The sequence below is a fragment of the Chiloscyllium plagiosum genome, unplaced genomic scaffold (genome assembly GCF_037043375.1).
Source record: "Chiloscyllium plagiosum isolate Xiang-an unplaced genomic scaffold, Cpla_swu_hap1 HiC_scaffold_26, whole genome shotgun sequence".
NCBI lineage: Eukaryota > Metazoa > Chordata > Chondrichthyes > Orectolobiformes > Hemiscylliidae > Chiloscyllium > Chiloscyllium plagiosum.
Window position 1 is genome coordinate 55808269 of NW_028270164.1, and position 72089 is coordinate 55880357.

At 42.0% G+C, this 72089-nt stretch overlaps 1 protein-coding gene across 2 annotated transcripts; it reads right to left on the bottom strand.

The window, feature by feature from the left end:
- Positions 1 to 833: 833 nt before the first annotated feature.
- On the bottom strand, positions 834 to 45251 carry LOC122563329 (ankyrin repeat- and BTB/POZ domain-containing protein 3-A-like). Of its 2 annotated transcripts, none has more exons than XM_043717066.2 (17): positions 44262 to 45250; positions 27443 to 27592; positions 22744 to 22948; positions 21454 to 21606; positions 20136 to 20301; positions 17902 to 17991; positions 17176 to 17277; positions 15515 to 15602; positions 12400 to 12535; positions 11735 to 11955; positions 11216 to 11391; positions 10154 to 10259; positions 8949 to 9051; positions 4207 to 4297; positions 3809 to 3877; positions 3169 to 3282; positions 834 to 2346 (listed from the first exon to the last, which is right to left on the bottom strand). In XM_043717066.2, exons 1-17 carry the CDS (start codon positions 45100 to 45102, stop codon positions 2143 to 2145), a joined length of 3015 nt encoding a protein of 1004 aa, XP_043573001.2. In that variant the 5' UTR covers positions 45103 to 45250; the 3' UTR covers positions 834 to 2142. The 2 variants fall into 2 exon arrangements, with proteins under 2 accessions (XP_043573001.2, XP_043573002.2); XM_043717067.2 differs by having other exon boundaries at positions 2212 to 2346; positions 3159 to 3282; positions 44262 to 45251.
- Between the last annotated feature and the right edge of the window lie 26838 nt (positions 45252 to 72089).

The window sequence follows — 72089 nt, forward strand, 5'->3', positions numbered from 1 at the left end:
CCGTGTGGAGTTTGCGTATTCTCCCAGTATCTGCATGGATTTCCTCCCACAGTCCAAAGATGTGCAGACTAGATGGATTAGCCATAGGAAATGCAGGGTTACAGGGATAGGACAGGGGGGAGGGTCTGGGAGGATTCTCATCAGAGGATTGGTATGGACCAAATAGCCTGCTTCCATTCTGTAGGGATTCTATGAATTCAGCTAGCAGCCTCACCCAGTCACTATATCTTCAGGTTGAGTCACTTTACACAATGGCATCCAAACCCATTGTATTGTTGAAGATAATTGAGGGACAGTTAGCATCAAGCCATGCATAGCGGTTGTCAATGGCTTTGTTTTGAAACCAACCTGGCTATGGAGAACATTGGCTGGGGTTCTTCTGAATTGTCCTGACTGGAATGTTGATACAAATAGGTGTGATATCTCAGAGATGATAATGCAGCTTTTCTTCTGGTAACTACTGGAAATTACAGAAACAGCCAACTTGCCCATTATGTGTTCAGTCGCCATTCAAAATCCAGAAAGAGTTCATATAAAAGGAGCAATTTAAATAAGACAACATAGTATTTAAAAAAAGTCTTTCTTTACACCATCTAGATATGACACTGTCATCCAGGAACAAGGATCTCAGAAGAATAATAGAAACAGAAATTACTGGAAAAAGCTCAGCACAACTGACAGCATCTGTGGAGAGAAATCAGAGTTGACATTTCGGATCCAGTGACCTCTTCTCAGAAGAATAATTCTCTTGTCACTTGTGAATTAAGCTATAAAGAAATCAGACATTCCCTCCCAAGCCCATTGAAAATACAAAATCATACAACAAAATAGGATAGAATCAAGCTGTGTTTAATTATAAAAGGCACACAGTGTGAAAAGATGTCAATGCATTCAGCATTGTAAATACATTCACAGTTTTTGAATCCTTCATTCAATCTTCATTCCTATTAAAAATATATATTTCTACCATTCTTGATAACTTAACAATCTTTTCCAGGTTAACACAGTCAGTCATTTTTACAAAATTGAAAATCCACCAAATATTAAATTAAGCAAAAAGAAACATTTGAATACAATAATTTACACTCAGTATTGCACATAAATAATAAATAGGCATTTTGCTTCCTCTTCCTTTAGTAATTAGCCAAGCGAGTCAAAGGTGCTTTATAAACCAAGTCTTTAGTTAATTGTTGTAAGCAAGTGGGGAGTTCCAATACCACAGAAACCTTTGCTGAGTGATATATTCAGTGTCCAAATAACTTTACTGAGGCCATGAGATATTTTGAACCAGCCTCTAACATCAGTTCGTTGTATGCAAGTTCAATTTTAAAATGTTGCTAAATTATTGGTGCTAAATTTAAAACGTAGACCATTTCAAGCAAGTGTTTTTTATTATTCTGCTGCCCAAAGTACTTGAATTTCTGATGTCATCGGCTGAAGGTGTTTGTCATGGAACATGATTGGTGGAGATACCTCGTTTCATGAGAGGGACAATTCTCAGAAGGTGTTCTACAATCTGAAGCCTCACTCACCAGCTACCCACAGACCATGGGCATACTGACTTATGAAGACAGCTCTCTGTAGATGACATGTAGCTGGAGAATTGGCCTTGATGTAGACATAAATCATCCTGAAAACAAGACCAAATGAGAGATGGTAGGGAAGTGGGAACCATGGGAGTGGGTCTTGCAAAAGAGGTAAATGAATGAATCTTTATTGTCTATTAATGACATGATGAATCTCAAAGATGAGATAGGAAAACTAGAGCTCATGATAGGTAGTATGATGGGCTCTGAACTCCTTTAGTCTGCATATGGGCTGGGTACTTGTTAAGTGTTGACAAATTATCTCCTGATCTGATGTATGAAGAGGAGTGTTGATAGAGTATAATTTAGACAAATATGGATATAGAGAGAGATTTTGTTTTTGAGGAAGCACTCACAGGTTCTCTTATTTCAGTAACAAGCCACTAGCTTATTAAAATATGTGGGACACTCACTCTGATTCAACTTCTCAAACACACCATAATCTCTTTCACAGCACTCTGAATTCAAGAGAATATAAGCTACTTGAGGTCTCCATTAATTTAGAAAAAAAGTGCAATGTCTTTAAAGCCTGAGCTCGCAATTTTAAGTTTAAAAATCACACTGTTGTTTCCTTGCCAGCAGGCTGGTACACAGCCTGCATCCTGAATGCCAGTGTTTGCTGTAGGTCTGTGTGAAGACTGTGATTTGTCCCTGCCTGGCTCTGCAACAGTTGCTGAAAGGAGTCCTGTTCCAATAAAGGCAACATGTTCTTAAGGAAGTATCCATTGCAGTAGGCGATCAGCTCATTGGCCTTGAGAACCTGCACAACATAGAATCAAATCTTCAGAAGAAAGAGTCATCGTACAAAATAGGAACAAGCCATGTAGCTCATTATGATTGAGAATGTCCTTTAAGAAAGCAACCCAACTTGCCCCATTATCCTATTTTGGCTTTTCATATACTTGTCAAACCACCCCCCACCTTGAAGTGTACTATTGAGATTGTTTCTCATGGAAAGCATCCCAGATGACAATGCTTTGCTACATGAACACAACTATTCGCACTACTGCCCAGTATGTCCTCCTGCCACTGGGGAGAGTTTCCCCCTATTTAGTTCATCAAATCTCTTCAGCGCAGGAGGTCAGAAAATCCAGAAAAGCATGGAATTCATTTTCAGGAAGTGGGAATAAGGAGGACATGAGCTGGTTAGTTACTTTCAGCTCGGGGTTCAAGTCTGTAAAAAACGGTGGTCACCAATTTAGTGCATTGCAAGATTGTTAACAGCATTTAGTGACGGTTGGTCAAAGGGTAAATATAGATCATGACACCAGTGGCAACTCCCTTTATCTCTTTTTAAAAGAGTCTTTTCCATGAACCATAGAGAGAAGACATGTCCTTTTTATTGCACTAGCTAACACATATCTCGCAGATTCTCTACCACCTTGTCACTGTTTCAAATATTTGATCCATATAGTTAATTATCCACATGTTATAGAACCTGACTGATGTTCACTCATTTAAAATGTATCATGTTCCTATTTGTTTAAGTGAATTTATGCTGTGCTCAGTGTTTATTTAGAACACTGTATCAAATTGCAAGGAATTTGGGAAATATCCAATAGAATAGCTGACCTCATCTTACCTTGGCCTGTTGGTATATATGTGGGCTGTTAGCAAGTGTCAAGTTTCTTGAACAGATGACCTCACAGTGGCGTGCCAGAGGGTTTAGTTTGAAATTGCTGGAGGCTGCAAGAATCTACAAAAGACCAAATCATAAGCACTCAGTCAAACAAGTCAGGCCTGAAAATCAGTCACATCTCTCCATCACATCATCCTGACCATTCCACTCTACCCTATCATAGTCTCTACCTGGTCATTGAATCTTTTCCTAAATTTCATTTATAAATCACCTAACCATTGAATCCCCTTCTACAACCCATACACACTGTATGTTATCATTGATTCTCCCCCATGCATTTAGCGTTTAATGTAACCTACTCCAAATCTTCATCAAGGATTGCCAGAAAATCAGCATTAAATCTACACACACCGTTTAGGCAGAGTCCCCACAACCCATCCACCCACCATGCCAAGTGTTGCAGACTATAATCCTTCGCTGGATTTCCCAGCAGCTGTGAAGTTACTTGTACACATCACCCTGTTAATGTGCCATTAATATCTGATTCACTGGGAAAGGGAATGTATTGCCAGTCTGAGTGCACATCCTTTTGATATAAAGCTGTGGAGTACAGAGAACTATCACACAGAAAAAGATAGCTTACCTCCAGGGCTTGATTTTTACTGATGTTAAGTCTCTCTGTCCCTCCATCATAAATATACTGAACCATGCACTGCCAAGGAAAAAGATACAGAATCAAAATGAGACTATGCACTAAGCTCTACCTTGAAAAAAAATAACAAATAAAAAAAAAAGTGTCTTTCTACAGTTGCTTTCACGCTATCCCAAGTGTTTTATAGTCAATGAAGTGCTTTTGAAATAACCACCATTGTTTGGCAAGCAAATGGCACATTGCAATGTCCCACAAACCAGCAGTACGATGAAGCACCATTTAATTCAGATTGTCTGCTCCTGATTGAGATCTCGCAGGATACCTTAAGTTAGCTACCAACATCACGTTACCTGGTTCGATATAAAGTTTGTTGTTCCATTGATAGTTACCTTGAATGTATTGTACTGGACATCCTTAATCTCAATGGGGTTACAGGTCTTAGCATCAGCAAGAGGGCAGGCTGCAATTAGCTTTTTGAACCTGAAGTGTGAGAAAAAACATCCATGACTGTAGGAAGTATCCTGGGTAGATAATCATTCATTACTGCAATTAAAACATTGGACCAAGTGTGATTCACAGTGACACTCCCCAGGGAAATCCTGTCCAGTGATTCAATGTTACTCAGGAATTATAGGATGATTACAGTGGAGAAGGCCATTCAGCCCCATTGTATCTGTACTAGCTCTTGAAATCAGCATTTCACTCACTGCCATTGTCCTGCACTCTGCCTGTAATCCTGCATATTGCTCCTTTCCAAATAACAGTCTAATTTCCTTTTGAATGTGCAGAGGACAGATTCGTTCAAGACAATCAGGCAGGGCACACGAGACCATAAAAAAACTTTCACAACTTTTTCTCCTCATCTCCTCTGTCCAGCTTTTTCATAATTTGAAAACCTCCATTACATCAGCTCTCATCATCTCTTCTCAAAGAAAAAACAGTTCTAACTTCTCCAATCTATCCTTATTATTCAAGTTCCTCATTCCTGGAAACACTTGTAAATCTCTTCTGCACTCTCTCCAATGCATTTTTTTTTTACAATCCATTCAGGGGATGTGGGTGTCACTAGCTGACCTAGCATTTATTGCCCAGCCCTAACTGCCCTTAAGAAGGTTGTGATGAGTTGCCTCTTGAACTGCTGCAGTCCATTTAGTGTAGGCGCATCCACAGCGCTGCTAAGGAGGGAGCTCCAAATTTCTATCCAGCAACAATGAAGGAACAGCAATGTATTTGCAAGTCAGGATATTGTTTGCTCAGAGGGGAATTTGCAGGTGGAGGTGTTCACATGTCTCAACCCCTCTTGTCCTTCTTGAGAACAATGGTCTTGGGTGTGGAAGGTGCTGCCTCAGCAGCTTTGATGTACAGGGATTCTTCTATAATGCGATAGTTGTGTTCTTGTGCAACCCCACAGTATAGAAAGATTGTGCTTTAGAAACGGCACTTAAAGTGCTGGCAATGTAATCACATGACAGAAAACAGTTTTAGAAAACAGTGTCCCCAATTCGTCAATCACATTACAAAGAACTTGTGTTAACGAAAGCTATTATAGCAGAACGATTTGTAATTCCATGCAGCATCTTGTAGATGGCACATGCTGTGGTAGTGAATGGAGTGAATGCTTGTAGATGTGGTGCCAATCAAGTGGATTACTTTGTTCTAGATGGTGTCAATCTTCTTGAGTGTTATTGGAGCTGCAATCATCCAAGCAATTTGGAAATATTTAATCATACCCCTAGCATGTGCCTTATAGATGATGCTAAGCTTTGGGGAGTCAGGAGGTAAGTTCTTCGCTGCAATACTCATAGCCTTTGACCTTGCCACATAGCCACATTGTTAACATGGCTTGTCTAATTCAATTTCTGGTCAATAGCAATATCTAGGATGTCCATAATTGGGTATGTAAACATCTAAATATATTAACTGAATGTTAATAGTGATGGTTAGATTCTCTCTTGCTGGAGATAGTCATTGTCCAGCATTGGTGTAGCTTGAATGTTACTTGTCACTTATTAGTCCAAACTAAACATTGTCCATGTCTTGTTGTGTTTATCATGGATTACTTCAATATCTAAGGAATCATGAATGATCCTGAATGTTGCAGCATCAGTGAACATTTCCACTTCTGACCTCATGATGGAGAGATTGGTGATTAGTGAAGCAGCTAAGGATTGTTGGGTTAAGAGGACTCTGAGGAAGTCATGTAGTGAGATCCTGGAGCTGAGAGGATTAATCTCCATCAACTACAATAATACTCCTTTCTGCTCAGTATGACCCAGCCAGAGGAGAGTTTCCCCCGATTTTGACTATGTCCAATTTTGCCAGGGATCCTTGATCCCACACCCAATCAGATGATATCTTGATCTCCAAGGCAGTCACCCTCACCTCTGGGCAGCTCTTTTGTTGATGACTGGCCCAGTCAGGAAGTCAGGAGTTGAGGGATCCTGGTGGTATCCAAACTGGGTGTCAATGAGCAGATTATTCCTTCTTCAGAGCATTGTTGATGACCATTGTTCCCTCTAATTATCTTCTCTCCTACATACACCTTTGAAATAGCAGTGGGTTCAAAAATTATAAGTCTAAAACCATACCAGAGAATGGCATCAGTATGCCATCTCATCAGCACAGAATCTTCAAGCGACTGTGTAAACACCCAGCTTAGAGGGAACATTGTTAACAAGTCCTTCCATCACTGCTTATGACTGAGAATAGACTGATAGAGTAGTAAATGGCTAGGTTTGGTTTGTTCTGCTTTGTGTGCACAGGACATGCTTTGACAATTTCCCACATTGTTTGGAAATGCCAGTGTTCAACCAAACTGGAGGAGCTTGGTTAGCGGTACAGCAGGTTCTGAAGCACAGGTATTCAGTACTATAACCAGAATGTTGTCAGGGCCCATAGCCTTTGCAGTATCCAGTATCTCCAGCTGTTTTTTGATATTTCATGGAGTGAATCGAATTGGCTGAAACTGGCATTTTTGTAATGCTGGAGACCAATGGACAAGACCAAGATGGATCATCGATTTGGCACTTCTAGGTGAAGATTATTGCAAGTGCTTCTGCCTTATCTTTTGTACTGATATGTTGGCTCACACAACTTTGAAGATGGGGGTATTTTCCAGGAGAAGGAAAATCTAGAAGCAAAAGGACCATCTCAGCAAACTCTATAGGCAGGGAACACTGAACTGCCTTCCCGGTCTTTCCCTCTGCCCACTAGACCCATATTCATTTTTAGGGATCAGTCTGTATATGTGTAGAGGGGGTGAGTTTATAAAGGGGTTAGAGTTTTAACTGTAGCATTATATGTCAACAGTTTATAATTGTTTATCTGTAGTTAGAATCTATTTATTTGTAATAAATATTCAGTCTTGTTAAGCACAGGAACCTGGTCTGTGCTTTCGGTCAGCCTGAGTGTAATGACAGATAAATTGGGGAATTTTACCTACTTATAAAATGCTTAACTTTTGTAATAACTCTTAGAATAGCAAGGCTTGATTTCCAGTGCATTATCCCAGTGGGTATAATGGGAAGATGGAACCGGAGGTGAAGACCAATATATTTTCCACAAAATCAATCCAGCAGCCATGTTGTTTAGGATGCAAATAAAAACTAAATACAGTAGATGTTAGAAATCTGAAACAAAGAGGGAAACTCAACAGGTTTGGCAGCAAATGTGTCGAGAAAACAAAGTTAATACTTAGTGCCCATTTTACTCTTCTTCAGAACTGAAAATGCTGCCATATCTTCTGTGTTTCTCCAGAATTCTGTGAGTTTGTTCATTAAGACTTGACTATTTCAGCGGTGGTTCAGAGCCCTACTTTCAGTGAAGAATAATGAAACTGCCCACACAGAGTATATTCTGCATCCCTGCATATTCCAAGTGATGTTCCATGTGGATGATTACTTATTCATCAGCTGGGAGGAAGGTGGTCTGTTCATGATAATCCGAAGGGGGCTTCCTTGCCAATGTTTGACTTGGTGCCATGACACTTCATTGAATCTGGATTCGATGTTGATGACTTCCAGGGGAACTCCCTCCTGATTGTATACCACTGCGCCATCACCTTTGCCTGTTCTGCCAGGGGGACAGGATGGAGTGAGGAACATTGTCTGATAGGTAAGAGTAAGTGAGTTTGCTTTGCCAATTTGGCACTAGCCCCTAGTTGATGGGCAGGAGTAGTTGGTGTTTTCTAGGTATCTAAGTTGATGGGCTATTTGCTTTCAATCTTTGAGAGCTTTTAAAAGTTGGACATAATCAAATGGCTTGTTTGACTATCTCAGTTAGTAAGTTAAGTATGTCTGGAATAACATGCAGGACAGACAGCATTTTACAACAATCAAAGGTCATCATTAAACAAATTAATTACAGCTGCCTGAATTCTAATTCTACCATCTGCCATGGTGGAATTTAAACCTAGGACCTTAGAGCATTGCGAAAATCTCTGGATCACTAACCAGTGACAATTCCTCTGCACCATTACCTCACCCCTTCACATCCTTTCTAAAGCATGGTGCTTGCAATTAAACTCAATGTTCCAGCTAAACCTGCACTGTTCCTTACAGATGTTCAACACAACTTCCTGCCTTTTCCAATTTGTCCACACTTAACTTCATCTAACACTTGTCCAGCCATTCAACTAATTTGATGGTCCCCTTTTTGTAGTTATACGTTCACAGTTCACAATGCCTCCAAGTTGTATTTCATTATAAATTTTGAAATTGTGCGGTGTTCGCACAAGTCTAGGTCACTAATATATATGAGGAAGAGCAATGACCCAACAATGAACCTGAGGAAACTAGATTACTGACTACTAGACTTCCTCTGACCTTAAATATGTCCAGTATGAACTAACCTCAGCTTCCTGTCACTCAGCCAATTCCATACTAATGCAGTTACTGCCCCTTTTATTTAGAGGTTATTGATTGTGCCAAGAATATACAGATAGCAGTTTCTGGCACTAACTTATTGGGCAACTTCACCCTGCAGTTGCTGCAAAAACAAAAGAATCTCACATTCTTGGTACTGTGAATCAGTTCATAATGATCATATTTTAGTTTACACAATATGCTTTTCCAACCTCAACACTCTGTACCAAACTGTTTGGTTGAGAATGTGGCAAAGCACAAAGTCTTACCGGGATGAGGCAGCTGCCAGCACTGCCCGATGACCATAGAATGGTTTCCCCTCCACCAGAAATGTGATGTCTGACTGTTCTCGGTGATTCAGTAAAGTGGAATCTGCAAGAAGGAAGCATCAAGGAGTTAAATCTATAACCATCTGACCCTACCGCATCTCAGTAGTGTGTCTCCCCAGAAAACGACATACATTTCTTTAGTGCTTTACACAATCGCCCGACCTTTCAAAGTACTTTACAGTCAGTGAAGTATAATCTCTGCTATAATGAACAAAATGCAATTGCCAATTTATGCACAGCACTGTGCACACTGTAAATAGCAAAGTGATAATGAGCAGACAATCTGTTTAGTGACACTAGTTAAGGGGTAAATATTGGGCAGGAATCCAGTGATTACACCTGGCTAAGAGGCAGATGATGCCTCAATTTAAATATCTCATCTGAAACACAGCACTTCTGGGAGTGTACCACTCCCCCAATACTGCTACAGAATGTCTGCCTGGATTTTTGTGCACAGGTCAGGAGTAGGACTGGAACCCCAAACCAACCGGCAGAGAGGCACAAGTGGAGTTCCAACTGAGCAGTAGCTGCTACAGCCACCCCAGCCTATCCAAGAGGATTGACCCATTCTGTGACAGCGAGGGAAAAAGGTGATCTAATGTAGAAACTTATAACTGAAGTGAGACATCTAGGAGTAGGTCCAGCTCCTGCAAATGTGACAACCTACAACATCTCATGCAACAGCAGCACATTACATACAGCACATTAGCTCAGCAAGCTAACATACATACTTATCAACCACCTGAGCTACAAATCTTCTCAAAAATTCCGAATACAGGTGGTATTATCAGATTAGAATCATTAGAAATAAGGGCCATGCAATTCCCTGGTCAACAGCGCTGGCTTTGGTCCTTTCCTCAGACACAAAACATTGAATCTGGCCATATCTGCATTCTCCACCCAACGTAAAGCACATGCCTCACCCTTGCCCTTTTGCTGCCCGTGTCGGCCCTTGCACTTTCCGGATAGTAGGGAGTATATTTTGTTCAGAAACTCATAGTAAGATAGCAAAGTATCTCCTAATGGAGCTATGAGCTGGCTCCATGCCAAAACATTAGTGGCGCAAGGATTGCAATGTCGATATAACTACTGAAGGTCGGGCTATCATTTTGTTCCACTTGTTGAGTAGACCATACAATACTCACCAGGTGCAGCCTTGATCTTCTCACCACTCTCCTGAATCACGGGGATAGGATAAGGCCCATAGCAATGGCTAAAGATGGCCGCCAGCTGCCGCATAAGAGCATTGTTCTGAAAATGTAACACAAAGACACTGCATCATATTAATCATTTGGTCTGTACCCAGCTCATTCAATACTTGGCAGATATACTCAGCTCTCAACACTCTCAGAATCCTTATGCTCAGTTCAGTCAAACAATTAAAAACTTCACATACTACATTGTAGACCAAGCACTGTCCAAGCTCACTATCACACATTTATGGAGACTGTAATATCCTCAATGAGTTTTGTAATGCTTTTCAGCCATCACAATTGAGCATTTATTTTGAAGCAATATATTAATCCTTTTAATTCTTTTAGTCTCGGCTGTATCATTGAATATATTCAAAGGCTGAGTTTGACACATTTTTTTGATACAAGTGAGTCAAGAATTATGGCAGGAAAGTAAGGCCATAATCAGATCAACTGTGAGCTTACTGAATGTGACAGCAGGTTTAAGGGGCTACTCCTACTCCTGTACCTACTTCTTACAACCTTATGGGTCTGCAGAGGAGTTGGTTACAAGGAGATTTAGAATATCAAAATGTGTTATAACTTTATAAATGAGAGAGTGCAATCTGTACTGTCACACTATGGTAGAGGAGATTAAGAAATTCATATTTTGTTGTCAGAGTCTGCTAAATTAACACCTGTAACAGCCAAAACTGTTAGATTGAGATTTATAATAACAGAGACAGGCAGATAATATTGTTGTCTGCTCCACCCTCCTCTCTGACCTATCACCTTCATCCCCACCCCCATCCACCTATCTTGGCTACCTTCTCCTCAGCTTCACCCCCCTCCCATTTATCTCTCCATTCCTAATGAAGGTTTTTTGCCCGAAATGTCAATTTTCCTGCTCCTCGGATGCTGCCTGACATGCTATGCTTTTCCAGCACCACTCTAATCGAGACTCAGATTTCCAGCATTGCAGTCCTCACTTTTGTCTGGGTAATATTGTTGCGTTGAATGAGGACAAAATTGTACCTTGCTCAGGCGGAATATGTCAAACATGAGGGTGAGTCCTTGGGTGATCATTTCTTGACTGTATACATCCTTCACAGAATCAAAGTCCTTGAGCAAGTTCAGAGTTATGGTCCACTGCCGTTTGATCAGTGAGGTTTCCAGGGACTTCAGCCAGGAATGTAGAGTCCACAGAACACCTTGGGGTGTGAAGAACAAACTCTTAAGAAAAGAGAAGGCTTTCTCTCCACTCTTCATCCCCACCATCTCCACCACCTCCAATGAAAAAGCTACAGATCTTTACCTGAGGCACAAGCATACCTGACATGTACATATTTTACATAACCACAGCACAGGTAATTAGATCAAGTCTGTAATCTATAAAAAGATGAGCGAGGGTTGAGAATTATTCAATTCACTATGGTACCAGACAGGCCAGAGTTTCCAAAGCAGCTAAAGAGAGAGTGCACGATAAGAAGAAATCTGTTGTGAGAGTTTAAAGAGAGGTTACTGTGTTAGCATGTGATGAAGTACTGTACTCACCATGGTTGTGTAACTCTACGGTGATGTCAAGGTAATTATGTTCAGCACTCTGATTCAGGGCATCGCGCAGAGCTTTCCTCTGAGCTTTACTGCTGCGATTTACCCCAGATTTCAGAGCCTGCTGGTTGCTGATCTCTGCCCCTTCAGCAAGGATGTCTTCCAAGGACATAATGTCACTTTTTTGGGTGTCTGGCTGTGACAGAAGCTTCTGTAACACATTCCTGAGCAACAATGTAAAACAGAGTGTGTTAGCAGAAAAATACAAAATATATATTTCCATGTTGTATGATTCTACGATTCTATATAACTAAATACAACACTGCACTTTAATCAGTGAAAGACAATGTATCTTTGACTGGAAATGATCAGCACACAGGGCAAACTACTCACAAGTACTTCCAGTCCCTCATTAAAAGGTTTCCCAGCTATAGCTATATCTCTCTTTATCACACCACACCCTTACTATAAAACTCTCAGTTATGACACTGTCCTTCTCATTCTGATCATAGTATATTGTTCTCAACTGCAACACTCACCCTACCCTGCAGCAATCACAGGCTAAGGAAAATTCTATAAACTACCACACCCCAAATACAGGTTCTCTGATACAACAGCTTCTGTTACTCTCACCTAGTAGAAGTAGTGAGCCTATTCTCATATCTCACCTGCGTCCATGGGCAGCAGCCTGACTGAAGGGGTTAGTAATTCCTTGCAAAGATGCAGTAACTCCATTTTTACCAGTGCATCCAGCCAGGAGATCAGCTCCTTTTGCCAATAGCAAACTGACCAGATCTAGGTGACCTGTAAACAACAGAATGAGAATAAGAAGGGCACAGTAGATAAAGGACTACAGGAGAGGGGGGCATTCCTCAGCAAGGGAGGATATTATCTATAGGTATGGTGAAGAGATAGTTTAGAATCTATGTTTAATAGAGAAAATGACATTTCATAACTTAGTTTATATCAAAATACTCATTCACAGGTCGATGGAATCACTGGCCAGGCCAATATTTATTGCCCACTCCTAACTATCCAGAGGGTAAGAGTCAACAGTATTGCCATGGAGCTGGAGTTACATGTAGGCCAGACCAGGTAAGGATGGCAGTTCCTTTCCCTAAAGGACATTAGTGAGCCAGATTGGTTTTCCCAACAATCAGCAATGGATTTGTGGCCATCAGTCAACTCTTAATTCCAGATTTTGTTTTTTATCATGGTGGAATTTGAGCATGGGTCCCCAGATTATTACCTGGCCTCTGGATTAACAATTCAGTGATAATACTACTAGGCCATTGCCTCTCTCTATTACAGGGAAGGTCATCTTATAATGTGGGATATACAGGGAAGATATCTTGTACAATTTTGTTGGAAATGGCTTCCTATACATAGTATGTAGTATAAGATGAAAAGGCATGTTAAACACTGAGATCTAGACAAGGGCATGTGATGTTTGCTCGTTTTTTAAAAAAAATCATTCATGTGATGAGAGTCATCGATAAGGGTAGAACTTATTGTTCATCCCTAGTTGACCTTGAGAAGGTGGTAATGAGCCCGCTTCTCAAACAGCTGCATTCCATATGATGTAGAAACACCAACAGTATTAGGGAGGAGCACCACTGAAGGAACAGCAATATGGTTCCAAATGTGACTTGGAAGAAATTTGAAGATAATAGTGTTCCCATGCATCTGCTGCCCTTGTCCTTTGAGAGTTTTGGAAAGTATTGTCAAAGGAGCCTCGGTGAGCTGTTGCAGTACATTTTGTAGATGGTACACACTGATGCCACTGTGCATCAGTGGTGGAAATAGGGAATTTGAAGGTGGTGAATGGAGAGCCAATCAAGCGAGGTGCTTTGTCCTAAATTATGTTAAACTCCTTGAGTGTTGTGGGAGCTGCACCCTTCTAGGTAAGTGGAGAATATTCCATCACACTCCTAACTTGTGCCTTTTGGATGGTGGGCAAACTTTGGGAAATCAGACGATGAATTATTCACTGTAGAGTTCCAGCCTATGACCTGCTTTTGTAGCTGCTGTATTTACATTGGTGGCTTCTGACCAATAGTAACCCTTAGAATGTTGATAAGTGTGGATGTCAGTGATGATAATACCATTAATTGTCAGACAGATGGTTAGCTTCTCTCTTGTTGGATATAAACATTGCCTAGCACTCTCGTGATGTTCAGCCTAATGTTGAAGCCTACATGTTGTCTGGGTCTTTCTGCATATGGTCATGAACTGCTTCAATATTTAAGGAACTAGAAAATAATAGTGCAATCAGCAGTAAACACTGCCACTTCTAACCTTATTATTCAGGGAAGATAATTAATAAAGCAGCTGAAGCTGGTTGACCTATGAGATAACCTTGATGAACTACTGCAGAGCTGTCCTGAAGCTGAAACCACCAAATCATCTTACTTTGTGTCAGTTATTACTCCACCAGTGGAGAGCTTTCCTCGATTCCCATTGACTCTAGTTTTTCTGCAGCTTCTTGATACCCAACGTTAACATCAAAGACAATTGCTTTCACTTTGCCTCTGCAAACCTGCTTCATCATTCATGTTTGGACCAAGACAGTATCCCGTGTCTTCTACCATTTCTTGATATCACATGGAGCGAGGTGAATCAACTGAAGACTGACACCAATTTGGGACTTCAAATATGCTGAGTTGGATCAGCTACTCAGCACTTCTGGCTGAAGTTTGTTGCAAATGCTTCACCCAATTCTTTTGCACTGATGTGCTGAACTCTCCCAACATTGAGGTTGGAGATAATGATGTACCTTCTTCTCTGGTTCACTACTATTTATAACTGTTTGTGACTGAACTGGACAGCGTAGAAATAATCTGTTATTTGAGGAATTGCTGTGCTATGTCGATCACGTGTTGCTTCGACTGTATGGCTGCATGTTTGTGTTATCTTGCATTGTAGTTTCACCAGGGATGGACAATAACCTCTCACCCAGCCAGTGTTACCACATTTCATAAAAGAGTAAAATGTTGCCATCTCATTTTTAGGTATAGTGGGTGTATACTCTCCTGCCCTTGACATTGAAATTCCACCAATTGTCCAGCTTGATGGCAGTGGGAGGGTGGGGGAATATGCCAAGTCACATGGTTATAGATTGTTTCAGCTGATTCATGGATGTCCAGTTTTATGTTGTCAGATCTGTCCTAAATCTTTCTTATTTAGCATACTGGTAGCCCTGCACAAAATACAAAACATGCCCTCAGTTTGAAGATGGGAGTTTTGTGTGCACATGGACTGTATGGTGGTCACTTATATCACTGCTGTCGTGGACAGATCTATTTGCAATAGATAGGCTGATGAGGACAAGGTCAAGCAAGTTTCATTCCCTTGTATTGGTCCTCTCACCACTTGCTTCAGATCTAGTCTTGCAGCTACATCCTTCAGGACTCAACCAGCTCAGTCAGTAGAAATCCAAGGAAGGGATTATGTTTAAGAAAGTAATTTAAAAAACAGGATGCAACTTCTTTATGATGCAGCCTTTTTGACAGGACCTGAGATGAGATGTTCAATTCCAATTTACATCAAATGTATTTATAATTTAGTTAAAAATTCAGATAACCTTTTCCACATCACCAAACTGTGATCTATTATTAGGGCATTTGCTTTAATATATACACTGACTACGGCACAAATGTGAAAGGTATAGAGGCAACCGAATGAAAGGCTTCTGTCATCACTGCAACAGATCTTGCTGAAAGGGTCAGATCCACTCTCTCTATTCCCTTCCCAACACTGACCCTTCCCCTAGCTATTGTGTACCTGCTGCGGCTGCCAGCTGTAGAGGTGTTTCAGACCAATTTCCTTCACTAATACAGCCATCGACGTGGGCCCCAGCATCCAATAGCAACTGCACAGGCACACAGAGAGAATGTCACACAGAGGACAACATTGCAAGTGTAGACTTAATCACTTACATAGAATTACACTCAATTACATACAGAGAAATAATATTTACAGGCAAAAACAGACAGGCCATTCCACCCTCTCTGTCTGCCTTTAGCTCACCTGAGAATTCTCCACTTTAATTATTTCTAGTCCCATCAAGTCCCCGTGTCCCTCGGTTCCTCCCTGCATGATGTAAACTCTAGTCCCCTCTGCCCTCTGTATCCCTCCATTCCTACCCTGCCTACGTATCCTTCCAATCACAAATTGTCCCTGTCTCCCTCCATTCACAGCCTGCCCCCTCCATTCTTATCTACTCCATGAGAAACTTCATTCTTCTGCAGTCCTTTTTTAGTTCTATAATATCCCTATCCATCAGATTTCACCCTGTGCCCACCATTTATGTCCTTCTCCATCAAATATGCAGCTTGGTCCAGTTGAGGTATTTTAAAAAAGTAAGGTGATTGATTGGATGGAGACAGCGAAGTGCTTCTCCAGTAAGGGTGTGAGAATGGTTAAGATAACAGGAAGACTAGAGTTGGGCTGTTCAGAAGTGAAATACACAAGTTGTGGAAAACAGAAACTTCCAAATGTTGAGGGTGCTGGTCTTCCAATGGAATTTTCAACAGATCAATTTTGTTCAATCAATCTAGAAATTATGAAGCTAAGGCTGATAAATGGATTTTATAATCTAACTGAATAACAGAACGAGCTCAAAGGGATGAATGGTCCAATTCAACTTATGGTCAATGATAAGTCGCAGAAGGTTTATTGTTATAATGGTGCTGTTGAATGTCATGGGAAGTTGGTTAGATCTCTCTTGCTGGAGCTGGTAATTGCCTGACAATTGTATATTGTGAATTAGCCCACTATGACCCCAAGCCTGAACATAGATCAGGTCTTGTTACATATACATTGACAGACTGCTTCAGTATCTGAGGAGTCATTAATGATGCTGAGCACTGTGAAATTTGTGAACATCCTCACTTCTGACCTTATGAAAGGAGGGAAGGTCTTTGATGGAGCAGTTGAAGAAGATTAGGTCAAAAATAGGCATAGCTTCACTACTCTTTTTCAAAACAGTGCCATGGAATGCTTTGCATTCACCTGAAAGGGCAATCAGAGCCTTGGTTTAAATTCTTACGCAACAGGCATCACTGACAATTATGTGGCACTCCCTCAGTACCGCACAGGAGTGTGAATTTAATTTATGAGATCAAGTATCTAAGATGGGATTTACAGAGACAAACATCAGACTCAGAGAACAGTGTGATTCACTGAGACATGGTTGACAACATGGAGAAATGGAGAGTAGTTATATGATCTGGGGAGATGGGTTAGCCCCAAAGAGAGCAACAAATTTGATGTGCCTAACATCCTTGAACTGCTTCTAAAAACCCTGCCCCTGAGGTAAATCAAAATCTCTCAAACAATGGCACAATCTCCAACATCTGAAATTACCCTTCATTAATCCATGGAAAGTTGGAAGTACTCAATGTTTACTCAACTAAATCTACAAAATTGACACACTCTTGTACCTGTGTGATTGACAGATGACCAAATGCAACTGCAAAAGTGAGAGCAGTCCAGTGTCTAGTCTCTGTATGGACAGATGGGCACTGCTGAGAATAACCTGGCACCTGAAAATCAAGCATGACAGTTTAGGAATTTCTCAAGCTGAGCAAGTCAGTGTAGAAATAATCAATATTTAGTCTGTTTGAACACTGGATCATTGTTTATATAGAGGCATCCAAATTAAAGCTGACACAGTTCATTAAACATCAGGGAGATCAGGTATAAATGGTCAAACATGATTTGCTGTGACACTGTGTCAGGGTCCAGGTTTAACAGGAATATCCCGCATTTGGACTAGGGTTGATTTGTTATACGTTCACCCCATAGGTTACTCTTGTGAAATGCAATGACTTCTTTGGATGCACTTTCATGTGAAGGCAATGTGCCAGTTACCACGATGGCACAGTGGTTAGCACTGCTGCCTCACAGCGCCAGAGATCTGGGTTCAATTCCCGACTCAGGTGACTGATTGTAGAGTTTGCACATTCTCCCCGTGTCTGTGTGGATTTCCTCCGGGTGCTCCGGTTTCCTCCCACAGTCCAAAAATATGTATGTTAGGTGAATTGGCCATGCTAAATTGCCTGTAGTGTTAGGGGAATGGGTCTGGGTGGGTTGCACTTCGGTGGGTCGGTGTGGACTTGTTGGGCTGAAGGGCCTGTTTCCACAATGTAAGTAATCTAATATCTTACCTGAATATCAATGTCTGCTCCAGAGGTTAGCAGAACCTGGACCATGGCCTCATCTCCACTGCTCGCTGCATACATCAGTGGAGTCAATCCCTGAACAGAAGAAACAGCATTTGATCATCCCCAGTAAATAACCAATTCTGAGGTTAAGCTGTCCTCTGAACTCATGGAGCTCATGCTCAAAGGCAAATTTTAGAGATCACTTTCACACAAAGGGAGAAGCAGAGACTAAGTAACACATTACCATACTAAGTTGATTAACTCAATTCTTGCTCCCAAAGAACGTGTGCAATTTATCAAATGCAAGCTTATACTGCACTACAAAACACCCCCAAGGGTTCAGCAACTGTAGCAGAAATGAAGGTGGTTGAAGGAAACATTCATATATTTGAATAATGAGGCAGAAAAGAGAACATTAGACCATGCTGGGTTGAGATGTAAACTAGGAAAATGCAGTGTCAGTTGGATCGATGGCATAGTGAAATATCACACAACAAGAGATACCTCCTGTCTCATCAGATACTCTGGTGAAGTATGAAGTATATCCTGCTTACAGTAAGCATCATGGAAATGTGTGGAATGTTGACTTTGCAAGGAGATGTGGTCATGTCTTGTTCTGGACAGTGATTAATGGAGGTACAGCGACTTGAATGTTGCACTGATGTTCAATCTGACCTCTCCTATTCTCCATGTGTACGAACAAACTCACTGTCCATCTTGCCTGTTGAGTTTATGTAGACTTTTATCAGATTTCTCCATTTTTTAAAAACATTTTATTCAGAAAAATCTGATTAATACTGGCTACTACATTCAGACAATGGCATCGTAGAAAACGACCCCTAATGTACATGATGTTTCATCCTGTTTGAATGCACAACTGAATTATCAATTTGACTTACTATTTTCTTAACTGAAGTGTCTGAAAACTCAGTTGGAGGCAACATTAATAGATGTCAACAAGAGTGCATCAGATTCTAAAACAGGCAATAATTAAACAGTTGCCCGCATACTCATGATTGAAACATTTGGAAGGGATTAGATTAGATTCCCTACAGTGTGGAAATAGGCCCTTCGGCCCAACAAGTCCACACAGACCCTCCGAAGAGTAATCCACCCAGACCCACTTTCCTCTGACTAATGCATCTAACACTATGGGCAATTTAGCATGGCTAATCCACCTGACCTGCACATCTTTGGACTGTGGGAGAAAATCAGAGCAATCCCACACAAGGAGAATGTGCAAACTCCACGCAAACAGTCACCCGAGGCTGGAATTGAACCTGGGACCTTGATGCCGTAAGGCAGCAGTGCTAACCACTGAGCCACCGTGCCGGATTAGCTGCTACTTCCTGTTCTCCGAAATGAGAAATAAAACAAGAGCTTTGTTCCCCATTTTATAGTAATTTCATTACCCATACATAGTTAGTCAGATTTTACAATTCAATTAAGTGATTGAGTTTCTTGCTTTAGGTCTTTATGTTATCAAATAATCATGAAGGCCCCACTCCTAGTAGTATCCTTTTCCAATGTTTTCTCACCAACCTTTGCCTCCTACCTTCACTTTTCCTGAATTACTCAGGAAGGAGTGGCACTGCTGATCAAAGCTAGTATTATATTTGCAGGACCCAGTTTAAACCAATTCAACCTACTAATATGTTTTAACCTTAAATTAACAATAGAATCATATAATCAGAAATTTACAGCACCGTACAAGGCCCTTTTACCCAATGTGTCAGTACTGGTCAAAAGCAACCCCTAACTATTCTAATCCCATTTCCCAGCATTCGGCCCATAGCCTGGTATGCCTTGACATTGCGAGTGCACATTTAAATACTCCTTCACACTGTAGGGAATCTAATCTAATCCCTTCCAAATGTTTCAATCATGAGTATGCGGGCAACTGTTTAATTATTGCCTGTTTTAGAATCTGATGCACTCTTGTTGACATCTATTAATATTGCCTCTAACTGAGTTTTCAGACACTTCAGTTAAGAAAATAGTAAGGCAGTGAGTTTCAGATTCACACCTCTGGGTGAAACCATTTTCCTCACATCTCAAGTAAACCTTCTGCCCCTTACCTTACATCTATGACCCTTGGTCAGTAATCCTTTCATTAAGGGGACAAGTTTCTTCTTGTTTATCGTATCTATACCCCTCATAATTTTACACATGTCAATCATGTTCCCTCTCAATCTCCTCTGCTCTAAGGAATATATTACTGACTGTCCTCTCCCTACCTGCTCACTAAGAGTATTGAGTCCCTCTGGTCCCAGCAATGCAGCAGCTGCTTTCACCAAATCAGTGCGACCGGAGTTCAACATCTGGAAACCCAGGTTCTGTCTCAGTTTCAGTTCTGCCTCCTTGGTGTCCAGTCCACGGGATGGATATAAAATGCTGTTAATCCTGTCAGAATCAAACAAAAATAAGTGAGATTCATTTTGATGTATTAAATTTTAACATAGATTAAATTCTGTTTCCCTTGGCTCTAAGGTCCAAAATCAGGGAACACAGGCCACTTAGGACAGAGATTAGTCAGAACCTCTTCACGTAGAGAGCTGTGAATCTTTGGAATTCTCAACATCAGAGGGCTGTGGAAGTTCAATCATTAAGTTCAAGACAGAGATTGAGATTTCTATTTGCCAAAGACACTAAAGGATAAGGGGATAGCATGGGAATTACGGCACTGAGCTAGATGATTAACTATGATTTAGAATGGCACAGCAGATTTATGGGGCTGAATGGCTTACACCTGCTCCTACAAGAAAAGATTTCTTCTCAACTGCATATATTCCTTTCAGCTCCAATGTTGAACATTAACTGGCTGAATTTCTACAGGATCTGTGTAACATTACTATTCCAATGTCCCATCCGAAATACTTCACAAATCAATTGTGGCTCAGTTGACAAAACACTCAGCGCAGCGGTTCAGAGATCTGAGCACACAATCCAAGCAGACACTCCAATTCCATGCAGACAAAATGCTACACCAACAGAAGCTCCAACTTTCAGAACTGACATTAAATTAAGCCCGTCTTCCTTCTCAGGTGGAAGGCAAGACGCTTTCGAAGAAAGGCAGCAAGTTCTCCCCAGTGGCTGGGCAATATTTATCTTTCATTCATATCATTAAAAGTGGGTCCTGATCATTTATCTCATTGTAGTAATGGGACTTTCTTCTGCACAACATTGGCTTTCACATTTCCAACACTGGCACAATAGAAATATCCCATGGGAAGAATACTTTAACATGTCCATGTCTTTCAGAAATTTAAGATACAATTTAGGTTTTCATGATAATTGGGTAATCATTACACAACATCAAGAGTGTTGTTCCAACTGGTGAGTTGGGAACCAAGGGAATAGGATTATGTTGAATAAAATGCACCTCCATTACATCAAGGATCAGTATCAGTGGGGTTCTCCATTCTCTCTGTGCGCTTAACATATAAACAGCAATGGGTCATTCAACCTCTCAAAACTTTATTCAAGTAGCGATCAGCTTTATCTTTATCTTCACCCATTTATATGCAAAGTTTGAGTTAATGAAGCTTTGCTCACCGGAGTTGTCGGGGTTCAGAGTCTACACCTGGAAGTAGAAGCCTGGCCGCCTGCCGAAGGTCACCAACATCCACTGTGAGACTGCATCTGTGATCCGCCTGAGCAATACATACCCTGATCCACTCGACCACTGGTGGGAGAATCTCATATGGTCTGAAGGGAAAGAAATACACACAAAGACAACACAAGCCATGAGAACATGGATATGCATTTGACCTGGACTCCTCCTCACTTCAGAAGCTATTAAGTGGACATTCAACAAGCACCTTCTAATGGTAGCATGGCAAAGCGGACCTTCAAACATGCATGTTGTGTATGTCTCTCTGCACTGGCTCCAGGTCTGCACAATACATTCAGAGGAAGATCTTAGAAAATAATTCTGCCCAAGTTATTTCAAACTGTGCAAGCCACGAGATGGAGACAGCATGTTCAGCTAACCTCTACCTATATTGATAATGTCCCTTGGTGTAGCACTTCTCAAAACCTTTGGGGCCAATGAAATCAATTGTCAAAATCTGTCTCTTTGGTTTATCACCAAACCCTATTACCACTCTCATAGAAAGAGGGGGGGAATTTCCCATCTCGGTTGGGAAATTTTATAAGCTGACTATACAGTTTGAACATCCGTGATTTAAGCTGCATGAACTAAGATAATGATCGTCACCTCTCTTCACATGCAGGGTCAGTGGTTACCATATCTTGCATCCTACCCAACTTCAAAGATTTTTCACTTCTAGCAGCAATCATCATTCAATAAGAACTCAACAGTTATGTAAATTGTTTATCATATCTCTGAATGGTGTTTTAACTATAAAAGATCGAGTTCAATGATACTGTTTAATCTCAGGAGCATTTGATAAATGTGCAAACCAAACATCATTTCCCTTTCACAGCTTATTGTTTCAAAATAACAATAAAGTAACTTCGAGAAACAGTGAGCTGCTGAAAGTCAATCTTAGTTTATTGGTATCTGTTTCAGTCTTTGAGCTATGAAGGGGGCTAAAGCTGACAGCAGAGATCTGGCTTGAGTCAGACTTAGATTTATATTGTGGTTGAGTTTGCATCTCTGTTTCATGCTTTCAGAACTTTGAGGAGAGGGAGCAGCAGATTTTACAATGCTCTAATTTGTTGGTGTGGTTCAGATTTCCTAAAACATGCAAAACTGGAAATGTTCAAATAACTAAAAGCCCTGTGGAAAATATGGTGTTTTCCCAGAGTGACTCAGCTCAGCAAATTGTAGAATTAATCAGTTTGGGCATTTTTGAGAAGTTCCAATTTTAACTGTCTCACCTCTCACTGCCCAGTTTTATTTGTGGTGGCTCAGTGTTGGGATTCTCCCACTCCAGATGAGGGCAGTGCATATAGTAAAAGAGCCCATGAAGCGCCTCCGGCTCCCAGGAGTACGGTCCCTTTTTGAAATGGAGCTGAAATCCCTTCCCATGGTACTTTGCACCAAATTGATGGAAGTAATACATTGCTTGTGAGACCAGGTCACCTGTGGAATAGAAGCAGAATAGTTAGAGCCAATTCCACATGACATTAGTGCAACAACACTGAGGAGAGGGGTAATGGAATCTTGTCATCAAACAGAAACTATACTGCACCAGCTATATTCTCTCATAGGATATGGCTTTCTATTCTCTCATAGGATATGGGTGTCATCGATTAGGCCACCATTTACCACCCATCCCTAGTTGCCTTTGAGAAGGTAGTGGTGAGCTGCATTTTTGAGTTGTAGTCCATGTGCTGTAGGTACACCCACAATGCTGTTAGAGAGGGAATTGCAGGATTTTGACCCAGCAACACTGCAGAACAGTGATGCAGTTCCAAGTCAGAATGGTGAACAGCTTGCAGGGAACCTGCAGGTGGTGGTGTTCCACATATCTGCTGCCCTTGTCCTTCGAGATGGAAGTGGCTGTGGGTTTGGAAGATACAGTCTAAGGATCTTGCTGCCAATATAGATCGGAGACTGGGTATATTCCAATCATCTCCAAGACACCGTTCAGTAGCATGAAGGATTATATACCATATTCCTGAGATAAGTATAGCTCCAACTCTGAATGAATCCAGGATACAGAAAGACAAAAAAGCTTACATAATTGCGATCTCATCACTACAGGATGTAGATAGTATGACACAATATGTAGACATTACAGTGGCGCTGGAAAACCAGGTCAGGCAGCATCCGAGGAGCAGGAAAATCGACGTTTCGGCAGGAACCCTTCATCAGACTCCTGCCCAAAACTTCGATTTTCCTGCTCCTCGGATGCTACGTGACCTGCTGTACTTTTCCAGTACTACTGTAATCTTGACTCTGATCTCCAACATCTGCAGTCCTCACTTTTGCACAGTATGTAGACAGGCCAACCAGGGGTGAGGCCATATTGGATTTGGTACTAGGCAATGAATCAGGCTAGGTGTTAGATTTGGAGATAGGTGAGCACTTTGGTGATAGTAACCACAACTTGGTTATGTTTATTTCAGTGATGGAAAGGGTTAGGTATATACTTATAGGTATATAGGGCAAGAGTTATAGCTGGGAGAAAAGCAATTATGATGTGATTAGGCAAGATTTAGGACCCATGGATTGGGGAAGGAAACTGCAGGGGATGGGCACAATTGAAACGTGGAGCTTATTCAAGGAACAGCTACTGCGTGTCCTTGATGCGTATGTACCATCAGGCAGGGAGGAAGTGGTCAAGCGAGGGAGCTGTGGTTTACTAAAGAAGTTGAATCTCTTGTCAAGAGGAAGAAGAAGGTTTATGTTAGGATGAGATGTGAAGGCTCAGGGCACTTGAGAGTTATAAGTTAGACAGAATGACCTAAAGAGAGAGCTAAGAAGAGCCAGGAGGGGACATGAGAAGTCGTTGGGGGATAGATCAAGGAAAACCCTAAGGCTTTCTATAGGTATATCAGGAATAAAAGAATGACGAGAGTAAGATTAGGGCCAATCAAGGATAATAGTGGGAAGTTGTGTGTGGAGTCACAGGAGATAGGGGAAGCACTAAATGAATATTTCTCGTCAGTATTCACACAGGAAAAAGACAACATTGTCAAGGAGAATACTGTGATACAGGCTACTAGAGTAGATGGGATTGAGGTTCACAAGGAGGAGGTGTTAGCAATTCTAGAAAGTGTGAAAATGGATAAGTCCCCTGGGCCGGATGGGATTTATCCTAGGATTCTCAGGGAAGCTAAAGAGGAAATTGCAAAGCCTTTGACTTGGATCTTTATGTCATCATTGTCTACAGGAATAGTGCCAGAAGACTGGAGGATAGCAAATATTGTCCCCTTGTTCAAAAAGGGGAGTACAGACAACACTGGTAATTAAAGACCTGTGACTCTTAGTTCTGTTGTGGGTAAAGTGCTGGAAAAGATTATAAGAGATAGGATTTATGATCATCTAGAGAGAAATAAGTTGATGAGGTATAGTCAGCATGGTTTTGTGAAGAGTAGATCATGCCTCACAAACCTTATTGAGTTCGTTAAGAAGGTGACCAAACAGGTAGAGGAGGGTAAAGTGGTTGATGTGGTGTATATGGATTTTAGTAAGGCGTTTGATAATGTTTACCACAGTAGGCTATTGCAGAAAATACGGAGGCATGGGATTGAGGGTAATTTAGCAGTTTGGATCAGAAATTGGTGAGCTGAAAGAAGAAAGAGGGTGGTGATTGATGGGAAATGTTCATCCCGGAGTTTAGTTACCGCAAGGATCTGTTTTCGGGCCACTGTTTGTCATTTTTATAAATGACCTGGATGAGGGTGTAAAAGGATGGATTAGTAAATTTGCAGATGACAATAAGGTCGATAGAGTTGTGAATCATGCTGAAGGATGTTGTAGGTTACAGAGGGACATAGATAAGCTGCAGAGCTGGGCTGAGAGGTGGCAAATGGAGTTTAATGTGGAAAAGTATGAGGTGATTCACTTTGGAAGGAGTAACAGGAATACAGAGTCCTGGGGCTAATGGTAGGATTCTTGGTAGTGCAGAAGAACAGAGAGATCTCAGTGTTCAGGGACATAGATCCCTGAGGTTGCCACCCAGGTTGATGGGGCTGTTAAGAAGGCATATGGTGTGTTCACTTTTATTAGCAGAGGGATTGAGTTTCAGAGCTCATGCTTCTGGTGCAAAACTCTGGTACGACTGCACTTGGAGTATTGAGTACAGTTCTGGTCACCTCTTTATAGGAAAGATGTGGAAGTTTTGGAAAGGTTTCAGAAGAGATTTACTAGGATGTTGCCTAGTATGGAGGGAAGGGCTTACGAGGAAAGGCTGAGGGGCTTGAGACTGTTTTTGTTAGAGAGAAGAAGGTTGAGAGGTCTCAGTATTGAGACAAATAAGATAATCAGAGGGTTAGATAGGTTGGACAGTGAGAGCCTTTTTCCTCAGATGGTGATGGCTAGCACGAGGGGACATAGCTGTAAATTGAGGGGTGCTAGATATAGGACAATGTCAGAGGTAGTTTCTTTACTCAGAGAGTAATAGGGGAGTGGAATGGCCTGCCTGCAACAGGAGTAGACTCACTACCTTTAAGGGCATTTAAATGGTCATTGGATCGACATATGGATGAAATTGGAATACCATAGGTCAGATGGATTTCATATTGGTTTCACAGTTCGGCACAACATCGAGGGCCGAAGGCGCTGCGTTGTAATGTTCTATGTTCTAAGATACACTGTTGTTTCTCACCAAGCCTCCTTCAACAGTATTTTTTAAATTGTGGCTTCTACAACTTAGAAGGATAATGGCTGCAGCTCCACAGGAACTTCACCGCCATGTTTCCCTCAACATCATGTACTATCCCAACTTAGAACAAAATACTTTTCTTCACTGTTGCTGGGTCAAAATCCAGGAACTCCCTCTTTCACAGCAATCCCTTCATCTCATTGGCTACAGCGGTTCAGGAAGGTGGCTCACTTTCTCAAGGACAATTGAGAATGAACAGTAAATGTTGGCCTTGTCAGCAATCACCCACAAATGTACAAATTAAGGGAAAAAAAACACTTTATCAGGCTACAGGCAAGTTTGAAGCATTAGCTACAATTTGGATCAATAGTGTTGCCCAAGGACACACAGACAATTCTGTAATCAAAGTCACCAGTGCACAGCAGGGCAATAATTGGGTTAAATGTTCAAGCGAGAGATAACCAACAAATAATTATCCAGAAATAATTTACCCTGTTACATTCTCATGATTAAATAGGCAAAAAAATTATCTAAATATTACAATACAAATCCACAACCCATAACTCCTTGCCTGAAACAAATTTCTCCCTCTTTATTCTAAATCTCTCAAAAATTAATCTGACATCTCTGCCCATTGCTTTAGATTCCCCTATCACGGGAGAAGTCTTTTACTACTGACTCTGTCTCATCCCTTGAGAATTTTAAACATCCCTGTAATTTCATCTTGTAATTTCCTCTGTTCTATAGATGTGTTGATGCCAGGAAGCGATATATACACCTCAAAACATCCACATACAACCCAGGGCATGTATGTGATTGACTAGAGGTTAGCAGCAGCTCCTTTTTTTTAAAAAAGGAGTTTAAAATAGTCTTAACCCTGAATATTTTGTGACTTTTAAGTAGAATTTTCATGGTGAAATAAACTTTAAAAGAAAGTTTAACCTAAGATTCATAGAATTATGAGAATTTTCAGTTATTAATTCTTATTGATTTAAAAAAAGCTTCAAAGAGCATATTCAGATTTATTTATTTTCCCAGCTTTTTCATAAATAATTATGGCCACAACCTAAAACTTTGCTCATCAAATCAAAACCAACATCTGTAACCATGGTATATCACCAGAACAGGTTTATTGAGAGCAGAATGATGATTTTAGCTAAAATAATCATTTGAAACTGTAAAGTATTGCGCAATGATTAGTCTTTTATAACTGAAACAAAACTCATTATTTATGACTTCATATCTTTTAGGCATTATAATTAATACAGTGCTGTGGGAAGGGATAAGCATAATGTTTTACTGACTGAGTTCAGCGATAGTGCCCACAAAGGTTGCCAGCATAATCTGCTCCAGATTCTTGAGGTCCAAGCGATTGTACAGCTGCCTTTGGATTGATCTTCCACTTTGAAAGCGTTCCGTGTACAGGCTGAGGTAGATCGGAATGCAAGGCATACCTGAAACCACAGGAAATACAACCATTATTTGATAAATGGTGAACTAAGAAAACACATTCGGCAACGGAAAGGCAAAATCTAAAATAGCATATAAGGCACAGAGACCTCTCTCCACCCGTTCCAACAAACACTATACATAGGGGGTTCCATGGACAGCAAGCGAGAAAAATGATCAGTTTTTTTTTCAAAAGAAAGTTTGCCTGCTCTTCTTTAAAATAATAGGGTGAAATCATTTTAGTGATCATCTTTTTACATGTCTCATTTGAAAAGAGTGTACAAAAGATTGCAGTCAGTAGCAAAGTCTGGTGAGCTGGGATGGTGGTCAGCAGTGAAGCAGCGGTCAGCGAAGCCTGGTGAGCCCTGATGCTGGTCAGCAGTGAAGCAGCTGTCAGTGAAGCCTGGTGAGCCCTGATGCTGGTCAGCAGTGAAGCAGTGGTCAGTGAAGCCTGGTGAGCCCTGATGCTGGTCAGCAGTGAAGCAGCGGTCAGTGAAGCCTGGTGAGCCCTGATGCTGGTCAGCAGTGAAGCAGTGGTCAGTGAAGCCTGGTGAGCTGGGATGCTGGTCAGCAGTGAAGCAGCTGTCAGTGAAGCCTGGTGAGCCCTGATGCTGGTCAGCAGTGAAGCAGTGGTCAGTGAAGCCTGGTGAGCCCTGATGCTGGTCAGCAGTGAAGCAGTGGTCAGTGAAGCCTGGTGAGCCCTGATGCTGGTCAGCAGTGAAGCAGCGGTCAGTGAAGCCTGGTGAGCCCTGATGCTGGTCAGCAGTGAAGCAGTGGTCAGTGAAGCCTGGTGAGCCCTGATGCTGGTCAGCAGTGAAGCAGCGGTCAGTGAAGCCTGGTGAGCCCTGATGCTGGTCAGCAGTGAAGCAGTGGTCAGTGAAGCCTGGTGAGCCCTGATGCTGGTCAGCAGTGAAGCAGCGGTCAGTGAAGCCTGGTGAGCCCTGATGGTGGTCAGCAGTGAAGCAGCGGTCAGTGAAGCCTGGTGAGCCCTGATGCTGGTCAGCAGTGAAGCAGCGGTCAGTGAAGCCTGGTGAGCCCTGATGCTGGTCAGCAGTGAAGCAGCGGTCAGTGAAGCCTGGTGAGCCCTGATGCTGGTCAGCAGTGAAGCAGCGGTCAGTGAAGCCTGGTGAGCCCTGATGCTGGTCAGCAGTGAAGCAGCGGTCAGTGAAGCCTGGTGAGCCCTGATGCTGGTCAGCAGTGAAGCAGCGGTCAGTGAAGCCTGGTGAGCCCTGATGCTGGTCAGCAGTGAAGCAGCGGTCAGTGAAGCCTGGTGAGCCCTGATGCTGGTCAGCAGTGAAGCAGCGGTCAGTGAAGCCTGGTGAGCCCTGATGCTGGTCAGCAGTGAAGCAGCGGTCAGTGAAGCCTGGTGAGCCCTGATGCTGGTCAGCAGTGAAGCAGCGGTCAGTGAAGCCTGGTGAGCCCTGATGCTGGTCAGCAGTGAAGCAGCGGTCAGTGAAGCCTGGTGAGCCCTGATGGTGGTCAGCAGTGAAGCAGCGGTCAGTGAAGCTTGGTGAGCTGGGATGCTGGTCAGCAGTGAAGCAGTGGTCAGTGAAGCCTGGTGAGCTGGGATGCTGGTCAGCAGTGAAGCAGTGGTCAGTGAAGCCTGGTGAGCCCTGATGCTGGTCAGCAGTGAAGCAGCGGTCAGTGAAGCCTGGTGAGCCCTGATGGTGGTCAGCAGTGAAGCAGCTGTCAGTGAAGCCTGGTGAGCCCTGATGGTGGTCAGCAGTGAAGCAGCGGTCAGTGAAGCCTGGTGAGCCCTGATGGTGGTCAGCAGTGAAGCAGCGGTCAGTGAAGCCTGGTGAGCCCTGATGCTGGTCAGCAGTGAAGCAGCGGTCAGTGAAGCCTGGTGAGCCCTGATGCTGGTCAGCAGTGAAGCAGCGGTCAGTGAAGCCTGGTGAGCCCTGATGCTGGTCAGCAGTGAAGCAGCGGTCAGTGAAGCCTGGTGAGCCCTGATGGTGGTCAGCAGTGAAGCGGCTCGTGAATCCAGGTGGGACGTAGCCTAGCACTGGCGAAAGCTCAGCATGGAGTGTTTGCAGGCCCATGGCTTACAAAAAGACTTCAATATTTAACTTGTAACATTATTTCTTTATTTTTCTACTTCATACTAAGAAAAACTGTACTGTTGAAATTTTTAACTTATTTCTTTATTTTTCAATTATTGTTGTTTATTATTGTTCCCAAGGTAGAGCTGGGAATGGCAACATAATGAATTTTTCATTGTAATCCTGTAATTGAGTACACATGACAATAAAACCTAACTCTGACAATACAGCACTCTCAAAAATATTTTACTAGAATGTCAATTTTGGCAATGTGCTCAAATTTCTGGAGTGAGTCTTGAACCTATAACCTTCTGATTCAGATGCAAGAGTGTTAATCAAATGAACAATGGCTGATCCCATGTCATTCTGGAATGAAATCTTCAAGGGATTGATGGAGTCTCAGATCAAAAACTTCCTGTTTGGTCTCAGGTGCAACAGTTTTCGAGGTTTATTATCACTGAAATTACCTTTCTTTCCCAGTACAAGCACCTACTGATAATACCAAAGGAGAGAAAATGACTGCTGAATATCTTCCTGATGTTGAACGTGACAACTTGCCTAATCAGATGTCACTCTTTGGACTGGTAGTTCAGATACCAGAAATTGATTAATAAATGTACGTCCGCACCAGTGAGGAAGTGTCCTGAACATCAGTCTGCAAAAGTATCAGCATGACTCAGCTCATAGAACTCCCACTTCAAAATCAGTTCACAGCTTACTCCTCATTCCAAAGAACTGAGCAGGTTGAATATCCACTGCTTTGCTGAGGGAGTGCTGAACTGTCAAGAGATACTGTTGTTGAAGGTGCAACAGCAAGGCACAGTTGATCTCTCGGATGGTGTAAGATCCTACAAAACCATATCAAAGAAACAGAGCTTTTTCTCTGGTACCAAGACCAATAACATTCTTTCAACTAACTCAAATGAAGCTGATTATCTCATTGCAAGATCTCCTACATTACAACAGCGATTACACTTCAAACGCAAGACTGAACTTACAGTGCTTTGGGGGCAGCTTCAAGTTGTCAAAGACACCATTAAATTCAAGTTTTCTCTTCTATTACATGCATCCACCCCTACACCCACTCTGCCACCCACCCCTACACCCACCCTGCCATTCACTCTGCCACCCACCCCTACACCCACCGTGCCATTCACCCCGCCACCCACCCTGCCATTCACCATGCCATCCACCCCTACACCCACCCCTACACCCACCATGCCATCCACCCCTACACCCACCCTGTCATCCACCCTGCCATCCACCCCTACACCCATCCTGCCATCCACCCTGTCATCCACCCTGCCACCCACCCTGCCATTCACCCCTACACCCACCCTGCCACCCAACCCGCCATCCATCCCTACACCCACCCTGCCATCCACCCCTACACCCACCCTGCCATCCACCCTACACCCACCCCGCCATCCACCCCTACACCCACCCTGCCATCCACCCCTACACCCACCCTGCCATCCACCCCTACACCCACCCCGCCATCCACCCCTACACCCACCCCGCCATCCACCCCTACACCCACCCTGCCATCCACCCTGCCATCCACCTTGCCATTCACAGATAATTATTTTGGGAAAAGGCAGAGTGTCTGGGCTCCAGTTTGCTATTTCAATCTGTACTGATGCGAACAATTGCTTTCTGGTTCAATGGATGCCAAAGACTTTTATTTGCTACCTGTTTAAACCTGAGCCCACTAAAGCAACTCCATCTCAGTCAGAATGAGATGCAATACCGTCAAGCTAACCACCACTGGGACAGGGCCTTCCTCAATGGTCGCACTCATTGACCTACACACTGTAAGAATTGGATGCAGGTTTTTTTAGGGGACATATTGCAGAATGGAGGTCATCTTGTATCAGGCAACACTGATAGAAAACTTTGAAAATTGGTTCCCTGTTGTTAAAACACCACAGATTGTATGTTAAGAACTTTTTAAAATGAGGAAACCATGGAGGATGGTAGGTGAAAATACAATATTTTCAGCAGTTGAAGAGTCTCGACTATATAATGGTGACTGCTTGCCAATCAATCAGCAGAACTTTTCACACAGAGGATTACAACAGAGGGCTGTGGAACTCAATTCAAGCGTGTTACATTTACACCTAAGATCACTTGAATCAAGTTTCCACGCTTTTCATTTAAACTTGGATTATGTTTCCAATAATACATCACAGAAATTCCTAAAATGACTGAATTTCTCTGCTCCCCATTTGTCCAATCCATTGCACTCAATATTGATCATTGACTCTAAGACTTTATGTAAAATCAAAATTTCAAACAATTAGTAAATCTAAAGTGACGAGAATGGAAATTATGGAGGAGGATTGCCAACTTCACAAAGAAATCACTGATTCACTGCTGTGTAGAGAACTTTCCAGCTATTCAGTGCATTGAACACCACAAAATTAACTGCAATGATCAAATCCACAATTTTTGCAGGCGGCTGTATTAGTCAAAATAGTGCAGTCAATCCTATCTATTACTTTAGTCTGTCCAATAGACATTAATTAGTCCTGTCTATGGACCTGCATCAAAAATCCCCAGAGTAATCATACTACACCAGGCAGACTGCTGTCCCCAGTAACCCAGTGGAACTGAATTATGGTCAGACTGACTGCTGTCCCCAATAACCCAGTGGAACTGAATTATGGTCACACAGACTGCTGTCCCCAGTAGCCCAGTGGGACTGAATTATGGTCAGACAGACTGCTGTCCCCAGTAACCCAGTGGAACTGAATTATGGTCAGACAGACTGCTGTCCCCAGTAGCCCAGTGGAACTGAATTATAGTCAGACAGACTGCTGTTCCCAATAACACAGTGTGACCATATTACATCAGCCCACACTGCTGTCCCCAGTAAGCCAGTGGCTCTGCATTACACTAGACAGATTGCTGTCCCAATAACTCACTGGGAGCATATTACACCAGACTGACTGCTGTCCCAAAACCCAGTGGGACAATATTACACTAGAAAGAGTGTTATTTCCAATAAGTCATGACCTTAGATTGACAGCACATCAGTAGCACTGTTAGCCCGCACATACGTATGTACCTTTTTATTTCTGCAGTGTGTCTTGTGTGTTCCTTATGATGTCTTAGAAAACAAAGTTCTGCTTACACTGTCACCAAGCTGCAACTTGTAATGCTGTGCTTACGGTTACTGGTCTACAGTTATTTATAACTGATTGTGCTGAAATTGTAATCTACATCCTGCAGTGCTGCTAACCTACGCAATGCGGTGAGAAGACGTTGATATGTCTGGGCAAATCTAGCCGTTTAGTTCCCCAGCAGTGGGCCAAATGACGGAAGTCAGCTGAACATGAAACTGACAGTGACAAAACTTTACTGCGGAAAATTAGCCAAATTTGTTGCAGCACAATTTGCTGTGGTTGCACCAAGAAAATTTCAGCATTAACAGGAAGAGTCTAGATCTTTGAGCTCTTTTTGACAGAGAAAACAGCCAGTTGGTGTATCACATTTTGTTAATATGGCAGGTAATGCGGGAGATTTCTGGAGAACAACTCATAAATTGCCTATCCATTATGGAAGCTGATGAGAGCACTGGTTCCTCAAGGGAGTGAAGTCAAAACCAAACTTCTGAAACCAGCCTGACTGTACACGAGGGGAAGAAGGAGAAAGAAGGTGGGACGGTAATAGGGGATTTATGAATATCTTTACCTTTATGAATCATAGAAGCAGGCCATTCAGCCCATTGACTCCACGCTGAATCTCCAAAGAGCATCACACCCAGACCCATCCGCCCATAACTCTGCATTTCCCATGGCTAATCCACCTAGCCTGCACCTAGATACTATTAGCAATTTAGCATGGCCAATCTGCCTAAGATATCCAAACAGACAAGTGTTTCTACAGCTGTCAATGAGACTCCAGGATGGTAAGTTGCCTTCATGCTACCAGAGTCAACAATGACACACAGCAGCTATAGGATGTTCTTCTAGGGGATGGTGATCAAACCAATGTCTTAGGTAGGATGGGGAATGTGATCCTACAATCAGAATTAAGAAAGCTAGGTAGGAATTTAGCAAACAGATCCTCAAATCTAGCAATCTCCAGATTACTCCTAGTACCATGAGCAAGTGAGCACAGAAACAGTAGGATAAGGCAGATGAATGCTTGGCTGCAAAGGTGGTGCAGGAGAGAGGGCTTTTGATTCCTGGAGGCACTGGATTGGGTCGGGGGAAGATGGCACCTGTGTAAGACCTGAACAGAGCCAGGACTGAGGTCTTTATGGGAGTTTTGATAGCACTGTTGGTAAGGCTTTAAACTAAATTGGGAACCAAGATAGAGTAGTGGGAGGTGAATACCAGGGTTGACAAAATACTTAGGGATACAGTTGGCACTAGCAATAGAAAGTCCACAAGTGAAGTCAGAGTAAGGGAAAAAAGAAATGAAGTCCAAAACTGAGTTAACATGTATGCATGTGAAAGCACAAAGTACTATATAATAAATAAGGTTTGGGAGTCACAGATTGCCATGTAGAAACATGCTGTTGTGGTATAACAGAACTCTCTCAAGGAAAAGGCATTATTGGATGATAAATATTCTTGGGTATAAGTTGCTCAGGAAAGATAGAAAGGATAAAAAAAAGAGAAGGGATAGATTATTGACTAAGAAAAGCATTGCAGTGGTGAAGGAGGAGATGTCTCAGGGGACTCAAGGACAGAGTCAATTTGACTAGAGCTAAGGAATAGAAAAGGGTACAATTACATTGCTTGGTGTATAGACATTGGACAATGTAATTATACCCTTTTTTAATTGTGAAAACTAGCGGAAAAGCTAAAATCTACAGGGAAATTACAGAGAAATACCAACAATATAGAATGGTATAAAGGGTGATTTCAATTACCCAAATGTAGAATGGGGATTCCAGTAGTGTGATGGACAGCAAGGAATAAGCATTCCTAGACTGAATTCATAGCAGATTCCTACGAGCAGCACATGTCCAGTCAAACAAAAAAGGATACACTGTTGGACCTATGATTTGGAGATGTCGGTGTTGGACTGGGGTGTACAAAGTTAAAAATCACACAACACCAGGTTATTGTCCAACAGGTTTAATTGGAAGCACTAGCTTTCGGAGCACCGCCCCTTCATCAGGTGATTGTGGACCTAGTTCTTGAAAGTGAGATAAAGTAGTCGAGTCATACACACTGAGGCAGGGCCTCTAAATCCAATTTGTCCACCAAGTGGATCAAATGTGAGTTGGGAAATACTTAGGAGACAAAGATCATTGTATCATAAAATTCAGGATGGTCATGGAGAATGATATGCAACAGTCTAGACGAAGAAAAAACAATTGGTGGAAAGCTGACTTCAATGGAGCAAAAACAGAGCTGTGCAGGATTGATTGGAACAAGATGTTGGCAGGTAAAACAGTAACTAAACAATGGGCTACCTTCAAAGAGCTGAAGTATTTGGGTATAATCAGGGTATATTCCCTTAAATGGGAAAAGTAGGACAAACAAATTCAGAGTTTGCTGGATAGTTCAGAAAAGATTTACAAGGATGTTGCCAGGGTTGGAGGGTTTGAGCTATTGGGTGAGGCTGAACAAGCTGGGGCTGTTTTCCCTGGAATGTCAGAGGCTGAGGGGTGACCTTATAGAGGGTTATAAAATCATGAGGGGCATGAATAGAATAAATAGACAAGGTCTTTTCCCAGGGTAGAGGAGTCCAAAACTAGAGGGCATCGGCTGACGTAAGGAAAAACAATTATCACACTGCAAGTAGTTAGGGTGTAAAATGACTGGAAATATGGTGGAGGCAAATTAATTTGCAGCATTCAACAGGGAATTGGATGTTTATTTGGATAAAAACAGTATGCAAGGGTATAGGGATAAAGCAAGATATTGACACCAGGTAATGATGTTTATTTGAAGAGCCAATGCAGGAGCGATGAGCTGAATGGCCTCCTTCTGCACCATAACAAATTAATTTGTTCCAATAGTGGGTCAGAATACTTCAATAGCATTGCAGAAACCTGAATCTCCTCCTTAAGAGGATTTCTGTGGTACTAAGAATTACCCCTAACTGCAATGAGTTTGATGGGACAGTGCAGCAATTTCACAAAGTTCACATGCAAGTTGAGGACAAATAGCTGACTTCAACAGGCTAATGGTAAAATAGCCTAAATTGTTCTTCAACTTGTAGCAACTCACAGGGGGTCTCATCTTCATTACAAGTTGATGGACAATTTATACACTATTAACAGCAAACATCATTAAACTTGTCATTGTTTCCAGCACAGTCTAGGCCATTGTCACACTGGTAATAAGTGCCTGGGTCTCTCAGAACTTCCTCCCAGCAGAGGAAAGTATTAGAAACAGTGGGGGGAAAATGCATAGACCCAAAAGTTGTCCCTATTTCCAATTATTAAACGTTTCAAATAACTGCAAAATTTGTTGTTAAATCATGTGAGGTGGGAAAATAAGGTGTCAGTATTAGTTTCTCATGGTCAAGATTGTCATGAAGACTAGGTCATGATGTAAAGTTTAGCTAGTCAGGCACCCCCACCTTTTCCATAGTGCTGATTAATTTGTTTACTGTGGAAATTACATGTGAATTTAGTACGCAATCACACCATCAGCAGAATTGGAGGCAAGTGCAAGCATCGTTCTCATTTGCTAGAAACTAGTTGAATAAAAGTTGCTGGTGACCCACATCCGTGCTTTCGTACCCCCTCAGTGTTGTGCATCACAAATAGGTGTAATCACAGCAACCATACAAACACTGAAGTACAATACAAAACCAGGACATTCAACTCCCAATGTTGGGATGTTTACTTTTGCACACAGCCAAACAGTCCTAGCAACATCAGAATAAAAGTCAACTATTCAGCCCATCAGACCTGTTCTGAATAATGCTGGATGAGAGCCTACTGATCACCATACGTCTACACACTACATATTCAATGAAACATGCGGAGTCAGCAGAATGCAGTTCTGTGCTCTCCAATACCACCTCACATGAGCTTCATTTGCAGATCCTTGAGCTGCATTATTAAGTAAGTTCACATTCTGAACTATAACCCCTTGGACAGAAACAGAATTCATTTGGGCCAAAACTTACTGGTCTCAGTTCAGTGGAGAATCTACTCAGGGCTATTTACTTAAGAAGAGCAGTGAGGCTTAGCAATTACATGCCAAAGCTAGCAGAATTCTTATTCGCAGCAATACATGCAGTTGCTTGTCTCACTTGCAAAATAACTTGCAAATCTATTTGATGTTGAAGAATTATTTGTTTTTGTAATGCAAGTGTCTGCAAGTCTAGACTACTCCAGCAGAGCAACTTGGCTTTCAATGTCACTATAACTCAGTACAATTTGCTTTCAACAATCTCTTACAGTAAATTATAATTTCCCACCGAATCATATACAAGATGAAATACTCTATTGACAGCAGCAACTGTTCAGCACCTTAATGTCATAGCAATGGCTATTCCACCACAGTCACACCCAGTCTCAATACAGCTTTTATCCTGATTCTGATATCCAATATCACTGCCAATGCATATTGTGCGGTCTGGCTACTAATCACTGAAACTCAGGGCAGATATCACTGTCACACTGTATCCTGTACAGAACCAAACAGGTGAAGTTCATGCTGTGGTTTAGTAGCAATGTATTACTTTGATATTTGCAGATATGTTGAAACTTTGACAGTGAATAATCTCTCAGCTGCCTGTGCATATTCTCTCTCCCTCTGTGTTCAGTCAGATTTTAATTAATCAATTGTTGACAATTTTTGGAGAATTATATTTAGCAAATTATAGGTCAGATAGGGAGCAGGAAGCTGAGTTACTCTGGTATTAAGCAGAAGCATTCACAGAGGCTTAATCCCTTTATTGCTGACAGCTTTACACACATGGTTGGAGAATGTCTCGCACGGGAAATATTTTATTAAAAGTGGCACTTCTGTTAAAAAAATTGTGTAATATTCTTTCATTGCAGGAAGGGGGAACAAGCCCAATTTTTTTGCTATAATGATGTCACTCTGTATAATGCATTCCCACACAGTTCAAATATAATGGAAAAGGTTTGTAAAACAGGTTTCAATAAAATCACAGCCCTTTAATCTCACTGATCAAAACAAGTCCACTAATCACAACTAAAACGAGGCACACCCTTCACCTCCCTCTTTTCAGTTGCAGGTTTAAGGATAACTTAACTCTCTCCTGGAACACTACAATGTAGGATTATATATTGGCCTTGGAAAGTGATTCACCAGGAGTTAAAGATTAATTTATAAAAGATGCATCACAAAGGTTTATCTTCCATTCCTCTGAGAAGGTTAATGGATGATCCTACTATTTGACAGACAATGCTTTTGAAATACCTTATTACATTCTTAATACATAAATGATGCCATAAAAATATAATTTGTCACTGTTGATGATCTAATTGAGGTAATAAATGAGTTTAATAAGGCAGATAGAGACAAACAGGAGATTCCAGTCCTGGGGCAAAACTTCAAAACAAGACCTGAGGGCTCTTGTGGTGCAGTGGTAGTGTCCCTACCTCTGAGCCAAGATACCTGGATTCAAGTCCCACACTCTCCAGAGGTGTGAACTAACAATGTTTGAACAGGTCAATGAGAAACTATCTTAAAAGTAGAGCTGGGCCATTCAGGAGGGAAATTGGGAACACTTGTTTAAATACGAAGTATCATAGAATCATGGAATAGTGACAGCAAAGAAAGAGGTCATTCAGCCTTCAGTTTTCTGTAAAAGTATTGCAACTATTACCAGCTACTAACTGTCTTTTCCCTATAACTTTATAACATTTGTCTTCAGCTAATTATTTGATTCTCTTTTGAAACCCTCAACTGAACCCTCAATACTCTCAGGCAGTGCATTTCAGACCTTAACCACTCATTATACAAAAAAGATTTTCCTTGTCACTGTTGCTTATATTCAAAGTAGTTTATATCAATCCTCTTGATTCAGATTTTTGCAGAACAGGTGAGAATCTTTAGACCTTGAAAAATGTTAGACAGAATCCAGATGTGAAATTTCTGCCTCCATGACCAAGATACCTGATTTTTTTTCAACATGTGATTAACAAAAAACATAAACCTGAACTCAGAAACATTTGAACTTACTGCTGAGTTCAAATAGACTGAATATTGTCTGTTGCCAAGAACTTAATCTGCAGTTTGGGAGTCACAAATTGATGGAGTAGATCTGAAGATTATTGAAGGATGAATACGGTCAATCCAAGTGCCATAATCTGAAGCTTTTTAAAATCACATGTTCCATCTGGTATAGGTAATGAATAAAAACTACCAGCTGAACATGCAGTTTCAATGGAGGACTTTGTTGACATTTCCCCTAAGGATTATTATTATGTCATTATGAATGCTTACCCGAGTTTCAAAGACTTATTGTTTAGAAAGAGGCAATGAAAGGATTAAATGTCTTTGATGTGGCACCGAATATAAGCTTTTTGTTGTTTTAACAAAAAAGATTTAACAATAGGAAATGTAAACATTTTTGTGTGTGTTTTAATGAGTTTCTTTCCAGTACCAAATGTAAGACTGAGAGCTGTGAAAAATTGGAGAACTTTTTCGAAGTTCATTCTCAAGTGGTTCCTGAGGTGTGCAAGTGGTGAATACTGGATGAGTGGCCATGGAGATAACATGAATGTATCTGGCACTATGTGGGGGGGGGAGTGCATGGGTTGACTTTGAAGAATGGGAGGTACTACGGGCATAAGCTGGTGTGAAACTCAGAACTAGTGGCTAAACAAATGGGATGAAGCCTCAGGGAGCCAAGGTATTTCTTGGGATGGCATGGAGGCTCAGTGGTTAGCACTGCTGCCTCACAGTGCCAGAAATGTGGGTTCCAGCCTCGGGTGACTGTGTGAAGTTTGCTCATTCTCCCCATGTGCAAGGGTTTCCTCTGGGTGCTCCAGTTTCTTCCCACAATCCAAAGATGTTAAGGTTAAGTGGATTAGCAATGATAAATTTCCCATAGTGTTGAGGGATGTGTAAATTAGGTGGATTAGACATGGGCAATGCAGGGATAGGGTGGAGGGTCAGTCTGAGCGGATGCTCTTTGGAGAATTGGTGTGGACCTGTTGGGCTAAATGGCCTGTTCCCACACTCTCGGGATTCTATGAAATTCTAACCACCCAGTCTCAGCTCCCTACTCTTGAGGCCCTCAGCGGTCTTCAAACCTGACTAAATCACACCACCTAATCCCGAGTGAAAATGAGATCCTGTAAACTGAGGCAAGGCTGCCAGGTCAGGAAAGTTTTCAACTTGAACAACTGCCTCATTAGAAAAACATTTGGCACATGACTATTTATAAATCCTGTACTCCTTGTGCTTTATTAGCTGCTTTTTCAACCCTACATGTCATTTCAAGATTTGTGCACATATACTCTTGGATCTCCTGGTTGCTGCACTCATTCAGAATTGTATCCTTTGTTTTATACTGTCTCGTTCTTCTCACACACTTCTCAACATTAAATTTCATCTTCCCAATACTGTCATTCCATCAGTTTATATCTTCTTTAAATCTACCACTATACTCTTCACTGTTAGCAATATTTTTGTTGTTTAGTGTCATCTGTAAATTTGGAATTGTGTCCCATGCACCCAATCCTAGGTCATTCATATAGATCAAGAAAAGCAGTGGTCCTTATGCCATTCCTGAGAAACCCAAATATATACTATCTTCCAATCAAAAAGAACAACTGTGCACCACTACAGTGTTTCCTGCCACCCAGTCAAAATCATATCCACGCTGCCACTTATTTTATTCTACAGGCTTGAACTTTGCTGAGAGGCTTGTAGACAGTTCTTTACTAAATATGTTTTGGGGGTTCATGTATACCATATCAACCCTCTCTGCCATCTCATCAAAAAGTTCAGTTAATTAAACACAATTCACAGTGTAAGAGCATCAGAATATATAGAGCAAATGTGAGTAAATGGTGTTCAGATACAAATTATACTAAATGGCAAAACAGGCTATTGGGCCAAAGTACTTCATTCCTATGCCTATTAAACAAGTTCCACTAATGTGACTTTAATGCAATAATTAACCTGGGGTAGCACAAAGATACAACAAGGCAAATGGGGAACAATCAGAGAAACTGCTATTGTAAAATCTTTCAAATCAGCAACAATGCTACATTTCTCAGATCTTTGTGGTGTTGTAGCAAGTTCCAGTTGGAGAAGGGAAGTTTGATTTTTCTCACAATATTTGCAGCATTCCAGCAGGAGCAATGAAACCATCAGCTTCCTGGAAAATTGGGTGAAAAAGAAGGTGGATCAAGGTGAACTCTGCCTGGCTGCTGGATCACTCTGAAGCCAGAGCAGAAGCCCATGCAGAGACAAACAATTTTGTGAGACCTATTCATGCAAAACATGCAGTATAAGCATGTAGCCTGAATCAAAAGTGTCACAAGTAAGTTGCAGCATGCAAGCACAAGGGATTTAGAAGTGAATGGTTTACAAAGAAATGATCAAAATTGCATTGATAAAAAGACCATTCAATCTAAATAGTGCCTGTCAACATTTATCTTCACAACAGCAAAAGTCCTAATCATACCTATCCAGTCTGTCCCATTTATCTTTCTTTTCAGAGTCTTATCCAATCGAAGTCTTAAATGTTGAAAGTTTTTGCATTGAATATAAATTCTCAAAGTCAATTTCACAGCTGAGAACCCAGTACAAAGAACTTTCTTCTGACTTTTGAAAAGCTAACATTGGATCATCCAATATCCTTATATGCAATTAGTTAATGTCATGCATGTACCCTCAGTTCTCTAAACAATATAAATAATCTACAACAAAAATAGAAGTTTCTGGAAAAGCTCAGCAGGCCTGGCAGCACAGATACTGCCACATCTGCTGAATTTTCCCAACAATTTCTAGTTTTGTTTCTGATTTACAGCATCCAACGTTCTTTCCATTTTTAAATAACCCACAATTATCTAGAAGTAGCTTGCACCTTTCAAACTCAGCCGTTTTGGAGTAAGGATGCATTGAACACGCTGTTGCAGATTCAAATTATATATGTCTAACATGGACTGAATAATTATTTATTGGAAATGGACATACTTCAAATCCTGAACAACCAAGACAATAATGAAAACAACTCAGACTAACATTTAAGCACTGAGAGTGCAGCATTGTCAGAGTATCTATGATTCCAGTGATATGTTAAACTGAGGTTATGTGCAAACACATTCAAAATAATATTAATTGAGATCCATGGTTTACAGCATAAATGGAAGCCATTTAGCCCATATCTTACCAGCTCCATTCTAGAAGTTTCCTAAACTATGTTAACTGCCTTGGATAAGGAGTAGGATATAAAGGATAAAGAAATAATTAACCTTACTATAATCCCACATTCTGTATGAAAAATATTATTTAATTTCCTTCTCAAAAAAGCATTTGAGATTGGAAGTTATAAGTAAAGAGCTAAGCTTATTTACCAAGATAAAATAATAGTTTCCTCTAATTATAGTATTGCTAGGCTAATTTTAAAGTTTAGCAAATATGTTCTACCTAATACTAGCAATAGCCAATACCAGCAAAGCAAAAATAACTGTTTACTTGTAGTTTTGGTATCTTGCTATGTACAAGCCAATTATTGTGATTGCATGCATAACAGTAACTACACATTCAACTCATTGGATGTGAATAGTCAGTTCAAAGAAATGCAGGTTGCCAGATTAAGTACAGTCAAAAATTTATAATAAATTGAAAAGAAATATTTGCATGTGTACAGGTATTATATGCAACAATCACCCATAACCAGCAATGAAATAATGATTAGATAGTCAATGTTAAGAATGATGTATAAAGGGTTAAGTACTTTCAGGGCACCCAGGTGGAACTCCATTGCTCTCCTTCAAAAATCACACCATGGAATTTTTCATAAACTTCTTAATGGCAGAAATGGCTTGGGTTTAATAGCTCAATGAAAGGCAGTACCTCTGACAGTGAAACATTCCTCAAGTGTTATATTGGAGAGCCAGGCTTGATAATGCATTAAAGTTTCTGACTCAGAGGTAATAGTGCAATGAGCTGACACCTGATTGATATTTCATTTTGGACCACCTGATAAATATATTTAAAGTGAAACTAACCAAAAAAAAACAAAACTGTTTGGATTTCCCTGAATTGCTGATCCTAACGCTGTGCAGGAAGTGAGAACAGATCAAATACTCCCCTTAACCATTGGAATCAGCAGGACTCTGGTTCATCATTGAAGATAATTGAAGGGCTAAAATTTAAGGTTGAGGATAATCACTCCATACTCCCGTGAAAGATATGAACCAGAAAGAGAAAGAAGTTGAAGGAAAATTAAATTGTTTTTTGAAACTAAACACTCCTCCATCTCCCCCCTACTTCTAATGTAGTACAAGGTTCAACATAATATGCACAAAATTGCAGAACTTAAAGAAACCAAAGTCAGTTCTGTGGAGGTACTTCCTATCCATAACTTCCCTTCCTCCATAAAAATTAACAAGACTCTCCTATAAGGAGTGTCAGGGATTAACGTGGGAAAAAGCAGAGAGCCATAAATATGTCATTGAATTTGCCTAACAAGCAAAGACAGGTTCAGTGAGTTAGAAACTGTCCTGAAGCAAAATTCTGTAAACACTAAAATATTGAAAAAAAAAACTGAAATTAAAGTGGAAACGGTCCAAATTGATTGGATTTGGATTTGATTCCTGTACTCACTTATGGAAGAGAGCCCTCTGTTCTCCATCACTATTTTCTGCCTTGTATTTTTCCAACTCTCTCTCTGTTGTCTGTCCCTGATTTTTATGCCTCCTTTTTTCTCTCCTTATGTCTGTCTCTATATATCTGTCTTCCTGTCTTTTTCTCTCTTTTGACTGGAGAGGGTTAATGGGAACTGAATACTTAACCTGTTCATGGTTGTAGATTCCAATAGGATAAAACCATCCTAAATTCAGCTTAAAATGACACTTAACTGGCAAGGTCAGGGGCAGGTCTGAGGAAATTTCAACACAGCCACTTTAGAGTTTCAGTTGCTCTGTCAGACCACTTTGACTTTCTGCATGTGAATAACAGTTATTACCTTTCCTGATAACAAGCTTTACTAATCACAACCTGATGTCTCTCTCATAGCATTGTATCTAAGACTCAAGTTAAGGCTATGCCAGTAAAGCCAGTGTTATTCCTAATCTTTCTAGTAAATGAAATTAGTTAAAGATCTATTAACTTCATCAGTTAACAATTGTAGAGTATTTCCACCGAATGTTAACCTGACACATTCAGTTGAATTGAAAGATTTTGGAACAAAAACAGACCCCCAACACATGGCCGGGAGTTGTTTGGTGTCAGTGCTCTCTCAGTTGTGGCTATTCTCGGAGTGAAACTTACAGGTTCAAACCCATTCTGGAAATGTCAGGCCTTAATCTAAATTGACACTCCACTGTTGGACTGCTGAGAGATATGGTGGGTCGACTAATAATTATCCTTCAGCCAACACTTAAAACATTCTCTGACGATTATCATGTTGGTCTTTGTGGGATCTTCAGGATTCCCGTCCTGAAGGATGGAGAAATTCTGGCGAAATGTGTAAGTTCTTCCTCTACCAGCCAGCTTACCGTAAGCATTTCTGCCGCAGATGAGGTGTTCGCAGGGCTGGAACAAACCCCAGAGGTCTGCGTCGTTGCTGATCATTTGTTCCAGGGCCTTGTCCATTGCCTCAGGTGACTCCTTCCCTCGGGATAGGAAGCTGTCCGGCAGCTTCATGTGCAGCTCCTCCAGGAGATTCTGCATGCAGGCGGTCAGATAGATGGCTGCGTGCTCGTGGATGCGGCTGGACAGTCTGCTGTCCACCATCCAGCGAAAGAAGCGGCCAACCGAGAACACCAGGTTGCAATGGGAGCTCTTGCTGCTGGTGAGTTGGTCGCCGCAGTTCAGGTTGTACACGGACAGCGCCTGGACCGCCGCAGCCATGCAGCTTTCAGAGAGGGACCAGGACAGCACCAGCTTGGCCGCAGTTTGGATTTCGTGTTTGCTGCATTTGGCGATGAGGAGGCTGAGCCTCTGCGCCTCTCTGGCGATGCGGACCAACGCCCTGCTCAGGTACCTGGAGAGTTTCTGAAGGAAGACTGCCGGAACAGGCTGCCTGCACTCCCCAGGCTGGCGCCTTCTCAGAACCTCCTGCAACTCTTCCTCGGTCCATGGGACATCCTCCAAAACAGGCAGTTTGGGCCAGCAGTCCAGGAGCTCTAATCCTGAGCTCTCGGGCAGCTCAGTGTCCAGGCTGTCACAACTGTCCATGTATCTCTCCCCAGCTGAACCGGACAACGAGCCCCAGGTCCCTCCTGAATGAGACAGCGACAGACTGGACCATCCACACGAGCCGCCAGTCCCTCCATAGCCAGAGTCCAAGGTCAAGCTCTCGAAGTTCTTGGCTGTTGGTTTACAAAATCCGGACATGACCAAGAAACAGGACCCCCGAACTTTGGGGAGATACCCAGCGGCACAATTTGGGTTTTTCCTGGCGGCGAATCCCCCCCCCCCCAGTAATAACACTGCAGCTTCACCACAGACTGAAACTTCGCTTCCCCCGTACTCTCTTCTCTGGCAAATGATTAACTGAATGAGCGAAACTGGCAGTTTTATCATCCAGCAACTCCGGGTCCGCCCCCCTCGCTCCCCGCCCCTCTCCCTCGACACACCTCCTCGTCCCAACAGCAAGTAGAGAATTTCAGTCACCAAAACAGTCATCACAAGCTTTGAGTGCCGGAGATGTACAGAGTGAGAGAATCTGTGATGGACAAAGTACGAAGGAATCAGAGATAAACAGGGAAAGCGTGAGAGCTTCAGAAACGGACAGAGTGTGAGAGACATAGGGAAAATCAGACTGTGAGGGAATCAGGGATGGACAGAGTGTGAGAGACATAGGGGAAATCAGACTGTGAGAGACAGAAGTGAACAGAGTGTGAGGGAATCAGGGATGGACAGAGTGTGAGAGACTTAAGGACGGACAGATTATGAGAAAGTCTGGGATTGACCATGTAAAAGACAGAGGGAAGAGCAGAGTATGACATGCTCAGATTAGATTAGATTAGATTACTTACAGTGTGGAAACAGGCCCTTCGGCCCAACAAGTCCACACCGACCCGCCAAAGCGTAACCCACCCAGACCCATTCTCCTACCCCTTCACCTAACACTACGGGCAATTTAGCATGGCCAATTCACCTAACCTGCACATTTTTGGATTGTGGGAGGAAAACGGAGCACCCGGAGGAAACCCACGCAGGCACGGGGAGAATGTGCAAACTCCACACAGAGAGTCGCCTGAGGCGGGAATTGAACCCGGGTCTCTGGCGCTGTGAGGCAGCAGTGCTAACCACTGTGCCACCGTGCCACCCAGCATGGACAAACTGATAGAAACTCAGAGATGGACAAAGTGTGACAGACTTGGAGATGGATAGAGTGTGACTGAGTGTGAGATACTCAGAGATGGACAGAGTGTGAGAGACTCACACAGACTGTCTATAAGACCGTAGGTAAAAAGGAGTAGGCCACCTGGTCCCTTGAGCCTGCTCAGCCATTCAGTAGAATCATGGCTGATCCTCATATTCACTTTCCAGTCCTTTCCCCATAATACTTGATTCCTCTAATGATCAAGAGCCTTTCTGTGCCTTAAATATATATAATGACTCTGGCCCCACAGCTGTCTATCAAAAGAAGTTCCAATGACTCACAACTCTCAAAGAGATGAAATTCCTCCTCATCTCAGTCTTAATTTGGTGCCCCTTCATTTTGAAACTATGTCCTCTGATCCTAGAATCTCCCATGAGGGGAAATATCTTCTCAGCATCTATCCTGACAAGCCCTTTAAGGATCCTGGGCCAAAAGGTGTGGTGCTGGAAAAGCACAGCAGGTCAGACAGCATCTGAGGAGCAGGAGAGTCGACATCTCGGGCATAAGCTCTTTATCATTCCTGAACACATTCCCTTTGTCCACTCTGGTTGGGATTTCCTTGAAAAACAAATTAGTTAAACATGATTTCCCTTTCATGAAGCTCTGCTCTCTCTGCCTAACAGATTATGATTTTCTGAATATTCTGCTATTACTTCCTTAATAGTTGATTCCAAATCTTTTCCAGCAATAGATCTTAGGCTAATCGGTCTTATAGTTACCCACTTTTTGGCCCCCTCCATTTTTGAATAGAGGTGTCACATTAGCAATTTTCCAACCCTCCAGTAATTCTCCATATTCAAAAATCAGAAACAGAGTGTGAGAGAATCAGGGATGGACAGAATGTGAGAGACATGGAATGGGCAGAGTGTGAAAGAATCAGAGATGGACAGACAAAATTAGAGACTCAGGGATGGACAAAATGTTCAGGGAATCAGAGATGTACAGAATGTGAGAGAATCAAAGAGAGAGAGTGTGGAAGATTCAGAGAAGGACTGTGTTTGAGCCTAGGAATAGAGATTCTGGATTGACAGAATGTGTGACACAGCAATGACAGAGAACCTGTCTCCAAGATGGACCAACTCAGCATCTTCTCCAATGGATTAGTCTTTACATTAGCAATCAATGGGGGTGTTGGAACCCTGCTCAAGAATACGATTTTCAACAAGTTTCATTTATCTCAAAACTGGGAATTAAAGTCACATTCTGGTTTTTACACGGTCTCACAGCTAAAATCTCTTAACAGAACACTTACGATGAAATAAACTCAACCATGTGATTCAATGATCTTATGGTCTAATTTCATACTCGGTTATGAGTAATCATGATGGTTCCTGTTTGAAATTTCCCTTTAATTTATCTGTAATATCATTACAGCTACCTATGAGTACCTATACTCATATACTCATAGATGAACAACTAAGCATCTTTTTAATCTCATGACTCAATACTGCTAGAGGATGTGTTACAACATAAGTATTGTCTAAATATAATAAGTGGCATATTGTCTAAATATAATAGATGTTATGTTTACTTTCTACATAACTCAGAACACTTCAATGGAAACTGGATCCACCTCCTCAGCAATTAATCATTTAATTCATCAATCTGTCTTTCTGCCAAATCTGAGTTTACAGCATGTCGTATGCAACATGTATGGAAATAGTAAGAATTTCAGATGCTGGAGAGTCTGAGTGGATAGAGAATGGAGCTGGAAAAAGCACAGCAAGTCGAGCGGCATCAGAGAAAGAGCGGAGTCACGTTTCAGATCGGAACCTTTCATCAGGAGTGAGAGAGGGGAAAGTGGCTGCGAAATAAATGGGGGGTGGGGCTAGGGGAAAGGTGAGTGGGATGGCAATAGGTAGATGCAGGTAGGAAATGATTATGATTGGTTAATGGGAAGGGTGGAGCGGGTAGATGGGAAGGAAGATGGACAGGTAGTGTTAGGTTAAGGGGACTGGGTGGACCGGGAGGGCTGTACCTGGGATAAGGTGGGGGGTGGTGAGATTTGGCAGGTAGTGAATTCCATGCGAAGGCCGTATGGTTGTAAGCTCCTGTGGCAGAAGTTGAGGTGTCCTTCCTTCAGTTGGCATGTGGCCTTGTGTTGATGGTGGAGGAGACCCAGAAAGGACATAGCAGGGGACTGGGGAGGGGGAGTTGAAATGGATGGCAACAGGAAGGTGAGGTTAATTGGAGTGAACAGATCATAGACATTCCCTAAACCACTCTGTGGGTTTGCACTCAATCTCCCCAGTGTAGAGGACATCACATCAGAAGCAGCAGATGCGATAAATGAGGTTACAGGAAATGCACATGAATCTTTGCCGGGTTTGGAATGATTCTTTGGGCCTTTGGACAGAGGTCAGAGGGGAGGTGTGGGAGCAGGTTTTGCACCTCCTGCGGCCACTGGGGTAGGTCTCAGGTGTGGAAGAAAGATTAGTGGGAATGTGGACCTAACGGAGTTGAGGAGGGAATGGACCCTGCAAAAAGCGGATGGGGCGAGGAGGGATATATCATTATGATGGTGGGGGCAGACTGCAGGTGGTGGAAGTGGCAGAGAATGATGTGTTAGACTTGGAGATTAGTGGGGCGGAATGTGAGGACCGGAGGGGATTCTATCCTTGTTGGGGATGGCGAGGACATTTGTTTGAGAGCAGAGCTGCAGTTGAGAGTATTGTTGATCACGGAAGAAGGAAAACTGGGGTCCTGGAAGTAGGAGGACATCTGGGATGTCCTGAAATGGAATTGCTCCTGGAAGTAGATATGGTGAAGGCAGAGAAATTGGAAGTATGGGATCACATTTTGCAGGAGGGGATTTGGAAGGAGGTATAATCAAGGTAGTTGTGGGAGCCGGTGGGTTTGTGATATAGTTTAAGCTGCGGAAGAGGGACTGTTTCAAGTACCCTTTGAAGAGGCAGGCATAGCTCGGACCCCATGTGGGCACCCATGGCCACACCCCCCCCCCCCCAACCCGGCTTATAGGAAGTGGGAGGATTGTAAGGAAAGGTTGTAAAGGGTGAGGATCAGTTCCGCCAGGTGGATGACTGTGTCAGTGGAGAGGTACTGGTTGAGTCAGCGGGAGAGGAAGAAACGGAGGGCCTTGAATCCTCTTCATGGGGGATACATGTGTAGAGAGACTGGATGTCCATGGTGAAGATGAGGTGTTGGGGGCCAGGGAACTGGAAGTTGTGGAGAAGATGGATGGTGTGGGTGGTGTCCTGAGCCTAGGTGGGGAGTTCCTGGAATAAAGGGGACAGGATGACATTGAGATAAGAGGAGATGAGTTCAGTGGGGCAGGACCAGGCAGACACAATCGGTTGAGTGGGACACTCAGGTTTACCAATTTTGGGGAGAAGATAGAAACAGGTGGTGCAGAGTTGGGGAACTATGAGATTCGAGGCTGTGGATGGGAGATATCCCAAGATGATGAGATTGTGGATGATTTTGGAGATGGTGGTTTGGTGATGAGAAGTCGGATTATGATTGAAGGGATGGTAGGAGGAGATGTCAAGCGAGTTGGCGTATGGCTTCAGCAAGGCAGGGTTGGGTGCGCCAATCTACCACCATGCCTCCCTTGTCAGCTGGTTTGATGGTGAGGTGAGGGTTAGAGTGGAGGGAGTGGAGGAACGCATGTTTGGATGGGGAGAGACTGGAGTAGGTGAGAGCAGTGGAGAGATTCAGGCAGTCGATGTCGCACAGGCAACTGGAGATGAAGAGGTCTATGAAGGTGGATGGGATTCACGTTCAAAGAAGTAGGCACAGAGGTGGAGGCGGCAGAAAAAATGTTCAACATCTGGACGTGTACGAAATTCATTGATTTGTGGGCATAGTGGAATGAAGGTCAGTCCTTTCCTGAGGATTGACCGTTTGTCTTCAATGAGGGTGAGGTCTGGAGGAGATGGTAAATACCTGGCAGGGCTTGGGACAGGACCCTAGCATGTATATCATATAGTTTAAGTCACTTTATACTCCACATACTTACAAACAGCTATTAACACATACACATAAAAAAAGCTCTTATATGTACATACATGGGAACGTACACATGCATATTCCAACACAAACATATACTCACAACAATCACTTGTGGACACATGCAAGCTGACAAACACACACACTTATGACATGCAAACACTTTGGGGGTGCACAGATATATTCTTTTAACCTGTGCAGACACATTATGAACACCTCTGGAGCAAGTGGAACTTGAACCTGGGTCTTCTGGTCCAGATGTGAGGCCACTGCCACTTTGCCACAAGAGCCCTCACCTTGGTGTGTACACTTGCATGCATGCCTGCACCTGTACACACATTTATACACATACATATAATTGCCACTCATCTATGTGCTATGTTTCTGCATATTGGCACGGTTGTTCAGTGATTAGCACTGCTGCCTCACAGCACCAAGGACCCAGGTTCGATTCCAGCCTCAGGTGAATGTCTGTGTAGAGTTTGCACATTCTCCCCATTTCCTCCAGGTGCTCTGGTTTCCTCCCACAATCCAAAAATGTGTAGATTAGGTAAATTAGCCATGCTAAATTGCCCATAGCATTCAGGGATATGTAGGTTAGATACATTAATCAGGGGAAATGTAAAGTAATAGGATAGGGGTCTGGGTGGGATACTCTTCAAAAGGTCGGTGTAGACTTGTTGGGCTAAATGACCTGTTTCCACACTGCAGGGGTTCTAAGATATTCACAGCACATACAGTCTTTTATTTTTACCCTTTTGTCGACAGCAGACTTGTTGCAAAAGCCGTCATTGTGTCCCCAATACTAGATCATGACTTCTCCATGTATTTTGTTTAATTGCTTGCTAATTTGAGTTTTACTTCTTGCTTTCTTTATTCCATTAACCTGCATTTTTGGATGGCTGCTATCCAGCTGCTTACACCTCATCAAGACACATCTTTTGTTCCTATTGTTACCAGTTACAACTCCCCTTGGCCTTTCTACCATGAAACCTTTTGACATTTAATTTCTCCCGTTCTCCATCCTATCAAGGTCCTCCTTTTTTTGTTATAAAACAGAGAACTGTGAATGCTGGAGATCTGAAACAAAAACAGAATTTGCTGGAGAAACTCAACAATGATGTGGCAGCATCAGTGGGGAGAAAGTAGAGTTAACATTTCAAGTCTAGTGACTCTTCATCGGACTGTTAGTAGTTAGGAAAATGTGGCAGTGGATAGCACTGAGTGTGATCTCAGGACAGCTGTTCTCACCATATCCTGAGATCCACATTCAGTGCTATTCACTGCCTTACGCACACACTCCCTCCTTCAGCACCACCTCACACTGGCTCAGAGCTACTCTGCCTCCCCAGTTTCATTTTATTCTCCAGCTCGTTTGATGTTCTAACACAAAATTCTTTCTCTTCCTTTCAGGCATTAAGGAATACAAGCTGCAACAACTCAGAGATACCCACACCTCTCCGGAACCTTTCTCCTCTCCCCTTCCCTCTATCTCCATTGTTACTTCTGATCCCATCACCTTTTGGGTATTTACTATCTCTTCTGACTTTCCACTCTCTGATGCTTTCAATTTAATCCTTCTGCACTACCACCTTAATGAATTTAAGGTACAACACAACGTTGAATTCTTCTTTTGCCGACTTCACCTCCCTGCCTGTTTCTTTGGACAAGAGTCCTCTCCCCATCTCACAAACCTCTTCATCTGCCTCCAACACTCTCACTCTATCTGGGTGCCTCCTCTGGCCTTTAACCTGCACTCGACCTGTTCATTGAGAATTTTCGACATGACGTAAGTTTCCTTAAGTTCAAATAGGTGAGGGCAGCAGAGAAATTATTTCCCTCTGAACTCCACATTCCCAGATCCAATGCTGACTTTGTCATTAACCTGCCACCAAGGGTGGTGCTATTGCTTGTTGTCTGGTGTACTGACATCGACATCGTGGTGGCTGAGAGCCAGTTTTAAGACACCTCCTCCTGTCTTGCCCTGTAACATGAGCCCACGATTTAGCATTTTGTCCATGACTGTCACCAACCTCATCTCATCTGGGGATCTCCCCACAACAGCCTCCCAGGCCATTTCCACCAACCCCATAAGCTCGCTTTTACCTTCTCCCCAAGATCCGCAACAGGAATGCACAGGCAAACCATTTATTTCTGCCTCACAGAACTTATTTCTTTTCACATCGACTGTATTTTTTTCTCCCTTGTCCAGTCTCTCCCCACTTACATCTGCAATTCTTCTAACACTTTACATCAGTTATGAAGTTTCTAGTTCAGCAGCACTCTCTCTTCAACACAGACGTGTAATCCCTTTATGCATCCATCCCCCATCACAATGGTCTCAGGGCCCTCCATTTAGAGTCATAGAGTCATAGAGATGTACAGCACAGAAACAGACTCATCCATGCTTCAGTCCAACTCGTCCATGCCAACTAGATATCCTAAACTAATCTAGTCCCATTTGCCAACACTTGGCCCATATCCCTCTAAACCCTTCCTATTCATATAGCCATCCAGATGCCTTTTAAATGCTGTAATTGTACCAGCCTCCACCACTTCCTCTGGCAGCTCATTCCATACATGCAACCACCCTTTGCATGAAAAAGTTGCCCCTTAGGTCCCTTTTAAGTCTTTCCCCTCACACGCTAAACCTATGTCCTCTAGTTCTGGATTCACTCAGCACAGGAAAAAGACCTTGTCTATTTACGCCATCCATGGCCCTCATGATTTTATAAACCCCTCACCCTTCAGCCTCCACGCTCTAGGGAAAACAAGCCCAGCCTATTCAACCTCTCCCTATAGCTCAAATCCTCCGACCCTGGCAACATCTTTGTAAATCTTTTCTGAACCTTTTCAAGTTTCACAACATCCTTCCTATAGGAGGGAGACCATAATTGCACAAAATATTCCAAAAGTGGCCTAACCAATGTCCTGTATAGCCACAACATGACCTCCCAACTCCTATACTCAATGCTCTGAACAATAAAGGAAAGCATACCAAACACTTTCTTCACTATCCTATCTACCTGTGACTCCACTTTCATGGAGCTATGAATCTGCACTCCCAGGTCTCTGTTCAGCAACACTCCCCAGACCCTACCACTAAGCGTATAAGTTCTGCCCTGATTTGCCCTTCCAAATGGCGGAAATTCATATTAATTTAATTTAATTCCATCTACCACTCCTCGGCCCTTCTTCTGGGAAAAAAGACCTGAACCGTCCCCATCCACGACCACCCTCCTTCGCCTGACCAAGCTCATCCTCAGTTTGAGCAGCTTCTCCTTTAACCCATCTCATTTTCCTCAGGTTAAAGATGTGGACAAGAGTCCAAGAGTTTCCAGTCACTTTGTGGGGTATGTAGAACATTCCTTGTTCCAATCCCACTTGGGTCCCTCCCCATAAATCTTTCTCCAGTACATCGGTGACATCATCAGTGCTGCTCCCCTCTCTTGTTCAGAATTGGAAAAATTGTTTAATTTTACTTCCAATTTCCTCCTGGCCCTCACCTTCACCAGGTCCATCTCCAACTCTTTCCTTCTTGAATATCTCTGTTTCCACTTATAGGGATAGGCTGGAGACCTATATCTATTAGCATTCCCATATAATCCTCGGCTCATTATTACATTATAATATCTCACTATTAGCTCTTATAGAGCCCGAGAGTCACAGAGTCATACAGCACGGAAACAGACGCTTTGTCCAACTAGTACATGCCAAACATAATCCCAAACTAAATTAGTGCCAACTGCCTGCTCCTGGTCCATATCCCTCCAAACCGTTCCTATTCAAGCACTTACCTGTGTCTTTTAAATGTTGTAACTATGCTCACCTCCACCACTTCCTCAGGAAGTTCATTCCATTCGTGAACCACCCCTTGTGTAAAAAACTTTGCATTTCATGTCTTTTTTAAAATCTCACTCCTCTCACCTTAAACATATAATCCCTAGTCTTGAAATCTTATTACCATTTATTCAGCTTTTCATCTGTCCTGGCCTGCTATCCATTATCTCCTTGTTTACCTATCCCTTTCATATCTTTCTCTCGCGAGGTTCTGTCTTCACCAATCCACTCACTGCTTCCATTCCCACCCACCCCTGCCCACTCCCTTCAGATTCAGCATAAATATCACTTTTTCCTAGCTACTAACAGTCAGGTGAGGGGTCACTGGACTCAAAATGTTAATTCTGTTTTCTTCCCACAGAGTCTGCCAAACCCGAGTTCCTCCAGTAATTTCTGTCTTCCATTTTTGTCTTTTTCTCCCCTCCCTCTTTTCATTTGCTCAAAATCCATTAGATTTCAATCGTTCTTCAGTTCTGATGAAGGGTCATTGAGTTGAAACTGTTCATTGGTTCCTCTGCACAGAAACAGCCTGACCTGATAAGTATTTCCAGTTTTTTTTTGTTTCCTATTTCAGTTTTTAGATACAATTACCCACGTCAGCACTCCTACCAAGTAACCCCGTTCGAAACGTATTCAGTGGTGTCCCAGTCCATGTTTGCCTATACAGAACAGGAGGAAGTTGGCAGCCTTGAGAAATAAAAAGAAACAATCTTGAGATTTCTCAGTCTGTCGAGGAAACAATCAGTAAAATACCACTAATGTTTACACTGGTCAGACTGGACCTCCACTTTGAAATATACAAGATGAGATGAGAGGGTATGTTTCATTCATCAGTTTTACCGAATTTTCCAACAACAGTTCCATGTCTAAACACAGAGCTGAGTTAGCACATTCCTTGGACATTTTTGGCAGAGGCCCTGACAATTCTTCCAGGATTGTCCTGGACTTAGTCAAATTAAAGATTACCGCTCCTGGATTCTGCTGTGAGCAACCCAGCAGAAAATTTATAAAGCCATTGTCTTCTCCAGTTCCATTTGGGTTGGACTCAGAACAAACGAACACGTTTGACTGGTTTCAATGCAGCTCTGGCACAAGCCCACTAAAATAGTACAATGGATAGAGTTGTTTCTGGAGTGCAGACATTTGTGAGTGTTCTAGCTGCCGTAGCCAAGAGGACTGATATGCTTATGACCAATGGTGGAGCACGGGGCAGAGCAGGTGGAGTTTACAGTAAATTTATTTTCTCACATCTCCCTTCACCTTACCCTATGAACAAATACTATTATTTCACGTACTTATTGATTTTTCTTAAATCCATCTAAATAATTCACCTCCACACTTTGTGATAATTCTACATTCTAACAATTTATTAAGTATGAAATGATGAAACCTCACATACTTACAATCCAACATGAGCCAAAAGCCCTGGCATTCACCCAAACACTCATGTTACAGGACCACAACAACAATATTTGTAAGACCAACCAATCTCACAATATTATTCTAAGGAAGCATCAGATAGCAAGGATGTACTGTTTGTTAACAAGTGGATGTGAACTATCACTTCTCACTCTGAAAATAAAACACCAATTATTTGCTTTATTAAGTCATAGTCTGTCTCATCCTTCATGGTTATAAATCTCGCTTCTCAATGAGGATGATGACTATATATCTTCAAGTGTGTTTGTCTGGACAGGTCTGTCTTAATGTTTCATCAGGTGTTTATGTGCGTCATTCAGCGTCTATATTTTGAAGTGACTCAATATTTTTCCAACAGTTTAACTCAGAATCAGTTTCAGGACATGCAAGTTCACCTTTAAGTATTTTGCTAGTTAAGAATGTATCAAGTTGTTTATATTTTAGTGATACCATTAATTTAATGTGTTTGCAGATGAACATCACTATATCTTTGTATTGACATTTATTGTCCAATTAGTATCATTATTTGACTAGGTTAAGGTAAATCTGTCAATGTGTCAGTGATTCTATATGAACCAAGGTAAAATGACACACCAGATTACAATCCAGCAGTTTATCTACAGTGGACTATAACCTGATGTTGTGTGATTTTTAACTTCCTTCACCCCAGCCCAACACTGGCACTTCCACATCTATACAGACCAGTATGTATATCTCTATGTCTGTTAGTTATGTATCTCAGTTCACCTGTCACTGCATCTACTAGTGTCAGTGTATGTTTGCAAGTTAATGTGTACATCTACACAAAATTATATGTGGGCAGGTGAGTGTATGGCATCAGATTCTGGGTGGATCAGTGAATGTATTTGTGTTAGCTTCTGTAAGTGTGTGTCTCTGTGTTAGTGTGTATTTGTATACAAGAAATGCGTAAGACAATCTGAGGTATACCTGTTTTTGTGTTAGTATATGTATTGTGTTAATGTCTCTTTGAACTTGTCAGTGTATGTTGGTAAATTCTGCTAGTGTGTCTCTGTAATGGTCTGTATTGTAAGTATTTCACTATACTTGTTTCACAGTGTTTCTTTGCAGGTCTCCTGTACAAGAGTAAGTGCATATCTGGATGTTAATCCATGTCAGTATTTGTACATTTCTGTACAAGTGTCAAATGTGTCTATGCCTATTCCTATATCTCTGTAACTGACAATGTATTTGCAATGTGTATCCCTCAACTGTGACAATCTGTGTCTGTGTGTGAGCCAGTGTATGCATGTATATTTCTCTGCATATGTCAATGTAGTATGAGTCCAAGGAGCACAGACTTAAATGTTTACAAAGGAGTATTGGTTAGTTATTGATTGTCAAATCTGGTTTAAAATACATAAAGCACAATTGGATCTTGCTGTCTTCTATCAAAATGGTTCAATGTTCCAGGTTCATATGAAGATGCAAAAGTTATACCCAGCTTCTCTTCTCCACTATAAATCAGTCTTCTTATGAACCACCTTGTCCAATAAATGTAAAATGTCTTTGTCGCTAGGATTGAGCAGGTTAATTAAGCTGTCAGTGTCACTTCCACCTCTTTCCCCAGACCACTAAGCCAGAGTGGGCCTACTCCTGCTCATAATTCATATGTTAGTTTATTTGTCTGTATGAGTTCTCCTAAAGATATTAACTGATACTGTTAATGATTCTTTTTACTCAGTCACTGACCTCCCCCTTTAAATCTCTCTATTCTTGACAACTACTGACTCATTCTCCACCTCCCTTTGCTTCCCAAAATCTTCTCCCAGATCCATATTTTTCAACTCTATGTTTGAAATATTCACTCAGGTTTCCACCACTACAACAGTGTTGAAAACAACCTTTAACAAAGTCACAAATTACACCCTAAGTCAGGGCTTCCTAAAATAGGTGCCATAATTATAAGTTCAAAGTTGCAAGGTAACAGCTACACCTCAAGGCCTGATTCCTAACAGCAGTAAAAATGGTAGGCCTTTTGTACTTTTAAACAACAAGCCAATCTCCTTGTATCCCTTTCTAGTTATACACCTCCTTGAACAGGTACTGTCCCATTTTTGTTCTTACAGGTCCCTGCTCCCAACGCAACTCCAACATTTCACACTGAGGGAACCCCTCTTCCATATAAAAGGTCAACACGCTATTTGCCTTTGTAACAAGCCAACATGTCACTTGCCTTCCTAATTCATTTGCCTTTCTTCTCACTCTCACGCTATTATTTATTGAGTACCCAAAGATATGCCTTGAACCCCTTTCACCTCTCATCTGCATGCTACTCCTTAATGGCATCAACCAAAAGCATAACTTGAAGTTCCTCATGTATGCTGTCAAAACTCACCTCTGCCTCACCTCTGTAAACACATTGCCATGGTCAACACTTTACATCACAGACTTGTTAACACCCCAATTTTAAAATTCTTATTTCTGTTTACTTTCATGGCCCCAGCCCATTCTATCGCTGTCACTTTCTTCACCAGAGTAGTCCTTCTGAGATGCCCAGGTGTCCTCTAATTCAGACCTCGAATTGCTCCACCATTGGTGCCGTTTCATCAGCTCCTTATACACTTAGTCCTGAAATCATCCCATAAACATGGTTATTTCTCTACAACTTTTGAAATGTTCTTAAAAGCCTCTATGGTCAAGCTTTTGGTTATCTGCCCAAGTATCTCCTTTTGTAGCTCAGTTACAGATTTTGCTGATAATGCTCCTATAACACACATTGATAATGTTCATGTTGTTAACAACACAATATAAATTCAATGTGTATGTGTGAAATTTGTCATAGTCCCTAAGGACAACAGGCTGCTCTCCCATTGGGGGAAGAGACGGCTATTGACGAGCTTAACTTAAGGTGGACCATTTTTATACAAGGAGGAAGGTTTAAAGCAGGGCTGTGATGAGGATCTCAGCCTGTATGGGAATTGAACCTGTGCTCTTCACATCATTCCCCATCACAAACCAGCAGATTTGAGGTGGGTGTGCAAGTTATGGCAGGATTGTTCATGTGAGCAGTATTTTGTTTCCAACTAATTATGAATTAGCTGAGTTGGAGTTCATATCCTGAGTAAAACCGGAAGATAATTTTCTAATAAATCCTGAAGTACCATTATAAAAAGACAAAGATTCCTCTGGTTAAAAAAAAGTGCAACTACATCAATTGTTTTAATTTTCATCCTTGATTAGTGGGAAAACTGCTATAGTTTTTAAACAAAGGACCCTAGTTCACAAGACTGGCCTTTCCATGGTGTTTATTTTCTCTATCCTCCTGTTCTTGAATATCTCTCAAGAGACTTTGGTGACCGAAAGTGCACACAATGCTCAAGGTGTGTTATGAACAGCAAACCTGAGGCGTGGGAGCAGTTTAAATTTAGCAAAGGCCGATAAAGGAACTGATTAAGTGGACGAATATAGAGTAAGTTAGCCGGGAATATACAAACTGACTGTGAAAGCTTCTGTAGTCATGCAAGGAAAAAAAATTAGTTGAGACAAATATAGAGTTCCTTACAGTCAGAATAGGGGTAGATACAATAGGGAAAAAATTGATGGCAGACTAAAGGCGACAAGTCTGCAACATCTGCCGTGTCCATTCCAGACTCTGAGGTTCTTTCGACGCTAGATAGAAGGGGAGAACCCATGGGTTCCAAAAGCCTTTCTGGCTGTTCTGAGGGGCCAGGTGTGTTTTGCTCCTGCTTTGTTTGCCCTGTCCCATCAATGTGGCTATATGCATCCAGTCCTGGCCACCAGACATAAACTCTAGTCAACATCTTCATTTTGGACACGCCTAGATGACCCTGGTGAGTTCAGCCAGTATTTGGTGGTGAACCTTACTCTGGTCAATCATTATTGCTTCCCAAAATAAAATGCTGTCCTCTAATGTGATCTGGTCTCCAGATTTTGTTTCCCATCACCACCAGCTGTTTTAGTTTTCCCAGGATGTGATATTTTGCATCAACGATCTGATAATGTCAGCAGTCACAGGAAGTGTGTCCAGAAAGTTAAAAACCAGAAAGGATTCTTCCAGTGGTGGCATCACCAGAAGTGTATCTGCCAGTGGGTGGTGGCTCAAGGCATCCACATTTCCTATTTGGCCTCCTGGACTGTGTTCCAATTTGTAATTGTACACACTTAGAATGAGTGCTGACTTCAATCTGAAGTTATGTGTGGCACAGCCTTGTCCTTTTTGAGTAGTCCTCGCAAGGGTTTGTGGTCTATTACTGATAAAAATTTATTTATGTAAAGGTATTGGTAGAACTTTCTCACACCAAAGATGACCACCAAACCTTCCTTCTTTATCTGGGCATATTATGCTATTGGGTGTTCCTCTCCATTGGGTTGTCAGCCAACACTACCTTGATACCGTATGGGGAGGCATCGCATGTCAGCACCAGACCTCACTCGGGATCATGATATGCCAGCATTTTCGATGATGATAGCTACTTCTTCACTTCCTTAAAGGCTACGTCTTGGCTACGAGACCATTTCCAAGGCTAATCCTTTTTCAACGCTGAGGAGAAAGTGAGGTCTGCAGATGCTGGAGATCAGAGCTGAAAATGTGTTGCTGGAAAAGCACAGCAGATCAGGCAGCATCCAGGGAACAGGAGAATCGACGTTTCGGGCATAAGCCCTTCTTCAGGAATCCTTTTTCAAAGCAGTTGTAAGGGTGCCAGGATGGAAACCAGGTTATGAATGAACTTTCTGTAATAATTCACCAATCCAAGGAAAGTCCTAAGCTCCAGTAGAGACATGGGAGTTGGGGCACTATTCATTGCCCACAATTCACCTTCCAGCGGGTGTAACCCAGTCTTGCCAATTCTGCAGCCCAAGTGGGTCACTTGGGGGCATGGAATACACACTATTCCCTTCTAAGGTGTACCCACCCATCTTGAAGAAACATTTATGCACTTTGTCCAAGTTCTCTAAGTGTTCTTTATTGGTCTTCCTTGTTGTTAGTATGCCATCCTAATAAATGGCGACCTGGCGTACATCTTGTAAAATGTCCTCCATCGTTTGCTGGAAAATGGTATAGGCTGATGATACCCCAAATGGTAGTGTAGTATAAATGGTAGTATAGTATATTAAACCCTTGTGAGTATTAATCAGTCCTCTATGTGAGGGAACCAGCCCATCAGGTTTCACAATCAGTATGACCAGTGCTGCCCATTCCACAAACTGGACTGGTTTGATGATTCCTTCGCTTTCTAGCCTCCTGATTTCTGCCTCTACTTTTGCATGTAAGGGAATGATTTTCATGATTGTGCTGGGTAAGCCTTGCAGAATCATTAATCTCACTGATTTAAAATCTCTCTATCCCAGCCTTGAATATGCTTAATGACCCAGCTTCAACAGCCCTCTGCTGTTAAGGATTCCCCAAATTCACTACACTAGGAGAGAAAAAAATCCTCCTCTTCTCTGTTTTAGCTTTCTAAACTTAGTGTGCCATAACTAGATTATTTTTGTGATCCAAGGAGTCAGACTGAATCTCATTCTTGAACTGACAGTTTATCTCCATTAATCTATAGAATGAGTGCTCACATTTTTTACTGGCCTGTTAAATGAAAAAATCAAATTGATATTGTGTTCCAAAATCTTGTTCAAATCTGCGAAAAGAGATTGAAGCATATCTTAGTTCCACAAACTGGTAGTTTGTCTGTCCAGTGTGTTGGAACATTAATGCAAACATTATGTTTCAAAAAAAGTTGCAGCCTTTTACTTGAATTTAACAGAGGGAAAAAGTTTGTTTAAAAATTGGATTGACACAATAAATGTGGTTTTGAGTATATACAAATATATTGAAACTGTGCTTTTATATTATCAGCTTTGGAAAAATGTAAGATTGCTTACTGAATTATGGCACAGTGAAGCAAAGAAATATGTGGTTACAAAATTTACATTGTGTGTGCAAGATAATGTTTCATCATATCAGTCGATGAGACACATCTCTTTGGGGTGACATAGTGGCTCAGTGGTTAGCACTGCTCCCTCACAGCACCAGGGACTCAGATTCAATTCGAACCCTGGGTCAATGTCTGCATGGAGTTTGCACAATCTCCCGGGGGGTCTGCATAGGTTTTCTCTGGGTGTTCCAGTTTCTTCCCACAATCCAACTATGTATAGGTTAGGTGAATTAGCTATGCTAAATTGCCCATAGTGTGTAGATTAGGAAGATTTTTCGTGGGAAATGCAGGGTTACAAATATAGAGTGGGTCTGGAAAGGATGCGTTTTGGAGGTGAGGTGTGGACTGGATGGGTGAAATGGCCTGCTTCCACACTTTATGGACTCTATGAAAAAGAGATTATGCCCTCTAGTCCTAGACTCTCCCTCGAGCAGAAACAACCTATCCAAATATAACCTGTCAAATCCCCAATGGTCACCTCTCATTCTTCTGAACTCCAATGAGTACAAGGCCATTTAAGAGAGTCCATCCATACCTTGGATGAACCTCGTAACCTCCTCTAGGCTGCTTCCAATGCTGGTATATCTTTCTTTAGATAAGGGGCCCAAAAGTATGATCTGCTAGTGCCTTATGTGGTTTTAGTACACTCCATTCCCTTTGACATAAAGGTCAACATTTCATTTGCCTTCCATGTTACCTGCTTGTTTGGTTAGAACTACTGCCTCACAGCACCATGGACCGCAGTTCAATTCCAGCCTCAGGCGAGTGTCTGTGTGGAATTTGCACGTTCTCCCTGTCTGTATGGGTTTCCTCCAGGTGCTCCTGTTTCCTCCCATAGGCCATGCTAAATTGATCATGGTGTCCAGGAATGTGGAGGCTAGTTAGATTTTCCATTGGAAATGAAATAGGTTGCGTGGGTCTGTGTGGGATGCTGTTTGGTGTGGACTTGGCGGGCCAAATGGTCTATTTTCATTGGATGGGATTCTATGATTCTTTGAGATTTATGCACAAGGATTCCCAAATCCCTCTGTGCTGTAGCTTTCTGCGGTCTTGCTCCATTAAAGAATATTCAGATCCTCTTTTTTTACTGCTAAAGAGCATAACCTTACAATAATCCACATTATATTTCATCTGCCAAGATTTTGCACATTTGCTTAAACTGTCTATATCCCTCTTCAGACTCTTTGTGTCATCTTCACCACTTGCCTTCCCACCTATTTTTGCATTATCTGGAATCTTGGAAATAATACATTTGCTTCCTCATCTCAGCCATTAATATGTATTGCAAATAATTGTGGCTCAAGTACTGATCCCCGTGGCATTCCACTAGTTATAGTTTACCATCCTGAAAATGTAACCCTGATCTCAATGCTCTACATTCTACTAGGTAGCTGATCCTCCATCCATCCTAATATACCACACCCAACACCATGAGCTCTTATTAAGTAGTCTAATGTATGGTACTGATGCTAAACAACTCACTGCTTCCCTTTTATCTATCCTGCTTGTTACTTCCTCAAAGAATTCCAGTTAATTTGTCAGACATGATTCTCACTTCGTGAAGTCACGCTGACTTTGCGCGATTATTTTATATATTTCTAAATACTCTGCTATTACATTCTTTATAATGGACTCATTTTTCCCAGTGGAGAAAGTGAGGTCTGCAGATGCTGGAGATCAGAGCTGAAAATGTGTTGCTGGAAAGGCGCAGCAGGTCAGGCAGCATCCATGGAACAGGAGAATCGACGTTTCGGGCATAAGCCCTTCTTCATAAACCCTTCTGAAAAAGGGCTTATGCCCGAAACGTCGATTCTCCTGTTCCCTGGATGCTGCCTGACCTGCTGCGCTTTTCCAGCAATACATTTTCAGCTCATTTTTCCCAGTAACTGACGTTAAGCTAACTGGCCTATAGTAATGTTTTCATTTGTTTCCTTCTTTCTAAATAATGTTTCTCAATTAACCTCTGGATGGATAGCCAGATAAAGGAAGACAGACAGAGTGGAAGGTAATGCAATAACCATTGTGTATTCTTGCATTCAAATAACTAGAATCCTCCACCAATCAGAATGTCCCAATTCCTCTGGGTACCTCTGCTACTATATATAATGCTGATCTTGTTAGTCTGAAGTGATTGTGAAAGAATCAGCTGAAGACTAAAACATCTTTCCTCAATGTTTAGAGTGAGAAGAGCCAAAGTTGAAGGGGCCCTAAGCCTTTGCATTTTTAAAAATTTCAATTTCTATTATTCACACAAAATTGAATAGATTAACTAGCACTTATGACTTACTGATACCCCTGGGGAGAAAGTGAGGTCTGCAGATGCTGGAGATCAGAGCTGGAAATGTGTTGCTGGAAAAGCGCAGCAGGTCAGGCAGCATCCAGGGAACAGGAGAATCGACGTTTCAGGCATAAGCCCTTCTTCAGGAATCAGCTGATTCCTGAAGAAGGGCTTATGCCCGAAACGTCGATCCTCCTGTTCCCTGGATGCTGCCTGACCTGCTGCGCTGATACCTCTGGGTCCTAGTACTTGCTGGATAACATAAATATTCCTATTTCTCCAACTAGATCCAGAGAAAAGAATTGTCAGATAAAGGCAAATTAATGCTGAGGCTAGAAATGTGAGCTATAAACAGAAAGTGCTAAAGAGACTCAGCAGGTCTGGCACTATTTGTGAAGAGACAAACAAAATTAATGGGCAAAATCTAACAGTAACTTGAAGCACATCATTCATATGGAAACACCATCACCTGAAAAATCCCATTCAAACTACTCACCATCCTGATTCCGAACTGTATCGCCACTTCTTCATTGTCGCTGGGTCAAAATGCTGGAATTCCCTCCCTACTGCCATTGTGGGTCTACCGACAGCATGTGGACTGCAACGATTCATGGAGGCAGCTCACTACTGCCTTCTCATGAGTATTGAGGGAAGATCAATAAATACTGGCTCATGAGTGATGTCCATGTCCATTAAGAATTGCACAAGAAATCGAGCAAGCGTTTTCGCATTTGTCATTTCATCCAAAGCTGTAAGACTAATCAGAAAAACTTTGTTCACATGCTGTTTTGCACAGACACACCGACTGGCTGCCTGTAGGTAGAATTCTGCCCAGAGAACCAAATGGCCATGTCAGAGAGTGTGTAGGGGCTTGTCCTCAGTCAAGTCAAGTGCAGGGGGAGCAGTACATCAGGGCACAGTCCACACACAGTGCAAGGGTTTGGCCACAGTTAGTCATCCGCTTGGCCACAATTAGTTGTCCACTTGAGCTTGTCATGGTCAGGGCAATGAAACAGACACAGATGGGAGGTGGATGACCTGGAAAATGGTGCACTGAGAACAACCTAGCTCTCAATGCTGGAAAACCAAGGAACTCTTTATTGACTTTCGACGGGATGTCACTCATGCCCCCCCTACACATTAGCAACACAGAGGTGGAACGAGTGGAGAGTGTCAAGCTCCTCAGAGTGGTCATCAACAACAAGCTTTCTTGGACTCTTCAGGTGGACTCACTGGTTATAAAGGCCCTACAACGTGTCTTCTTCCTCAGACAGCTGAGGAAATTTGGCATGACGGTGAATACCCTTGCCAACTTTTATAGTTGCCATTGAGAGCATTCTGTCTGGATGTATCACTACCTGGTATGGCAACTGTACCATTCAAGATCGAAGATGGTTACAGAGAGTGGTGAACTCGACCCGGACAATCACAAAAGCCAACCTCCCATCTATAGAATCCATCTACCAGGCCTGCTGTCAAGGAAAGGCCCCCAGCATTCTCAAAGATCCATCCCATCCTGGCAATGCTTTTCTAAACCTCTACCATCGGGGAGAAGATACAGAGGCCTGAACACATGCACCAGCCGGTTTCGCAACAGTTTCTGCCCTACTGTTATTAGAATACTGAATGGACTCACAAACTCTTAACATTCACCTGTACCTGTGTTTTTGTTTTTGCCGCTAGTTACCCATTATTTACTTATCTATGTTAGTTAACTCTGTGATTTGCCTATAATGCTCACAAGACAAAGCTTTTCACCATGCCTCAGTACACGTGGCAATAAATTCAATTCAATTCAGTAAGTCCAAGATATGGGCAATGGTCAGTATGTACGGCCATCATAAGTAGTTGGCATTGTATGTCATCAGTCAGGGAGCTGCGAACAATATTCCAACAGCAGAACAGCTTTAGGCTGCGTATTTAAAGAAGGATGTGCTAGCTTTAGAGGAAGTCCAGAGGAAGTTTACAAGAATGAGCCCAGGGATGAGGGCTTGTCCTGAGGACCGGTTCAAGTCTCTGGGACTGTATTCAATGGAGTTTAGAAGGATCGGGGGGATCTGATTGAAACTTACAAAATACTAAGAGACCTGTATAGAATGAATGTGGAGAAGATGTTTCCATGAGTAGGACTCAAAAGCCTAGCATGAGTGAAGGGATGATGCTTTAGAACTGAGATGAGGAGAAATATCTTCAGCCAGAGGGTGACTAATCTGTGGAATTCATTGCTGCAGAGGGCTGTGGAGGCCACGCCTTTGAGTGTATTTACGATAGAGATAGCTAAGTTTGTGATCAGTAAGTGTATGAAGGGTTATAAGAAGAAGGCAGAACCATGTGGTTTAGAAACATATCAGCCATGATCGAATGGTGGAGCAGATTCAATGGGCCGAATGGTTTAATCTGCTCCTATATCTTACGGGCAGAAGTGGGTACTGCAGATGCTGGAGATTAGCGTCAAGATTAGAGTGGTGCTGAAAAAGCACAGCAGGTCAGGCAGCATCTGAGGAGCAGGTAAATCAACATTTTGGGCAAAAGCCTGATGAAGGGCTTTTGCCCGAAACATTGATTTTCCAGCACCACTCTAATCTTGACTCCTATATCTTACAGTCTTATGGTCTAAGTAATTCAATAAAAATGACAGCGAATTTTCCTTACAATGTATTGGCTATAATGCAATTCCAGTCCCATTGGTTTAAATTATGCTGCTATTATGCCATTTTCTTATAATGCAGAATCACACAGGAACAGAACTATCACATTATATCAGAACAGACTGCAAAATTCAGCCCAATATGTTAGTTAAATTGGACTCGAAATGTTAACTCTATTTCTTTCTCCACACATGCTACCAGACCTCCAGAGTTTCTGCAGCACCTTTCTCTCATTATAAAAAGAGTGAAAACAATCTGTTGTAGGTTCAGAGCACTGGTAGAATGCATACAGTATATTCCTTTCTTCTGAGCAATGTGTCTTAGCATTTTCTGCTGCTTGGCAAAGAGACTGTCTGCCTCAGTCCACACTCATAATACAAATTAATTTAATGAATCGCATTATTGCTTTATTGTTTGGTGACAAACAAGTGAAGGAGATTATTTCTGGGAAGTATGAAGTTCTTTCTATTAAATTACTATTGTCATTTTTAAAAATATGTTATTCACCTCAAATCTTTAGGGAAAGGAGAAGTGTTGTCACTGAGATCCTGGATAACATTTATTTCTCATCCAACATCACCAATAACATTTGCTGTTTGTAGGACACAGCTCTGCCCTTTCCAAAATAGCTGCTACATTACAATAATGACTACCTTTACAAAATTTCAATTGGCTTTAAAGCACTTTGGGACACCCTGAGATCCTCAGGGGAACATTCAAATTTAGGTTTTGAGAGCAAATCAAAGAAAGCTAAAAATGAGCAAAAGCAAAAAGAAAAGTAGCCAGCTAGAAAACATTTCAATTTCAAGCAATGTGTTAATGATGTGATTACAATGTCAGAAAATAGGTTGTCAGACCATACTGCTTATTGAACTTCATATTTCTGTATTTTCTCTCATTCTTAACACTAGGTTTTCAATGGTGCCAGTCACTCTCATCGCTTATGAACTGTCACTTTATTGGGTTTCCAGAATCAGCCACGACTCAGTGGTAACACTTGCATCCCTGGATTCAGATTTCTTGAGAGACTTGACTGTAAAATCCAGATTGATACTTTCAATGGTGTGCAGAAGGATTGCTCCACTTTTGAATTCCTGTCATTTGGACAGGAAGTCAAACCAAAGCTGTGCTTACCCTCTCAAGTGAATGAATCCCACAAGCTTCTCCAACAAATAAAAGAGAAGTTGAATTCTCATCACTGTCATGCTAATATTTAGCCTCACCCTCAACCAAGAAATAGATTATCTTTTGATTTGTTTTATTGCTGTTTGTGCAAGTTTGCTGTGTGTAAATGTGTTGCATGTTACTGACATTAGAACTGTGACCGCAATTTAAAAATATGTAATTGGTTGAAACACTGTGGGATATTCTGAAGTTGAAAGGTGATGTGTAATACACGTTCTTTCTTAACATTTATTTTCAACTTTCTTTCCAACACTGACTCAAACAGATGTTTACTATTTCTGCCTCCGGAATCTCTGCCTGGTGAATCATGAGATTCATCAAAATAATTATAAGCTGTAAATCAAAGAGACATGGATGCAGGTTGAAGTAACACTTTCAAATTAAATCATTAGGAGTGCAAGCTTCCAAAGTCAATTGTCTACTATATATATGGATCACATAAAATATGTAACACAGAAACTGGCCATTTGGCCGAACCATTCCAGACTGGCGGTTAGACTCCACTTGAGCTACTTCCCATTTTTCCACATCATTTTAACCCTCCATTCCCTTCTCCCTCAAATACTTGCCTAGCGCACCATTAAATGCATTTATCTGGGTTATTGTCAAGCATGATGATGTCTAACAAATTCAATACTATCCACTGCAAATGGTCTAAATTATGAAATTTGAAGTGACTATTTGTTCATTTTGGTAATGATAGTAGAGTGTTTTTTTGTGGAAATGACAACACCATTTCTTAGGAGTGCTGAATTCCTAAATAATGCATAGATTCATAATGAAAGTTTATAACTGGTTTCCAAGTTCAATACATTACATACAAACAAGATAGTAACTCCATGCAGCATAGTTTCACAGATTAGACTCAGGGAAGAGATGCTTACAGGATGGAGTGTGTTACAGATTAGTACAGTTTGCTTACCTCAACCATCCAATGTTAATTTGCACAAACCACAGCCTGGTCAAGGTCAGCCAGGGCAAGAAGTTAGTCAGGCTTTTTTTAAGGCCCTTTACATCTGTATCCCTCACATGTAGGGCCTCAAAGCCTTCCACTTCTTCCCCTCCCACAGGCCCAATCAGTCCCTCTCTACTGACACTCTCATTTGCCTGGTAGAACTGGTCCTCACCCTCAACAATTTTTCATTTGATTCACTTCCTACAAACCAAAGAGGTAGCCATTGGCACCCACACATCCCCGAGCTATGCCTGTCTCTTTCTAGGATTCGTGGAACAGTCCCTCTTCCACAACTATACTGGCACCATCCCTTACCTCTTCCTCCTCTACACTGATGACTGCATCAGTGCTGCCTCATGCTCCCACTAGGAGCTCGAGCAGTTCATTAACTTCACCAACACCTTCCACCCCACCCTCAAATTCATCTGGACCATTTCTGACACCTTTCTCCCCTTCCTGGATCTCTCTTTCTCCATCTCCAGAAACTGACTCACCACTGATATCTATTTCAAACCCATTGACTCCCACAACTACCTCAATTACACCTCCTCTCATCCACCCTCCTGCACAAATCATATCCCATACTCCCAATTCCTCTGCCTCTGCCACATCTGCTCCCAGGGTAAAGCATTCAGCTCCAGGACATCCCAGATATCATCCTGCTTTAGGAACCACAGTTTCCCCTCCTCAGTAAATAATGATATCCTCAACAGCATCTACACCACCTCCTGCACTTCTGACCTCAAACCCCCTATCCCCAACACTATATAAGAATAAGTCCCCTTAGTCCTCATATACCATCCCACCAACCTCCAAATCCAAAGCATCATCCTCCACTATTTCTACCATCTACAATCAGACCCACCACCAAAAATATATTTCCTTCCCCACCCCTGCCCACTTTCTGCAGTGACCGTTCACTCTGTCGTCAACTCTACACTCCCCACGAACTTCTCCATCACACCTGGTACCTTTCCCTGCAAACACAAGAGGTCAACATGCACCGACACCTCCCCCTCATCTCCATCCAAGGCCACAAACAATCCTTCTAGATCTGACAGAGATTCACCTGCACGTCATCCATACCTCATCTATTGCATCTGTTGCTCCCGATGTGGTCTGCTCCGTATTGGGGAGACCAAACGCAGATTTGCAGACCAGTTTGTGGATCATATGCATTCTGCTTGCATTAACCAACCTGACCTTCTTTATCTTCCCCATCCACTTCCCTAGTGACATGTCCATCCTTGGCTTCCTCCACTATCAGAGTAAAGCAAAACGGAAACTGGAGGAACAACACATTATATTTTGCCTGGGAAGCTTACAGCCCAATGGCCTCAACATTGACTTCACCAGCTTCAAAGTCCCTCCACCCCCAACCTTATCCCATGCCTAGCCCCACCCCTCCTACTCAACTCCCTGACCTGTCATAACCAGTCCATATTCCTACTCACCTATCCGCTCCACCCTTCCCACTGACCAATTACAATAACCACCTATCTGCATCCACCTATCAGCATCCCACTTACCTTACCCCAAGCCCCACCCCTCTCCCTTTAAATACTTGGGTGAACAGGAGTGTCAGACCACCCGGGTGTTTTCCTATCTTCCTGGTGGTGGAAATTGAATAAAGATTGGTGCACTTTGTGTCTTCCACTGTGTCTCCCACCTGGACACACACACCATGGGTGCTGGGGATAAAATAAGCACTACCGCACTTAGGTGGTAGTGTGGGGGTTAATAATAAAAAAAGAAAAAAATAAACATAAATACTTGGGTGCTCCCTCTGCCTCCCTACTCCTGATGAAGGGGTTCAGCACAAAACATTGACTTTCCTGCTCCTCAGATGCTGTCTGACTTGCTGTGCTTTTTCAGCTCCACATCTACTGACTCTGGCTTCCACCATCTGCAATCTTTATAGTCTCCTTTTTAAAATACTTACTCCATGAAAGAAAATGTAGATGGGGAATGTATAGATAGTGCCTTAACTGAGAAACATTAAGCAACAGTATTAACATCAACCTACAAACTATTTGTGGTTACTCACCCACGAGGTGGTTATGATCCCAACTCATGTCATTACTGAACAGGTAAGATTCCAGACTGAAATCTGGCTTAATAGATCATATGTTGCTTTGTTTTGGCTTTATGGAAGTGGTCTCTCACTGAGATGGGAGCTCACAATGTTGAACAATTTGCTTTAACAATAAAAGAGGTATTTATAAGCAAAAATGACAATAAAATAGAATAAACCAATCCATTTATTTATAGCACAAATTCAAAGAGTTTAAATACATAGTAAAAATGTCATCACATTTATCCCAAAACACTCTTTACAAGATTCAAGAAAAGAAAAACAAATCTCATACAGTAGCCAACCTTATACAGTACCCATACCAGGATCCCTTTCTCTAATACCTTGATAGGTTTTAGGTAACTGTAACAGTAATTGCTAACCTGGAGACCTTGATAGCTTATTCCTGAAGCTATCATGTACCTGGGTTTGAACAAACTCAGTTTCAAATCCTCTTTAGGTTTTTATCTCAACACTTTCAGGTTGCTAATAACACTAAGTCCACACTCTAAAATAACCTAGTTTTGCTACATTGTCCCCTTCTCTGAATCACTTCTTTATGCATGTATCTCCATGGTTCACTAAGTATCCCATTCAAAGTAAAACAGAAGTAAATATCTCTTTCACTAAACAATGGGTGAGGCCGTAGATTTGTTCGCCAAGCTGATGTGTTTTGCTGCAAACGTTTCATCATCTTGCAAGGTGACATTGTCAGTGCGCCGCCAGTGAAGCATTGGTGGCCAGTCCCGTCTGGTATTTATGTATGTCTGTTTTCTGGTACTTCAGTTCCATATCTGAGTGGTTTGTATATGGGATCAGGTTCAATGTGTTTATTGATTGAGTTGTGATTGGAATGCCAAGCTTCGAGGAATTTTCTCGTATGTCTCTGTTTTGCCTGTGCTAGCTTGGCTATCTTGTCCCAATTGAATTTGTGTCCTTCATTGTCTTGTGGATGGAAATAAGAGAGTACTGGCCGTGTCTGGCAGTGACGAGCTAATGTTCGTGTGTTCATATAGTTAGTTTTCTGCCTGTTTGCCTGATGGTTATGGAACAGGCCAGACCCCCTCAAAATATTTCAAGAAAGTAGCCCGGATCCTAACTTTTCTAGTTTTTTTAAGCAGGTGTAAAATGGATATTCCAGGAGTGATGCAGCTGGTCCAACCACTTAATTTTAAACAAAACAGAATTTATTTGCAAGATTACTGAATGAAACACAGAAAACAAAATAAAGAATAACTTAATCTATCCAAAAACACAAATTATCCCAACTTAATGATGCTGTTCCAAATTCCTGCAACAACCCCCATAAATCCTCTTGGCAAAAAAAAGGTAAAATCAAACACAGAGTTTTACATGAGAGATGGCAGAAGGATTCAGCATGGAGCTGCTTCTTCTGTGTTTCTTGGACCAGCTGCCTCAAAACTGACTAGCAGCCTGAACAGTCAGACTGCTAAAAAACCAAACCAAACAAACCAAAGCTGAGAAAAGCTGAGCTGGGAGAACTGGTCACCCCTCTTTGTGCAAGTGTTGTGTTTAAAATTTGAAAGCTGTTTGTCTGAGGCAGTATCTGTTAGCTAAAATCAAATTGGCCCTAAAACCCTTCAAACATAGAACTTTCAGAATCACTGCTTTTACGACCCCTCTGAAAAGCAAGGCAAGGACAGCATAATCTTGTTAAAGGAGCAGCATCGTCACAATACGTAGTATTTTTCA

Bases quoted from the DNA above. Each gene is read 5' to 3' on its own strand.
- LOC122563329 (XM_043717066.2), bottom strand. From the start codon at position 45,102: ATGTCCGGATTTTGTAAACCAACAGCCAAGAACTTCGAGAGCTTGACC. The intron at 27,593-44,261 runs GTAAGCTGGCTG...CTGTGGTTTCAG, and splicing joins CTGCGGCAGAAATGCTTACG to GTATGCCTTGCATTCCGATC. The intron at 17,992-20,135 runs GTAGGGAGAGGA...TCTTCTGTTCAG, and splicing joins TCAATACTCTTAGTGAGCAG to GGATTGACTCCACTGATGTA.